Source organism: Panicum virgatum, chromosome 2K (assembly GCF_016808335.1).
Source record: "Panicum virgatum strain AP13 chromosome 2K, P.virgatum_v5, whole genome shotgun sequence".
Classification (NCBI taxonomy): Eukaryota; Viridiplantae; Streptophyta; class Magnoliopsida; order Poales; family Poaceae; genus Panicum; species Panicum virgatum.
The window spans coordinates 8,117,823-8,176,564 of record NC_053137.1 but is presented as its reverse complement, the minus strand read 5'-3'; the positions used below and the strand labels follow the sequence as shown (position 1 = coordinate 8,176,564).

Genomic DNA, 58,742 nt, shown 5'->3' with positions numbered 1-58,742 from the left:
GCTCATGCTGTGCATATCTTGAGTCAGTTTGTGAGTGCTCCTACTTCAGTTCACTTTGGACACTTGCTTCGTGTGCTACGTTACTTAAGGGGAATATCATCTCAGTGTTTTCTTTATGCTCATGATTCCACTCTGTCTTCAAGCTTACTCGGACTCCACTTGGCGAGTGATCCCACAGACCGTCATTCAGTAACTAGTTATTGTATTCTCCTTGGTTCTTCTCCTCTTGTTTGGAAGTCCAAGAAGCAGTCAGCTGTATCTCGATCGAGTACAGAAGCAGAACTTCGAGCACTTGCCACTACCACTTCAGAGATTGTATGGCTTCGCTGGTTGTTAGCTGATTTTGGTATTTCCTGTGATACCCCCACACATCTTCTTTGTGATAATACTGGAGCCATACAGATTGCTAATGATCCTGTGAAGCATGAACTCACAAAGCATATTGGTGTTGATGCCTTTTTTACTCACTCTTATTGTCATCAACAGACAATGGCTCTTCAGTATGTGCCATCAGAGCTGCAAGTAGCAGATTTTTTTTACTAAAGCACAAACTCGAGAGCAATATCGACTTCATTTGCTCAAACTCAATGCTTCCGATCCTCCACCTCCGCTTTGAGTTTGAAGGGGGGTGTTAAGGCCCAAGAGGCCCACTATGCTTATATACACACAAGACTACTGGCTCTGTCTTTACTCTCGTTCATCCTCTCCACTTCGTCCTCTCCATAAGGTAACAGCCGCGAAGCCCGAGAAGCCATGCTTGTAGCTATAGATAATGGAATCTAAAATATCTTGTTTACTGAAATTTCAGGATTGTGCATGGTCAGTCCATTGGTACAGAGATGCCTTGCAATACTGTTGAGTGCTGAAGCATGATTACGGTTCACAAAAATGTCTTAGATGAAATCAGAGCTGGGAAAAACGAGTGTTGAGTTGAAGTGACCAGGCTGAATAGAGAGGTCACCTTTCAAGAACTCTTGACAGTGTATCATGGTGCGAGGCCACGAGATCATCTGGGTGCGCATGCTTCCTTTCGCCTAGGTATGCTAGAGTGCAGTGCGCGCTGGTAAAATTTTCCTTTAATTCCATTTGGCAATGTAACAATGTATTTTAGTTATAACAGAAACTGACAGCCTGGTTGCCATCCTCACACTGCTAGAAAAATGAAACGAACACAAGTACCCGTCAGCAACCCCCTTTAGTACCGGGCGGTTGACCGGTACCGATTGGCCGGTACTAAATGGCACACCATTTAGTACCGGCTAAAACTGTACTAAATGGGCCGTTTAGTATCGGTCAGTAACACCGGCCAGTACTAAACAGCTTTGCACCCAAAAAATAAAGAACAAAAATATTACGAACCCCCTGGAGGCCCATTTAGTACCGAGTACTAAACGGTTTTGCACCCAAAAAAATAAAAAAAAAATTGGCGACTGTCTTCACAAGTCACGCGAATTTCACGTGTAATATGCGCGTGTGCAATTCCTAGGATTCGAACTAAATGTGACTCAGTGGGAGATGCATTTCTTTTGAAGTAACCCATGGAGGACCATTTAGTACCGGGCCAAGACACCGGCCGATACTAAATGTCCCTATTTAGTACCGGCTGGTGTCATTGATCGGTACTAAATGACCGGGCGGACCGTCCGCTGTCCATAGGCGGACGGTCCGCCTGTCCACAAATTTGCTATTGAACGTGCAAACGGTTCGGATGTCCGAACGTGGCGGACCGTCCGCGGTATATAGGCGGACAGTCTGCCTGTCAAGACGTTCGGACATCCAAACCGTCTGCATAAGCTTTCGGACATGCAGACAGTTCGGATGTCCGAACGTCTTGACAGGCGGACCGTCCGCAGTAGACAGGCGGACAGTCCGCCTGTGAAGACATTCGGACATTGACCAGTACTAATTTGCCGTGCCATTTTAGTACCGGACCAAAACACCAGCCGGTACTAAAATTCGACATTTAGTACCGGTTGGTGTCATTGACCGGTACTAAATGGCCGCGCCATTTTAGTACTGGGCTAAAACAACAGCCGGTACTAAAATTTGACATTTAGTACCGGCCGGTGTCTTAGCCCGGTACTAAAATGGTTCCGGGGGCTTCCAAATTTGGAACCGGTACTAATATAGCGTCGGGGCAACTTTAGTACCGGACCAAATTACGACCAGTACTAACATACATGGACGAAAGGTCATTTCACTTGTAGTGTCATTTATAGGAACTTTGTATCATCTATAATATTTATATATTATAACAAAGTAGCTAATACATTTAGATAGTATACACTGCATAGAATTTGTTGATAGAGGTAATGGCAAATAGTGGAAAATATAGCATGGATGAGCGAGCAGTATAATCCTTTAAAAAATGAGAGGGGAATTAAACTTACCAAGTTGCAGACACTCTAGGTAGCGGCATATATTTTTCACTTTTCTTCCACTGTACCATAAATAGTAAATAGTATAGCTGTTAGATTATTAGTAATCCATACCTGTAGTCTAACTTTTACTATTAACTCTTTGGTGGCCAATTAACTACGGAAGGCAGTAATACTTTCTTCTCAACTGAGAAATAGCATGAATTTAAGATAATATTACGCATTGTAACTGTTAATATCGGAATAAAATAACTGGAAGAAAAAGAAACTTTATTTTGCAATATTACAGGTTATAAAAGAGGAAGCAAATAGTAGTAACACAACGCTACAGAATAGAAGAACAGGAGAAAAATGCAAGAATGAAAGGAACTTCTAACAAAATTCATTCGCTAAGGGAAACCTAATTAAATGTAGGCCTAACGAATTTAGTTGCGAGGCTAAGCCAATCTAGTCTAGAAGAATTAGAACTCCTTGTTTCGTAAATTTTAGATCTGATAAATTCAAATGTGAGCTAAACGTGGATAATACAAAGCGGAGCAGAGTTCCGCCGCCATCGCCGGTGCATTGGCATCAAGCAGAGATGCCCAGCATAATCCTTCCCCCCACATGTAGTGACGCAGCAGCATTTTTGTGCCATTAGAGAGACGCAAGCAGGCCGCTGGCAGCGCGCGCAGGTAGGCGAATAGCTTCAAGCGGCCGGCGACGGCTGCGGATTGCCGGGCGGGCGGCGGACGGCACGCAATTGCTGCCGGCCGGCCGGCGACACGCCGGCGTCGGCTGTGGTTGCACCCGCTGCTCAACTCCGCCTGCGCGTACCACTGCAGAGGCGAGGAAGGTTCTGGTGCTCCCGTGTGGACCGCGAGTTGATTTTATAAAAATACAAGGGCTAAAGTGCAAGATGACAGGATGCACAGTGGGTGCATCTGGTGCGTCCACGTTGCATCCGACGGCTTGCATCCGTCGGGTGCACGGGAGCACCAGCTGCACCCGGAGGCCCCTGCCGCACCGGGCGAGGAGGAGGCCAGCGGCCCACGGCTAGCTGTGCCTGCCCACGGCGGCTCCGGTCCCTGCTTCGGATCCGGCTCCGGAGGCAGCTGTGGCCCCGGCTGGGGCACCCTCGTCTGCAAGGACGGTTGCTCGGACAGGCACACCGCGCACTCTCATGACGGGGCCAGCGAAACTGCCTGCAACTTCACCGCCATCGTGGCTCGCTTCACGCCCTCGCCCGCAGGGCCGCACCCAGGCCAGCGCAGCCGCGCCGGCCCTGCCGGTCTTGCTCGCGGGGCCGGCGCCCTGTCCGGCACAGCCGCTCCGGCGGCGGGGCCGGTTTCCCTCCCAGCCCCAGCTCCCGCCGCACGGCCACAAGAGGAGCAGCAGCGTGTGCTGCTGTTGCCGCCGCCGCCTGCCGCTGTGCCGGCATCGGCGGCACCGAGGCCGGCCCCACCGGAGGCGGCGGCACGCATGAAACTCAGCGTGTCGACCGACCTCGAGGCCTTCCGCGGCCAAATCTGAGGCTATCCGCACTCGTGGTACTCTAAATTCACTCTCTAAAAGGAATATTCTGTCCTGGTCACCAAGATTCTCTTATCTATATCCAGTTTCTCCGCACTCATTCATTCTCTATATCTCTTCTCTATATCAACTACCATCCGCGGGACTCGCATATCAGAATTTCTAATACCCCACGACCCCACCACCGACGCCACCTCCCTCTCACGCCGCCCCCAGCTTCTTCCCCGCAGGCCCCTCCCTCCTCCCTCCCCACGCCGCCCCGTTCTTCTCCCTCACCGGCACTCCTAAACTCCTCCCTCCGCCGCGAGCTCCGCCGGCCTCGCCGTCGGCAGCGTCGAGCTCGGCCGGATCTGGGGCGGCGGCTCCTCCACCCTCTCTACCTAGTCGAATCCAGGCGGAGGCCTGCTTGGGACCATGGCGGTGACGGCGGCAGGCCTGCGCGAGCCCCTCTCCCTCTGCCCCAGGTGGCGGCCCTCCTCCGGCCTCCCTCGCCGGCGCAGCCCTCCCCGGAGCTCCGGCCATCCCACACTCTGGCAGTCCGTGGCCAATCCCGACGGCACTCGAGCTCTGCGCTCCCCTGCCGCAGCGTCCAACCCCCTCTCCATCCATCCACCCGTCCAACCCCCCCCCTCTCTCTCCTCCATCCATCGAGCTCGGTGGCCCGGCGCCGCGGCGACCATGGCCCTCGGCGCCCCTCAAGCAGACGGCGCGGCGTGGAGCCTTGCCCGGGCGGCGACAACAGCTCCATGCTCCAGCCGCAGCGGGAGGAAGGAGCTGCCGCGGAGCACGCGCGGCCGGAGCAGCCCGCGGGGCCGCGGGCGGTCGGAGCAGGGGGCGGGTGCGCGCAGCAGGCCTCGCGACGGCGCGGCGCGGCGGCCTGCGTGCGGCGGGGCCCCACACCCAGCGGCGGCGGGGGCTACGGCACGCGGTGGCGGGCGGGCGGGCGGCGAGGAGCAGGGCGGGAGGCAGGGGCGTCGACGACGAGCAGCGCTAGAGCACAGGGCGGGGCGGAGCAGGGCGAGCCGTGGCGGGCGGGCGGGCGGCGCTGAGCTGGGTGGTTGGGGACGGGCGCGAAGGGTGAAGGGGGCCCGCACACAGAGTATTGCGTTCTACCCGTACCGCGCTGGAAATCGCATGCTTCCGCCCCGTCCGCAAATATACAGAGCCATTTGGAGTGGCCGCTGCAGCAAAAAAATCTCTATGTTTGTACTCTATGTTGTTTACAGATCCATTTACAGATACCGGTGCGGACAACCTGAGCACCAGGCGGCCCTCCGACAGCCCCGCGCTATGGGTGCCGCCGTCTTCATCTTGCTCGCTGCTGGGAATCAGATCCTCCAAGGGCAGGTACATTACTACACGTCAGCGGTCTCATAGGTCGGCTCATGCAATGCCACTTAGGATTTTTAGTGATGTGGAGGAGAGAGAGCGTGGTGAGAGAAAGAGGTGGTTGCCTCGCGAAACAACCGTCTCATAGGCTAAAATTTAGGAGTATGAGACTACTTCCCCATCATTATACAAGTTGTTGTTGCCATGCAACTTAAATATTTTTTTATTTCATCCAAGGGACGTGGTATAACTATGAGACAACTAAAAAGACAAGTCATTGTAAAAGTTGTCTAGTAAGTCGATTCAAGATTACGTGTCATTGCACGAGACCGCGTTTAAGACGATATCAATGTACTTGCCCTAAAGTCAGCAAAATCAACTTGTCTCTGCAGTCACACATCTGAACCCTTCAATTCCTATCCAACCGTGAAGCCACAAATATGAGCTGCCCCACTTGGCTTGGTCGGCCGGCCCAACATCAGGCACAACGCCCGCACTGACGTATAGCCACTGCGGTAATTTTCTGGCGCGAATCGGCGCTGCGTTGGCGCCGGGCTCCTGTTTTTAGCGCGAGCGGTGGAGGTCATTCACGATATTATTCCAGATCAATTTACAACACAATAACAATCTTTACAACTTTTATAGTTACACTATTTCGTAGCAGTTGGAACAATTTTCAGAATTGATAGCAGTATACAAGCACATTGCAGTCTCCCCTCTGAGTCTTTCGGTCCACCGACGACCTTCCATGGGGCGATAGGGGCTGCAGTCACGAAGCCGGATGTGATGATGCTCGTGTTGGAGGCGGAGCTGGAGAAGACGCGCTGCCACATTGGTGAGCTGGAGGAGGAGCGGCGCGTCATGACCAGGAGGCTGGAGCACCTCCTGCGGAGGATGGCCGACAACCGGCGCCGGACGCCGCGAGAGGCCGCCGCAGCCCTCCGGGAGGAGCACCGGCACCGCCTCCTGTTGGAGGCCGCCAACGCCAAGCTGGAGCACGAGCTTGGCGACACCCTCCACTCTTCGTGGAGGTGGAGCAGCTGCGCCACTGCGAATGCGGGAGGAGATGGAGGAGGAGCGCCGGATGCTGCAGATGGCCGAGGTCTCTGACGCTGAGGTGAGGAATGCCGCTGGATCAGGAAGGGGAGGGTAGCTTCGGCGAGGTACTCCGAGCGTCGCGGCGGCGGCCAGGTGCGAAGGGGAACGGCGGCGCGACTGTACGGAGGCTATCGGCGATGGACCACGGAAAGGAGTCGCTAGCCAGTGGGCTGATATGGGCCGAGAACAGGCCTGTGAGATTGGGGTTGGCTGGAGTGACGGTTGGATACGAATCGAACGGCTCAGATGCGTAACTGGAGAGGCAAGTCGTTTTTGCCGACTTTAGAGGATACGACTAGAAAGGCCACGCGGCATTGCCGCGCAAGGTCTGTTTGTGATCATTTTATTGTATTTGGTGAAATTTTATTTCATACATAGAATAAGAATGTACGTAACTTGATACACTTTTTAGTTTTTTTTTTCAGAATTGCAACATAGGTGGGACGATTTGTAGTTGATGTGAACTTTAGTTGATGCGTGTAGTAGTTTTTTCTTTAAGCGTAGGTGTCATGGTCTGCAGCCCACTATTGCACTTTGTATATATTTTGGGGCATTCTATTATGGTGACGTTATTTTAAGTACTATATTATTTTGGGTATCAAAATGGAGCTATGACATTTGTTGCTATATTTTTTGTGGTGAAAGAAGGGATAAGATAATTTATTAGGGAGGGCGGAGCACAATTAGTCTGATACTTAATGTATTTATAAAATATTATTGCAATTAATAGACGTGTTATTTATTTAGGAAAGTAGTGATTATATTAAAATATGATGCGTTATTGTGGACGTAGCATGAGAAGGCATAGGAGAACGGTGGTACGCTATTATATTTTTAAGCAAAATAAGATGCTATGTTGAACGAATTACGAAAACAATTTGAAATTACAAAACTTTACTATATGCTAAAGTTGTAGATTTTAAAATTCTAGGCAACTTTTTTGTTGATTACTCTTTTATTTGAAGACGTTTTGGTGCCTAAATTGTAGTTGCAATGGGGTGTATGTAAGCGTTTGTGCTAACGAATTGCGAAAGCGCTTTGAATTTTAAAATTTGTTCTATGATAAAGTTGGTTTTGAATTTTTGATCAAATTCTATATTGAGCAACTTTTGATTTCACTGCGTTTTGGTGTTCAAATTGTACGTATAATGTTACTCGTGTAGAAGTAACGGATGGAATGGGCTATAATTTTATTTAATTTAAATTTGAGGGTTTTTGTAAAAAAAATATTGAGAGAGAATTAGGATGGCGGGTTGATTTGATAAAAACTTAATATTTTTTTTGCAAATTTTCCTTAACTCTGGCTGTTGGACTGCGGATTGTTTTTGAGAAAGATTGAGAGCTTTTTTGCAAAAATTTCTAAGAGAGGAAGCTAAACCGCGAGTTGATTTCTATAAAGTTCGAGAGTTTTTTTTTTGCAAAATGACAAGAAAAATAAGATCTATACCGTTCGTCCGGCCAATCCGACGGTCGGGAACAGCGGGCGACGTGGCCATGCTGCCCGGCCAGGGAATCGGCCCACCTTTCGTGTTACTAGAACATAACGTGCGCGTTGCGCGCTCTAGCACCAGTTTCTTCATTAGAAATATAACACATCTATGTACATGAGTAAACATAGTATAAGATAGCAAATAAAAAAATAGAAATATTGGAACTGGACATAGTAGCTTTGTATAAAGATAATAAGATCTAGCTATTCAAGTATTAAGAATATAGGACAACAATGCTTTGAACGACAAACAAACTAATAGCAGTCGTCTCAGGCAAATATATATCTTAACACCAGCAGTAGTACTACTGATTGAATGGCATGTGCAGCGAATAGGTTCTGTCAAGCCATATATTATAACTGAGGATCAGCATTAGTAGCTACCAAATATTTTTGTAGGTAGCTCGTAATACTAATCCAAATAAAAGCGAGTACTAATAAATTAGTGAGAACTTAGAAATAGCACAGTTTGCAGCCATAAAAGTATCCAAAAGAGAGTTAACTAATGCCGAGCATTAGGTTAAAACAGCTGAATACATTGCATGTAATAGCAATTCATCAGATGTAGGTCTAGGCATGGCTGCAATTGGGAAAACACAAAATGAGCTGATCAGCATCTCCATTCTAATCATCAATACTGGAACTGCAAATGTAGTTATCAAGAACAGTTGTTAGTTATAAAATAGTTGAAGATAACATGAAACAGCAATTCAATATTGTAGACATGGCAGGAGTACCTAAACCAAAAATGTTTTTGCAAGGTCAGGCACAGAAAGATTCTTTGATTAATAAGAATTTATATTCAGATTTAATTTAATAAATATTGTGATGTAGCAAACGCATAAATTGGTGAAGACTAATAAAGATATTAATTTTTGATCAAGTATAGCTATCTGTAGCTTATGTATTTGTCTCATTTGAAGTTTGTAGCAAGAGCATACCTAGGCTTGGCGGTGTCACGGACAGTCATCATCTTCATTTTCAGCATGTTCATCAAGCAGCAGTTTTTTAGCATTTTTTTTGCTAGGTGAGGGGCGGGACCTAAAAATTATACATGTTAGATATGAGATTATTATTTGACATGATATTAAAAAAACAAATCTGTGGTGGCAATATAGACCTTTTTCTTGTGTTAGTCTTATGCTATGCCTAGATAAAGGTAGACAGAAGGTATGAGCAATATTTATGGTAACTATTACATAGATAGATAGAAAAGAACAATAATTTATAGATAAGGTAAGCCTAGGTGTAAGAAAAGAAGATACTACCACCATGCATTGAGTAATATAAAGCAAGATTAGAGAAAATTTACAGATGTAGGTAAGGACATGAATAGAAAAGGAGAGAGGCACCTAGCAAGATAAGGGACGAAAAAAATCTATGTAGGGCCTTTTTGGTGCATATACAAAAACAACACATTAAGCGCATCACATCAATTTCAGACGTTAAATGGAAGGTGTTAAACTTAAATACTGAAGATTGTATCAAAGTATCAAGAGTAAACTAACCTTTGCAAATTGTTGCAAAAGCACAGCAGAAATCAGTAGCAATTTAATAGTAATGTGTTTTTCTTGATTGAGTAGGAAATGACCTGAGCAGCATAGAACAAGTGTCTAAATATAAATTTTGTGGAATGATGAGTTATCAACTGGTCTAGAAGCACAAATCTGTTAAACTGAAATTCACTATAATCGATAGCACATTCAGACAATACTATAGCAGATTTAAATACAGAGACACAAATTCAGAAGCGAAAAAACCATCAGCGTGGTTATGCATTTTCAGGAGCTACCTACATAGCTTAGTAACCATAGCTAAGTTCTAAACTGAAGCTGTCACTTTACACTGTCACTTTACACTGTCACTTTACAATTCTCAATAAAACAATTTTCATGGTAAGATGTGATAAAAAACAATCTCAGTAAATTATGATAGCAGCAGTATGAGCAAATCCACAACTAACACAAACTAATAGAACTAAGTTGGTGACACTATGAGATTGTGACCCCGAAAGCTATGAACCTAGATGCTTGTGCAGAATTAAAGAAAATATTTGAAGAAATCATAGGTAAAACATATAAAAACTGCCAGTCATATGTCACTATCATTTTTCTAAGAGTCAGCACAGTTTGACTGAATGATTACTCTTTATGCCAATAACCAGAAAAATAGAATATTTGATCACCACTCTGTTCTAAGCAGCAAGAATTCACCTTTGCAATGCCAAGACAACAACCACACGAAGATTCAGGCAACAGCAGACATAAACTCTTCACCTTGCAACAGGAATAAAGATAATATATAAGTGCAGTTCAGCTAGAGCAAATAAGCATATCGAGTCAAAGCAAAGGAACTTATTTCAGACATGCCAAATTCTAGGAACACATGTTCCAGACAGGTCAATGCGAAGCAACATTCCTTTTCAAGCTAACCAAGCTATCTTTCATATAATTATGGCCACTATCCCTTTCCATGCAAATAAACATTTTTTCAAGAATATGGTTACTATAACTTTATAATACCAGATATGTGCTGCTAAACTAAGCAGAGCTTTCATGGCAAACTCAACTTGTTTTTTATTAAAGAGCAAAATTTTCAAATCTACTGATGTCATAAAATATGAGGCAAAATAAGTAAGGTAGCCAAATGATACATTTATGAACTATAAACAACTGCCTTGAAGGCTGCAACTAAAAATTACTCAAACATATCAACCTGACCAAGGTAAAAAATAGGACATCTGTAGGGGGGAAATGAATCAGAGAAGGTAGAAACTGCGAACTCATTGAAGGGAAAAAAGAACCTGATTCAATAAGGGCTCATCCTTTTTTCTGCACGGCTAGCTGAACCTGCAAGCAAAGGAAAATACACAGCAATCATGCTCAGTAAAGGGCTGCAGCAGCCGGACAGGGAAAAAACCGGACCAAAGAAGATGAGATGAACCCACCTCAAAAGGCTTCAATCCAGCTGCTGCTATCTAACCCTTACCCTCCCAGGTCACCTGAGGCCATCACGCTGCCTACAGTCAGCCACATCAAAAAGTTTGCAGATTAGGCCAAGGCAAAAATCGAAGAAGTTGCAGATTAGGTTAAGGCAAAATGGGAACAAAAACACCACAGGGTAGGACCGTATGAGAGAGGAGAAAGCACAAGAAAGATACGGAGCTCACAAATCTCCACGTTCTGGTCTTGGAAGGCGGAGGAAGTAGAGGGAAGAAGACAGCAAATCAAAGCTACTGTTAGGGTTTGGGGTTGAGACGAGATGGACGAGGCAATGGAGGGAGGGGAGGGGCAGTGGAGGGAGGGGAGGTACTTATCTCGGCGACCATCGCAGAACTGGGACGAGAACGGTAGGCGCTGACGGGATGGCACGAGCTCCGCCAATTGCTCCGATGAGACAGCCTCGACATCATGGCGCTGACGGAGAAGGAGGGGGCGCACGCCTGTATGGGAGCGGGGCGTCGCCGCACAGTAGAGAGAGGAGGGAGCGCACGCGCCTGCTGCAGCAGAGCGGCGGCGCACGCTGTGCGGTCTAGTCGGACGGGATGGAACACCACGGCGAGGAAGATGACAGATCGACCGGCTAGGAGGCGGAGAGGTCGATGACCCTATCCACCGTCCTCCGTCCCCTTCTTTTTTCCTCAGTTACACATCTTCTACCACCATCCTCTCCCTGGTTGTGGGGTCATGCCTATCGTAGGCCTACCCTCCAGTGAGATAAGAAAAGATATGGGCCGGCGCGCCGAGGAACAGCAGCCTCCGTTCCACAAATACAACGCATGCTATAAGCTACCTGAGTCATAGCAGCTGACAGTGGGGCAATAGTAACCTGAGGTCCACCAGCCAGCAGCTTGTTCTACCATCTACAGAGTCGATGATGCCCTTTCCCCCTTCACCGCTCTCATGGCTGACTGGAAGCGTGAATCCAGGAGCTGACGAGATGAGGCAGCCTTTTTGACATGCTGCAACACGACCTGCTAGTCCGCTCGGAGGCCGTAGCGTGAATCGCTCCCGTGGCAGGAAAAGGAATCTACCGCAGCGTGAATCGCTCTCGAGCAAGGAGGAGCAACCTGTCTTTAAGAAACCCGATAAGGAGATTCCCGCTGCTGAGGAAGGTGGAGAACCAACAGGGTCGCACAGCTGGAGCCACGGAACCTTCCAACCAGCAGAAAGTAAACATGTAAGGCAGCGCTACAGTTAACATGCGGAGATATTTTTTACCACGAGGACATCTGCTCAGAAGCGATTCGTCACCGTTAATTTTGTAAGCAACGGTGCAGATAATTCGGCCGACGTGGATCTATTCCCTGGCCGGAGACCTTCGGGGCTTTCATATTTACGAGTGCAGTGCGCGCAGAGGCGCGCTCGTAAAATTTTCCTTTGATTCTGTTTGGAAATATATATTTATTTGCATGTGTCTAAATTCAGTTGAAGCGAAGGTGTTTAAAGAGTATAGTATAGTTAAGCAAAGATAGTACAGGATATCAAATTTAATTTAGTTTACAGGAAATGTAAGTTTATGACACAGTATGTATTTTCATGGAGATTAATATACCATCATGCTTACGGAAAGAATTACAGAAAAATGGTAATTGATTATATTGGTTGGCACCTGGCAATCAACGAATGTCACCACCGCCAGGTGCTTGCTGTGAAGAAGCAAAAATAAAACTTTCTCAAAATATGTTCTTTTTGCCTTTCTATTTAATTAGAAGCTAAACACACTACCAGAAAATGGTTCATTCGTCCCTGGCCGTTAGTACCGGTCATGCTTTGGTCTGGTACTAAAGTTGCCTCGATGCCATTTTAGTACCGGGTCCAAATTTGGAAGCTCCCAGAACCATTTTAGTACCGGACCAAGCCACCGGCCGGTACTAAATGTCGCATTTTAGTACCGGTCAGTGTTACCGGCCGGTACTAAAATGGTGTACCGGCCGGTAACACTGACCTGTACTAAAATGCGACATTTAGTACCGGCCGGTGGCTTGGCCCGGTACTAAATGGTCCTCTAGGGGTTACTTTAAAAGGAATGCATCTCACATCCAGTCACAAGTGATGCATAGGTGGGATGGTAAGGAAGGCTTGCGCGAGGTCGGAGGTCGTGAGTTCGATTCCCACGGATCGCGCACGCGCATATTACGCGTGAAATTTGCGTGACTTGTGACACGCGCATATTCCAATGCGTGTGTGCGTGCGGGGGCCTCCTAGCTGCTCCATATTTTTTTCTTTAATTTTTGGGCTCAAAACCATTTAATACCGGTCGATGTTACCAACCGGTACTAAATAGTCCTTTTAGTACCGGACGTTGCGACCGGTACTAAATGGATGTCTATTTAGTACCGGCCAGCTGGTACCGGCTGCTGCAGCCGGTACTAAGGGCGCCTGCCGCCCGGTACTAATAGCTCTTTTTCTGGCAGTGTCAACCGGGCATAGAATGTAAGATCACCTTGTATTTAGCCAATGGAGCTACTAAAAGGAGATGGACAGCAAATATATATCCTTGAAAGTATGCCACACACATATATAGCTTGATTCGACCGATCTTGTCGCCACTGCGAAACTTGTGCCCATAACCTATAAAGCATTTTTGCATAATAGTTAATAAACACAGTTCTCCAATAAGAATATACTAAGAAGCATTCACATGTATAAAGAGAAGGCTTGGAATACCTTGATTTTTTATGACTCTGCAAAGTCTCAATTTAGCATATGGTGTTAAGTTGAATTCCGAACTGAAATTTCTGCAGCTTGCACATGGATATAATGAGGCCAAATGTCCAGGTAAATTTATTCACTAAACCATGAAAAAGCTACATTTACTTTTCAAAATTGCTTTACCAACCATTGCGGAAACTTCATGGACCAATTTTCAGGCCATGAAAGAGCAAGTTGATCTCCTCCATTTTGCTCAGACATTGTTTGTCTTATTAGTATCACAGATTTGGGGGTCCTATTGTATCAGTGGAAGTAGCGAGCATGAATTGCAGGTGTGTGTGTATATATATATATATATATAATAGAAAATGATATAATCATTAGAAATTGAATTGTCTGCCTCTATGAACTACTGAACAAACATATATTAAAGGGTTAATTGGATCTGTGCCATTATAACTTTACCATATTTGAAGCGCGATATTACTTCGCGAGAAACTATGCTAGTGCCATTACAATTTCACACTTGTTCGAAACATGCCATTCCGAACCATTTCGATGTATTTATGAAAAACTTTGGACCAAAATGCCGTCGTCTTCAACCTCCCACCCCTATCCCATCTCTCCCCTATCCGGTACGCCCCCTCCTCTCCCTACAGCGCCGCCCCCTCCCCTCCCCTTCTTCCCTCCCGGCAGCGCGCGGCGGCGCTCGGGCGAGCGCGGGGGCCGCAGTGCCTGTGCAGCCGCAGCAGCAGCCGTGCCCGCGACACCGCGAACGCGCTCAGCGGCCGCAGCGAGTGGCCGGCAGCGCGAGCGGTGGTGGCCCAGGACTCGAACCCTCGGGCTCGCCGGCCCCCGTGTCCTCCAGGCGCCACCACCGCGTCGATCTCCTAGCCAAGGACCTCCTGCTCGACCGCGAGACGGTTAGCACAGCCCGGCGGCGCCGTCGCCTCCAAGGCATCGAACACCGCCGAGTAGTAGTCCACCGCCGCGGCCACCCGCCGGTGTAGGTCGTCCTCCGGGCAGTCGCTGCCGATGCTCACTTCCCTCTCGGCGAGGGTCACCACGGAGGGGTTCATGGATTTGACCCAATTCAAGAACGCCGCAACCGCAAGGTCGCTGCCAAGCTTGTGCAAGAACAGCACGCAGTTGACGGCTAGTGTCTCTTCCGGGTGCAGCTCCAGCTCCATGGCTGGGGCGTCGGCGAGCTGCGTGGTGCAGGGGAGGAGGAGAGGGTGGAAGCGGAATGGGAGGTTGAGGGAGCCGGCGAAGGCACAGAAACGATCGCCGGTGCGCAGGAGCACGTCGCGGTCGGGACCGGCGCCCGTGATCCGGACCTCGAGCGGGCCGAGATCAGGGTCCGCGCGGTCGGCGATGGCCTGCAGAAGCGGCGGCCACTGCACGCCGTGCGCGGCGTCGAGGTCGACGATGTGCAGGCGCCGCGCGATCTGGTTGTACGCCAGGTACGCCGTCGCCGACGGCGCCCCGGGCGCCGAAGAAGAAGAAGCCGCTCCGCCCGCGGGTGCGGCGACGACCTCCTAGCCGGCCCTGTCATCGCCGTCCATGCGGCGGGCGAGCGCGCAGGCGAAGTGGTGCGCGAGGCGGTCGGCCGCGTCGCCCCGCGGGTCGGCGGTGGACAGGACCTCGACTGCCACGTGCCGGGCGCCATCGACGTCGCCTCGGTGGAGGAGGCCGGCGCACGCGAGCACGAGCCCTCTCGGCGAGGACCCGGGTAGTATGTGCACGGGCACGAGCGATAGCGCAAAGGTTGAAGACGAGGGCATTTTGGTTCAAAGTTTTTCATAAACACATCGAAACGGTACGGAATGGCATGTTTCGAACAAGTGTGAAATTGTAATAGCACTGGCATAGTTTCTCGAGAAGTAATGGCGCGCTTCGAATACGGTAAAGTTATAATGGCACAGATCCAATTAACCCTATATTAAAAAGGTAAGAAACTGGACACGTGTTCATAGCTAATATAGTAATATTACAAACATACATATGGGACGTACTCAGGCCATTGTGAGACTAAATCAATCAATGAAGGTGGAGGGGGAAAACAATCTGATCTGGAGGAGGAGCAAGCGTGCTCTTGACGTGGTTAGACAACAACGGTCAGACCAAACAGCCCCCATCCACCATCCTCTAACACATTGGTCTCCTAAGCCTCCTTGTGAGCACTCTACCGAACACCTTGCGAGCTGCAGCCATGGTGCGTGCATTTGAATGTTGAGGAGCGCTGCTCGACAGCCTGGCACGGTGGCACCAACCCAGCAAAGAGCAACGCAACTGTGGGATCAAGGAGAGCGCTGGTGGGCATCACCTCCGCACTCACTGTATAACTCGTCTTGTACATGCACTCATGGCCGGGAGAACCTATGAGCGTTGCGCAATGCGCACAGCGACAACCATTGACCGCCGGCATGCCCGAGAAACAAATCAGAACAATCACTGGGAGCGAGGTCGCAGGATTGCAGGAAGGACGTGAGTAGGCGGGGGCGGCGAGCAATAAATGTGTGGGAGAAAGCACCTGATGAGGCCCGGTACGGTGGGAGGGCAGGGTAGCAGAGCGGTGCCTCGCATGCCGGCACCGGCAGTGGCGGAGCGCCGGCCCTCGCGTACTGGCGGCGATAGCGGCACCACCATCGGCCGCAGCCGCTCGGCGCTCGCTGACGACCCGTCCCTGCTTGATGCCCCGTTGGACAGGAGTCACCGTTGCCGGCGGCGGTAGCTGGACGCAGGCCCGCCGCCCGCGCGCGCAGACAGCGGCAGCAGAGCGCTGGCCCTCACGCACAGCAGCGATTACGGCGCCACCACGGAGTCCCGCACGTCACGGACTTGAGACGGGGAAGAGCAAGAACAACAAGCAAGGAAATGAGCAAGACAGAAGAACAGATAGGCTAACAGAGTTTGTTATTTCCCCAAATCATGTCCCCCAACCGTTTACAGGTGCCGGGGTTATATCTCCCGATCGGCAGAGTTCTCATGCTACACGACGGGCCAAGCCCAGGTACAATGAACGGGCCAAGCCCAGATACAGATAGCCCATTACATGGTTTGAACTATGCTATAGGAACAGGTAACTCCCTTGGTCGTGACACTCCCCCCGGGTTGAAATCCAGCTTGTCCTCAAGCTGGTAAGTCCGGAAAGCGACGAGCCAAATCACTTTCTTCTTCCCAAGTTGCCAATTCTGGAGGTAGGAGTGTCCACTGTACCAGGAGTTGCTTGATGGTGGAGGCTCCCCGTTGTACCATCCTGAAGTCCAATATCTTCTCTGGTGTGAGCAACTGCATTGGGTCGGTAGTGATTGCTGTCTGGTCAGCACTGGCCACGGCAGTTGGAGGAATATGCAGCTTGAGCTGAGACACATGGACCACTGGGTGGATCTTGGCGTCTGGTGGGAGATCTAACATGTAAGCAACATTTCCAATTCGCTGGAGCACAGTGAAAGGACCGAAGAATCTGAAGGCCAGTTTCTGGTTGCTACGGTTTGCTATAGATGTCTGAATGTAGGGTTGCAGCTTAAGGTATACCCGATCACCTACTGAGAAGATGCGTTCTGATCGGTGTTTATCAGCCTGATGTTTCATGCGTTGCTGGGCCCTCAATAGTTGCTGGTTAATTAGTCTGGACAGGAGCTCCCTTTCTTGCAGCCAAGCTTCCAGATCCGGCACCGAGCACATTTGGAGGTTGGTGATGCCAAAATGCCTTGGGGGATGTCCATACAGCACTTCAAAAGGAGATCGGCCGAGGGCAGAATGGTATGATGTGTTGTACCAAAATTCAGCAATTGACAACCACTGGCTCCACTGTTTGGGACAGGCATTAACTGTGCATCTTAAGAATGTTTCCAAGCATTGGTTTAGACGCTCAGTTTGACCGTCTGATTGAGGATGATAGGATGAACTCATAGCCAACTGTGTATCTGTTAGCTTGAAAAGCTCCTGCCATACTTTTCTTGTGAAAATTCGATCCCTGTCAGAGATGATTGTCTGTGGCATACCATGGAGCTTATATATATTGGCCAAGTATAACTGAGCAACTTGCAGGGCAGTATAAGGGTGTGCCAGAGGGATGAAATGACCATATTTAGTAAACTTGTCCACTACCACCAGTATAGTGTTATACCTGTTGGATTGAAGAAGTCCTTCAATGAAATCCAGGCTAACAACTGTCCATGGCTGTGAAGGAACAAGCAGTGGGTCCAGAAGTCCAGGTAGCTTGACATGTTCAACCTTTGCTTGTTGGCAGATTGAGCAAGATTTGACATAATCCTGAATGTCTTGTTTCATTTTTGGCCAAGCAAATAGTTATTTGATTCTGGAGTAGGTGACATGAATACCAGAGTGTCCACCAATTTCACTGTTGTGCATAGCTTGCATAATGTGCCGCTGGGCTACCTTATTGTTTCCAACCCAAATCCTGCCCTTATATCTGATCACTCCATTCTGCAGGGAGTAGTCCTTGCTGGTTCCATTGGACAGCACCAATTGTTGGAGTAATTGAGTGGCCTGAGGATCATCTTGGTACCCTGCAACCAATCTATCCATCCACACTGGGGTGGTTTCAAAAATAGCACAGATAGGTTCAGTTGTAGCACACCTGGATAGTGCATCAGCAGCAGCATAGGTAATTCCTTTCTTGTAGGTGATGGTAAAAGACAGGTCCATTAGCTTCAATACTGCCTTATGTTGTAGCTTGGTTGTGGCCTTTTGCTCAGTTAGGAATAACAAGCTTTTGTGGTCAGTTCTGATGGAAAACTAGTTATGTTGCAAATAGCACCTCCATTTATCCACTGCAAGCAATATATCCATGAACTCTTTCTCATAAGTTGATAATCCCTGATTCCTGCCACTCAATGGTTTGCTTAAATAGGCTATAGGGTGTCCTTCTTGCATCAATACAGCTCCAAAACTAGAATCACTAGCAACAGTTTCAAGCACAAAGGGCTTGTGGAAGTCAGGCAGAGCCAGGACAGGAGCTTGCATCATGGCCTGTTTCAACAGTTGAAAGGCTTCTTCTGTGGTTGGTGTCCAGGCAAAAGGAGTTCCTTTCTTGAGCAATAGGGTTAGTTGTCTACTCAACATGCCATAATTCTTGATGAACTTCCTATAATACCCTGTGAGACCCAGAAATCCTCTTAGTTGTTTTAGATTTGTGGGAGTAGGCCACTGTTGAACTGCCAGAATTTTAGAGGGTTCAGTTGAGACACCCTGACTGGATATGACATGTCCAAGATATTCAATTTTCTGCTGAGCAAAAGCACACTTAGATTTCTTGATGAGAAATTGATTATCTCTAATGATTTGGAATACTTGTTTGAGGTGCTGGATATGCTGATCAAGTGTCTTGCTGTATACCAGAATGTCATCCATGAACACAAGGACACCCTGTCTCATCAATGGTGCAAATATTGTGTTCATTAAGCTCTGGAATGATGCAGGGGCATTAGTCAATTCAAAGGGCATGACAAGAAACTCATAGAGCCCATGATGTGTCCTGAAGGCTGTTTTGTGCTCATCCCCAAGAGCTACACATATTTGGTGATATCCTGAGCGAAAATCCATCTTGGTAAACCACACAGCACCAGCTAACTCATCAAGTAACTCATCCACAATGGGTAGGGGTTGCTTGTTCTTCACCGTGATGGCATTAAGATGTCTATAATCCACGCAAAATCGCCATGTGCCATCTTTCTTTTTTACCAACAGCACGGGAGAGGCAAAGGGACTGGAGCTGACTCTAATTATGCCATTCTGAAGCATTTCTTTTACTTGGTTCTCAATTTCAGTCTTTTGAGCATGGGAGTATCTATATGGCCTCACATTGACTGGTTGGGCTCCAGGCAGCAGTGGAATGTGGTGGTCAGCATCTCTTCTTGGTGGTAGGCTAGATGGCTCAGCAAAGAGATCAGCATTAGCATCAATTAGCTGTTGTATGGGCTGTGGTATAGCTGCTTCAGTAGTATCCATAGAGCAAATATGATCATCCAGCATAGGAATGTTGTCTGGTTCTGTGTGGACTAGTTGTAGGCAAAAAGCAACAGCACCATGTTTGAGGAGTCCTTGTAACTTAGTGGAGGAGACAGCTGGGCATCTGGAGGTGTCATCAGTAACTCCCTTGAGAGTGATCCTTATGCCTTTATGATTGAATCTCATAATCTTCCTACCCCAGTGGATCCACATTGGACTGCAACTTTCAAGCCAATCTTCTCCTAGTATCATATCATAACACTGGAGATCCAATATCTTTGCATCTGACAGGAAGGTGTGTCCCTGCACAAGCCAAGGCAGTTGAGGAACAAGACTGTTGCAGATCATAGTACCTCCACTAGCTGACTTGTAACTTGACTCAGGGCATTGTTCAGTCTGCAATTGCAACTTCTGTACCAATGCAGAGCTGACAAAGGTGCCTATGCTGCCCGAGTCGACAAGTATCAATACTTGTTGCTTGCCAATTGAGCCCAGAAGCTTCATAGTTCTTCTTGTGACCTGCTTGGTGTCAGGTTTATCAGAGATGGCCAACAAAGGTGATTCTGAATAGAGGGTAGACTCTGAATCCTCATCAGTACAGTCATCTATTGGCTCAATTGCATCGAGAATCTCTTCCAACATGTGCAGTGGAACATGTTGTGGGCACTTGTGGTTGTGAGACCACTTGTCGCCACATTTGAAACATAAATCCAGTTTCTTCCTGTTGGCAATCAGTGCAGACAGCTTGTCATCCTTTCCAGTGTCCTCTCTTGTGGTCTGATTTCTTCCTTTTTCAACAGAACCTGATTTGGGGGTGAATTTGCCAGAGTCGTGCTGGTCACTACGAGTAAATCCCTTCCTTCTGCCATGGTCAAGCTCTTCCTCTTGTAGCATAGCCAGAGTGCTAGCAGACTGAACATCCTTCGGCTGGTGAAGTGAGATGGCAATCCTGATCTCTTCCTTCAGCCCTCCCAAAAATCGAACGACGAAGTATGTGTCATCATAGGATGGGTTGTAGAGCAGAATACCGTGGGAAAGCTGCTCAAACCGCTCCAGGTACTCTGCAACCGAGCCGGTCTGTCGTAGCATATCCAACTAACGCAGCTGAATCTGGTACTGATCACGATCAAACCGGTCAAAGACTGCTTGACAGAATCTTGCCCAATCCAGTTCGCGCCCATGATGTTCAGCTGTCTGGAGCCAAGAAGCTGCTGCGCCTGTGAAATTCAGCGCCGTGAATCTGGTCTTTAGATGATCCCCCACGGAGTAGACCTCGAAAAACATTTCACAGCGATCACGCCAAAGCTGAGGATTATCACCATTGAATTTAGGGAACTCGAGTTTGGGGAGGGGAGTATGGCGTGCGAAATCATTCTGGGGAAAGGGCTGGGGGTACATACCCGTGACCGGGCACGGCGGCTGGGAACCCAAGATCCCGCCGCCAACATCCCGGTGCTGGTGTTCCTCATGGTGCCCGCTGGGCCGCTCCCCGGTTGACGCAGATGGGCGCGTCCCCGGATTCGGAGCCAGGTTGAGATCGAACGGATTCGTCCATCTCGAACTCGGAGCCGTGGTTGGTCGCGAACTCGGCGGCGGGGGTGGTGGCGGTGGGGGCGCGACCTCGAGACGGTGAAGTCGAGTCGCGAATCGCTCCGACTATGCCAGGAACTTGTCGATGGCCGCCTCCGCCGAAGTCCGCCATGCCTCCAGCCCGGATAGCTTATCCAGCGCTTGGGTCATCAACAACTCGAGGCTGTCGAACTTCTTGGCATGGTCTTCCATGGCGGTGGTGACCTGGGCTTCGAACTTGGTAGGTTTCGCGGCGCCAGGTCGAGCGGGGCGCGGCGCAGGTGCTCGATCTGCGGGTTCCCAACTAAAACCTAGGCGGCGCGGGGATTTATGGTCGGCGGCGCCGGGATGGCTAACCGACGATCTGTGGTGGCCACAGCCGATGGGGAGTCGGGAGTGGGGCGTGGACGCCGGCATTGGAAAAGACGGCGGCGAAGCGGACCCTGCGTGCCGTGGTAGCCACACGGGTCAGGGAACACGCGTCAGCGGCGGATACTGGGGGCGGCGGCCGGGGATCGATGAATTTGATACCAATTGTCACGGACTTGAGACGGGGAAGAGCAAGAACAAGTAAGGAAATGAACAAGACAGAAGAACAGATAGGCTAACAGAGTTTGTTATTTCCCCAAATCATGGCCCCCAACCGTTTACAGGTGCCGGGGTTATATCTCCTGATCGGCAGAGTTCTCATGCTACACGACGGGCCAACCCCAGGTACAATGAACGGGCCAAGCCCAGATACAGATAGCCCATTACATGGTTTGAACTATGCTATAGGAACAGGTAACTCCCTTGGTCGTGACTGAGTCACCGTTGCCGGCGGCGGTAGCTGGACGCAGGCCTGCCGCCCGCGCGCGCAGACAGCGGCAGCAGAGCGCGGGCCCTCACGCACAGCAGCGATTACGGCGCCACCACGGAGTCCCGCACGTCGCGGTTCCTCTGATGCGCCGTGGGGGGGAGGCAGAAGTGCGCGAGCGATTGCGGAGCGAGGCGTGATTCTTTTTTTCTTCCATCGATAGGAAAGGAACTGGCGCCACGGGATCCTTCCTGAGAGATCGAATGGGGGGATATTTTTTTTTACCACAGCAAGCTAGCATGCAGGCAATATGCGCTGTAAATCATTGAACGGACGGTGAAAATTATTTACGACGGCGTGGACGGCCTGGCCGGACGCCGACCTTCGGAGAATTCACATATAGAAAAAGAAATAGAAAGAAATGTACAGCTACGGGAAGGCAGATGGATCCTCAAAAAACATCTTTGGGATAATTCAATTCAATCACCTTGAAATTGAGAGAACAAAACAGGATAATTCAATTTTACCACGATTCGTGCGCTTGGACTAGCAGCGTGCAAAAGCAGAGCAGCAGCAGAGTCAATCGCCGGTGGTGAGAAGAATGTGCTTCTATCTGTGTTCTCACCTACTCGCAATGGTGCACTGCAGGGCCCATTTGTAGGTGTCAATGTTCCCTAGGTCAGCAGAGGAATTAAATTTTCATTTGATTGATTTTTGTCAGAACTTTGTTGAGAAATCTAAAATTTTCTTTATCTTATCTTGGAATGTTATCGGCGCGATGTTGCCCTGGCAATACAATAGTGATGCCATAGTTCTTCAACTCTCATGCCTCGTTCGCTCCTCAGCTACTAACTGAAGGAAACGGGCAAGCGATAAATACCTATTTTTTTTGTTTTTGTTATATCGGTGGCAGGCTACCTGCTCCTTCTGATTACGACCAAAAACTAAATTTTCTGCAAATGGATCTACATCACATGTCTAGCTGGGCCGTAAAAGCCCAACAACATACTAGTTTCATAAAGGAATGAGCCCATACTGTTAGTGGGCCTAAGAATCTGGTAATCAGAAATTAGTATTGGCCCGAGATAGGATTCAAATTGGCACAACGCCCTGCCTCTCCTCTCCAACCCGATCGCCTGCCTTCAGTTCGCCGCCGACGCTCACCTCGGGTCGCTGTCCCGTCCGCGCCTGGCACCACCAATCGATGTAACCTTCTGCCCCCTCCCTCTTCTCCACCGGTTAGTTTCGTGTTCCTGAGCTCGGATTTCTGAATTTAATGATAGATCCCATCTCGCGATCATTTTTTTTTATTTTAGTTATCGCGTTGTCGATCCGCCTGTCATGGTCTCGCTCGAAGCTAAGCGGAACTCGGGGCTTCTCTGAGGACGATTGCTGCATCGGTATGTTCTCCGATCCTGTAGGTGCTGGGGTTGAGATGGGAGCGGTAGATGGCTTGATTGGCCCTGGCTCAATCCGACTGCCTGGGCGTGGGCGGAAACTTGTTTTTTCTAATGACTTCATATGGGGAGCTTATTTTGCGATTTTTTTTGCTAGGATCGCTTTATCTGATACGGCTTCAATTGGAGCAAATGTAGCTGTATAACAAACAATCAATATTTTCTATTAAAACACATTAATATTTTCCAGCTGGATTTTGACGTGACTATAAGGTTGTTTTACAATACTGCTTTAGCCAGCTCAGTAGTGCAGCCTATTTGGTAAGGGGAAAAGAAATATATATCCATGTAAAGCCATAGTGGAACTTGGCATGTCTTATTTTTATTGCTGGGCAGTGCAAGGAACACCGTGGGATATACCCTTCAAAAAGCAAAAGCACATGAAGATAAGATATGCTACTTGCATATTTCACCTTTCTTAAGCAACATCTGCAAAGAAATCATGAATCGTGATCCGAGCAGCAACCGGAATCCGCACCGTCCTCTGGTCATTATACCAAGTCAGGCTGCCAAACGTATAGTCCCCTTGAAACATCCACATCGGTGATAACTTGACCTTAAATGTTTGAACTTTGATTGCAGCATTGAACACAAGAACAGACGGCTCAACTTCCATCTTGACTCCAACCGGGCTCTCGATTGCGATGTGGTAGACTGCATCGACCTCACCGACATTTGTGACGGTTCTTGATACAGTAACTGGGTACCTCAGATCTGGAACCGAGATGGATGGCAGGTTCAAGAGATGCCCTGGCACCACTGTTGTGTTGCAACTTGCGGATCTTTTGATGATGCAACCGATGATGTTGTTGTAATCGTTTGGATCGATGTCATAGATCAGGCCAGGATCTGCTGCTCTGTTAGGGTTGATGTGCCCACCTCCAAAGTCGAATGGGTCGGCAATCTTTCGAGGCAACCCATTAGCCAGTATTGGCATGCCATGTTCATCAGTTACAGATGCTTCGCCATGCAAAATGAAACAGAGATAAGACAAGTGTAACATTCCTTAATCATGACTTTAGAATTAGAAGTTGTGCAAGTTATGGTTGATTACCTGTGGTGATGATGGCGGATTTCAGTGCAGCAGGAGACCATTGTGGATGTAGAGCTTTCAGCAGGGCGACGATGCCAGATACGTGCGGAGTAGCCATTGATGTCCCCGACTTAAACTTATAGGAGTCCCCCATTGCTGCTAAGATGCCGGCTCCAGGTGCCGCTATGTCAGGCTGTTGAGGAAGCAAGAGCAAAGTGAAACGGCTTCATAATGCCAACTGCCTAGAATGCATGGTAGTAAACTCTTTACACCAGGTACCTTGATAACATCAGCGTTGTAGATTGATGGACCTCTGGAGGAGAATGCTGCCACTTTGGGAGCCAATATCTCTTTACTCGTAAAGCTGCGTGCTGGTTCAATCTTTGCCACAGCAGAGCTGCTTGAGACAATCATACCTCGTTAACGAACTAGAACTTCACCAAGTGCGCATTGTAATTTGTAATTTTTTAGTTTATCCAGAAGTGTTGTACCTCGGGGATGTCATGTAGTATTCTAGAATCTGGTACCCGGTGTCAAGGTCCACGAGGACACAGGCAATGCCTCCGCAATTAGCGGTGTCCTCAGGAATGTCCGTCGTATACTGAGCGAAAACAAGACCAGAGCCCCCGGCATTCAGGACGTTTCGCAACGCGATAGCGAATTCCAAGCGTGGGGCTATTTGTGGCTGTGTTGGAAAGCATAACGCAATCCGCCCTTTCAAATCCGTACCATTCAGAGCTTCCTCCGTGCAGCTAGTATTCACAGGGGAAAAAAACTTCTGCTCAGCTTCAAGATAATGTGTGTAACACGGTAGGAAAACTTCGAGAAGGGTAAAAGTTAAATTAGTGGCTTAACGTACAAGACTCCAACTCCAGTGGTAGTAAGGTTTCTGAAACTGCTCCTGGCTGAGTTCTTGTCTTGGTAGTAGAGAGATTGTCCCTGAAAAATTGGTAGATTTTCTCTCAACATCAGTCAGTAAATATAATTTTACTAATTCGAGGCAGAACTAGCATTTGTATTCCGTACCGCTATCTGTTGCTTGTTTCCCAGCGTGATGACGGTTGGAAACGAGCGGTCAATCGTACTCGCGGCTACGGTGATGACCCACGGGACAGTATTCCCAACGGTCTGCGGTCTCGGACCGTCGTTCCCGGCTGAGTACACGACGGTGATCCCCTTCTTAACCGCGTGCAGTGCGCCGAAAGAGTCTGTGTCAACGGGGCCACCGATGGACAGCGAGAGCACGTCTACCCCATCGTGTATCGCGTCGTCGATGGCCGCGAGAATGCCGATGGTGCTGCCGCGACTACCGGGACCCCACAAGGATTTGTACACAGCGATGCGAGCCCTGGGCGCCCCGCCACGCGCGGCACCCGCGCCGAGGCCGTGGAAGCTGACCCCATCCACGACAGAGCCTGCTGCGGTGGAGGCTGTGTGCGTGCCGTGCCCGCCCTTGTCGCGGGGCGAGAGGAAGTCCATCTTGAGGTTCTCCTCGTCCTGTCCGACGCTGTAGAACCGTGCGCCGATGATCTTGCGGCTGCAGTTGTTGAGGTCCCAGCCCTGACCGACTTGGCACACGCCTCTCCACCGGGACGGCACTGGCCCGTACCCTTCGTCGCTGAAGCTTCTCGACTCCGGCCAGATACCTGAAGCAAGTGAATGCCCAAGGACGATGCACGTTACTGTTTGCACAAGAATTTTGGCGCCAGAAGAGCGAAAAGATGCGTTTCCGAACGAGATCACGTTGGTAAAGTACAAGAAGATTGGGTACGGACCACTGTCGACGACGCCGATGATTATGTCCTCTCCATATCTGCCTTCACGGAGCAGGTCGCTGGGTATTTGGGAGCCCAGACCAAGGAAGTCCCAGCTTCGTGTGGTTGTCGCCGTGTAGCTTCTGCTTGGTTCCAAACTGATGACTTCTGGAGACTCTGTAGAGTTATTAACAGAGCCACACAGCAGGCGCGGCTAGCAGTTAATTTACTGATGATCACGACTACAAAGGTTTCGGAACAAAGCGATCAGCAGTGAACTGAGCAGTAATTAAGCGAGCTGGCGAGGTCTAGCTTGTTCAGTTGTTCGAGCAGAAAGAGCGAAAGGCCTGACCTGCGAGCTGTTTAGCTTGTTCTTCAGTGAGCATTGCTGCGAAGCCTGAGAAGCCATGCTTGTAGTTGTGAACCATGGAGGCCAAAGAATCTTCCTTGCTGAAAGTTTAAGAGTTTACACACGAAAACACAATTAATCTCTTGATGGCTAACATTATTGCTACTGATCATCGAGGAATGGTGATGAACCATGATCAGTTTGCATATCGTTCTTCTCAAAGTTACTCTTAAAAAAGATCAGCAAGTAACAAGCACGGCCTAACTGAAAAGAGGCTACGTACCTTCCAAGAATGTTGATGAGTAGATCATGGTGCGAAGCGATGACATCATTCGGGTGTCCATGTTTCACATCTCCTAGGTAGACGATATAAAGCTGCAAATGCCGGAGCAGAATAGGATTTAGATTACAGAAACATCTCTTCAAGCTACTCATATCATCTCTCTCTGTCTAGCTAGTGATGAAAGAAGCGCGTTAATAGGCATGCTTACCCTGCGAGATCCTCCATGTACTCCCAGAAGCAGCATGCAAAAGCAAAGCAGTAGTGCCGAGGCCAGAGGGCCACGTGATGAAGAAGAGAGTCCCATATATGTTCTCTGTGCTGTGTGTTGTTGATTGGTGCCACTAGGGCAGGGTATTTATACACATGTATGAAGGTTGTGTATTCTCCTGGTCAAATTAGAAATAGTCAGAGAATTCTTATCTGATGTTCCTTTCCACTTACCTTGCAACAAATACATATTGTTTTATGGGAAAGACACGTTAACCCGTGGTTCCTTAATTTTCATCCTTGACAGTGACACACCAACAAATGAAGAAACAGTCCATAACCGAAGCATCAGCCAGCGGTTTAAAGGATCGGCCATGATAGCCAGATTCTCGTTCCCTAGCGGAGTCGTCAAAAAGTGTGTTGACGCTAAAACATGCCGTCACACGAGCACGTCACATGCAACTCGTAGAGGGCTCATTGCAGTGCCTCCACGAGATCCGGTCAGACCGGTTTGGTAGGCCAGTCAGACCGGTTTTGCCGGGGAGCCCAAAACCGGGGAGCCCGACGAAGATCCAATGAACGCTCGTCCGGGAGGGACCCCGTCAGGGCAAGCGCACACTGGATTGCTCTAGGCTCGGCAGGCTAGCTAGGGCACCCCCTCACGCCATGGAGACGAGAGATGAACAGCACATAGGGTTGGAAAAGCTAGGGCAAAAGAGAAAAGATAAAAAGATAAAAGATTGTATTTTGACCGATTGGATACCCTCAATCGGCCATGACTCTTTATATTTATAGGGAGGGAAGGTCTTACCCCATTAGAAGTCCAAATCCTAATTAATTTCATGCCGAAATACAACTCCTAACTCAGACTGGGCTATCTGGACCGGTCTGACCGCCCTAGCCAACCGGTCTGACCGGTCCGGGTCCGGGTCAAGTCTTCCCGAAGTCATAACTCTTTCATCTGAAGTCCAAATCAGACGTTCTATATATGTATTTTGATCATCTCGACGACACTACTACACAATCCTTTTCCGAGGCGGGCGTTTTTTATTTTCGGAAGCGGGCAAAGGCAACCGCCTCCAATGGAAGGCCACAGTTAATCAGTGATTTACGGAGGCGGTTGGACTGCCCGCCTCCGTTAATCGAACAGGAAAAATAAAAAAAGAAACCCAATGGATGGGCCCGCCGAGCCCATCCATGGCTGTCGCCGCCGCTCGCCGCTCGTCGCCGGGATCCAGCCGGCCGTCGCCAAATCTGCCGCTCCTCGGCCAGATCCGCCGCCCTCCGCCTCGGTCGACCGCCCTGTGCCGGCCACCAGCCGGATCCGGTCTCCCTGCGCCGCCACAGGCCGAATCCGGCCGCCCTGTGCCGGCCACCGGTGAAGGGGAGGAGCAGGGAGATGGGAGGGGCGCCGCTGCCGGGGCCGCCGGATCCGGCCTCCCTGCGCTGCCACCGGCCGGATCCGGCCGCCGGACCTCGTGCGGAGGAGCCAGCCACGGAGGAGCCGTGCCCCCTGCCTCGCTGGCCGCTTGGCCCCGGATCCGGCCTCACCGGTCTGCCCGCGCCGGCAGGCCGTGCTCCTGTCTGAGCACTGCCGCACCGCCTTGCGCTGCCACACCGCCTCGCGCCAAGCACCGCCGCGTCCGCCTCGCACCGCGCGCAGCCGATCCGCCTCTCGCACCCACGTCGGAGGGAGAGGGAGAGGGCGAGGGAGGAGAGGTGGAGGAGCGCCGCATGGGCTGAGGGAGGAGTGTCGAGTCGGCTGTAGAGGGAGAGGGAGAGGAAGAAAGATGAGTGAAGAAACCCTAAGTTTCTATATTTATACCGCAAACACTAATTGGGCCTAGTCTGGGCTAGTTGGGCCTTGGCCTTTTCCAAGGCGGGCCTTTAAGTCGACCGCCTCCGTAAATCGATTAACTGAGGTGTTTGCGTTAGAACAACCACCTCGGTTAATCAATATTAACCGAGGCAAGCATTTTAAATATGACCGTCTCGGTTAATGGATTTTGCGAGGCGGGGCGTTTGCGTTAGAACAACCACCTTAGTTAATCAATATTAACCGAGGCAAGCATTTTAAATATGACCGTCTCTGTTAATAGATTTTGCGAGGCAGTTTTCTATAACCACCTCGGCTAATAAAAAGTGACCGCCTCGTTTAATTATGGCCATTAACCGAGGTGGTTATTTTTTCTGCCCGCCTCCGAGCCCATTTTAAAGCGTCTCGGTTAATCAGATTTTGTAGTAGTGTGAGAGCTACACAATGGTGAAGTCAAATCTGCATTTTAACAAAGTCACCTTGACCAGTCAGACCAGTTTGTGCATACCGGTCTACACAGTCTGCCAATTTTGATCGTCAACAGCTAGGAACTTTCAGCCGATGTTATCCCAAGAGCTGCCAGTTTGCTTCTCTAATTGTCGGGTGCCACGATTAGGGATACCCTAATCAAGGTGCTAAGATCGCTTTAAATATGAACACCTATTAAGGCGACTAGGCCCACGAAGGCCCACGGCCTGCTTCCCATCCGGAAGAAAGGAAAGGACTCAAAGAAGTCCAGCGTGCGGCCCATTCGCATCCCTCTAGGGCCCGCTGGACAAAACCCCGCCTCGCTCGAGGGCTGCACTCGGGACCCTCGACCGCGCGACACATCTCCGCCTCGCTCGAGGGTAGCGGATCTACCCTCGAGCGGGTGATTCATCTCCGCCTCGCTCGAGGCCGTCTCTCGGCACAAGGGACAAACAACCCCGCCGCCCAACCGCTCGCCGTACGAAAGCATTAAAGGCCAGCCACTCCGCCACGGCACCAAGACCGCCACTCCCACAGTGGATGTGACCGGGGTCCCATCCGCTGACCTCGGTCACCGCTCCGCCGCCCCAATTGCTGTAGCAACACTATGGGACCTGCGACGCAGGATAAGACAGGCTCGGCACTGCTCCCGAGTACTATTCTGCCGACACCGACCAACCGGACCCGCCTCTCGCTGGGGAAGGGGTTCGGAGATGTCACGTGTCCTTCAGGGAGGGGCGCACGGCACGCACGTACGGAGTCCCCCGGACCTCCTAGTGTGCACTCCCGCACTCCGACTAGAGGGTCCGGGGGCACCGCGTGTCCCACCACCGCTACCGCTGGTGTATGCAGGACCCTAATCCGCAGGGCCCACCGAATGCCACTGCGCCGTATATGGAAGACCATGCACCGGTGACGACCACGCCGCCTGCAGAGGTTGGCAGGGCGACCGGCGCAATCTTCGCAGGACCAAGGACGATATCCAGGGCGACTGCGACGTGCGCCGCCTTCCCACAGTGTACTTCCTACAGTATCCGACCACTGTACCCCGCGATTCAGGGGAAAACGACGACTTCCATGCCCCCACTCATGTGCCCCACCCCTCCTTGCGACTATAAAAGGAGGAGGTGGGCTTCCTTTAGCCGGGCGGGCTCAGCTCTGGTTTTCTGGCTTCCCCCTCAGAGAACTCTCAGCACTACTGAGCACTCATCTCAGCCGACTCCACTTCTAGCAGAGACTTGGGAGCTTCCCTCCCTCTCTCGCCTCGCTTGTATCCCCTGCTACAAGCACTCCGGCTGCAAGATAATACAGTGCCCTCGCACACCCCCTTTGCTGGACGTACGGCCCCGTGGCCGGAACCAGGATAAACCGTGCGTTACTGTGTTGCCACTTGCATCATCATCTGGGACGAGGAAGCACGCCGCATTTACTAGTTGGGATCCGGGCCCCCTGGGTCGGGACACCGACAGTTGGCGCGCCAGGTAGGGGGCGCGGCGTGACATTTTTCTCTCTTTTTCCCATTTGATCTCCAGGGATGGCGGGCAGATCCAACCCATACCCCATGGGCGTTTCGGATCCGTTTCCAGCGGGACGCGTGATCTCGTTCGGGAGTCTCGAGTTCAGAGCAACCGGCAACGGTTACCTCATGCAGCTCCTCTCGCCCGGACGCAACCCTGTCACCCAGACTTCACCAGCCTGGCGCAACAGGCGCTCGGGCCAACGTTCGCGACAGGCACGGGCGGAGCGGCGTCGCGCGGCACGCCACAACTCCCCCACGTGGGTCGAGGCTGGCATGTCGCTGCTCAGCATCACAACTAGCGGGGCCACCGCCTCGTCATCACGTGCCTCGGCGTCATCTGCGCCGACATCGTCACCTGCTGCAGCACTAGTGCCTCCCAGGGGGGCTTGACTTCGGCGTCGCCCTTCCCCTTTGGGATGCGCAACGCTGCCGCCCACGCCTCATCAACCAGCGCTAACTTCATCGAGCATGAGGATCTACCGGGTCATCATCTTCTGTCGATCCGCAGCCTCATCGCGTCGTGTCCTGACGAATCCTACCCCGAGACAGCGAGCTCGATCGCCGACGACGTCGACTTCTTCATGAACAACTTTACAGCCGAGAAGGCCGAGGACTACTCCGGGGTCCGCGACCCCGACGCTCTCCGCACGTTCCAGCTGGCGACGGCTTACTACCTCACCTGCTCCGAAGACTCCTGCCAGGGGGATTTCGATCCTTCCCGAGAGTGCTTCATGGCGGACCTCGCGGACGAGCAAAACGACAACGCCCCGAGCAACCACGGGGACGGCGGGGCGGACGCGCAGGCAAACCCACGGGTGGTGCCGCTTGCAGCCCCTTCTTCGTCAAGCTCGGCGGCGCGACAAGTTCAGCTGGCACAGCTCAATGAGCTTCAAGCCAAGCTCGACGAGCAGCGTCAACAAACCCAGGAGCTGCGCGCCGCATTCGAGCAGCTACGTACCGCGCGTGGTGCACACGCCCAGGCGGCGGGACGTGTTGTCCGGGAGCGCATCCTGGCCGACGACAATGTCGACAAATCTCCGGAGCTGAAGACGGCCGGCGAGAAGCTCGTCGCTGCGGCTTATCTACTCCAAGCTATGCCCGAGCCATCGACACCTTCGGGCCGCAACCTGCGCCGCGAGGCACAGTAGCTCATCGAGCAAGCTGTCGTGCAGCAGGCCGAGAGTTCTACGTCTCGTATATGCTCGAAAGCCCCTGAGCAACCGGATGGGACTGCGCATCAGGACCGCGAGGTTTCTGTGCACACACCCCCAGTAGGGAAGGGCAAGGCAGCTGTAGCTCCTAGTGCGAAGGCGCCCTCGGTGCACGAGCACATCGGGAGAGTTCCCGTAAGGGAGTGAATCCGCGACACTCGTGGGCACGCTGGCGACGGCGTCGCCCGCAACATCATCGATGGCAGGAGGTACACCCCTCGACGGGGTGGACGCTTCGACCCCGAGCACGATAGGGGTGAGTCCCCGGAGCCTCCAGGCACCCGGGTATTCAGCCGGGAGATTCGAACTGCATCTTTTCCCCCGTGCTTTCAACAACCCAACACCCTCGTCAAATACTCGGGCGAGACTGATCCTGCAGTCTGGCTCAATGACTACCGCCTAGCGTGCCAGCTAGGCTGCGCGACGGAGGACGCGGTCATCATCCGCAACCTTCCTCTTCATCTTGCTGACGCCACACGAACGTGGCTCGAGCACCTGCCTGCGGATCAGATCCACAACTGGGCCGACTTGGTCCATATCTTCGTGGGCAATTTCCAGGGCACATACGTGCGCCCTGGGAACTCCTGGGACCTAAAAGGGTGTCGCCAGAAGCCCCACGAGTCCCTGCGTGACTACGTGCGATGCTTCTCAAAGCAGTGCACCGAGCTCCCCAGCGTCACCCACATCGAGGTCATCAACGCTTTCCTCGAGGGTACGACCTGCAGGAACCTGGTGCATGAGCTCGCGAGAAGCCGACCCGTCAACACCAATGATTTGTTCGACGCTGCCACCAACTACGCCGCCGGTGAGGAGGCCGTTTGTGCCATCTTCGACGACAAATCGAGCAAGAGCAAGGACGATGCGCCCGCGGAGGGCAGCAACGCCAATCCCAACGCCCCCGCCAAGAAACAGAAGCGGGGGAGGAAGGTAAAGAAGCCGGTCCCACCGAACCAGCATGGGTCGGGGCAGGCAGAGGACTCCGAGGAGGCCTTCGCCGCCGCCCCAGATCGCAAAGGACCTCGAGGCCCCCCTTGAGGCGGAGGTGGCCAATTCGACGACATGCTCAAGAAGCCGTGCCCTTACCACAAGGGCCCGGTCAATCATACCCTTGAGCAATGCGAAATGCTCAACAAATATTACAACCGCGTCGCGCATCGCAACGAAGACAAGAAGAAGGATGCCGGCGACAAAGGTGGAGATGATGAGTTCCCCCCAGTGGAGAACGCCTTCTTCATCTTTGGAGGAGCAACGACGAATATGACTTCTCGGCAGCGCAAGCGTTAGCGCCGCGAAGTCTTTTCCGTCACCAAAGCCACGCCATCCTACCTCGACTGGTTGAAGGATACCATCACCTTTGGCCGCGAGGATCACCCCGACTACGTCCCGCATCCAGGACGGTATCCGCTCGTTGTCGACCCCATCATCGGCAACACCCGCTTCTCCAAGGTGCTCATGGACGGAGGCAACAGCCTCAACATCATGTATGCCCCCATCTTGGAGCTCATGGGGATCGGACTGGACAAGCTTCGCCCCAGCAAGTCGCCATTCCACGGCGTCGTGCCGGGGAAGTGAGTCCAACCCCTCGGCCAGGTCGATCTGCCTGTGTTCTTCGGCACAGCAGCCAACTTCCGCAAGGAGGTACTCACTTTCGAGGTGGTGGGGTTTCGAGGATCCTACCATGCCATCCTAGGTCGTCCTTGCTACGCCAAGTTCATGGTCGTCCCCAACTACACCTACCTCAAGCTCAAGATGCCGGGTCCAAAGGGTGTCATCACCATCGACTCTTCGTTCGAGCACGCCTACGAGTGCGACGTTGAGTGCGTTGAGCACGCGGAAGCTCAAGCGGAGGACAAGGCCCTCGCAGCCACCCTCGACAAAATGGCAAGCGAGGCCTTGGACTCCATGCACCGACACGCCGGGAGCTTCGAACCCGCCGAGGGTATCAAGAAGGTGCCCCTCGACCCAAGTCACCCCAACGACAAGGCGTTGCGGATCAGCGCCAACCTCGACGGCAAATAGGAAGTGGTGCTCGTCGATTTCCTCCGCGCCAATGCAGACATCTTTGCGTGGAGCCCCTCGGACATGCCTGGCATACCGAGGGAGGTCGCCGAGCACTCCCTTGATGTCCGACCCAACTCCAAGCCGATGAAGCGGCGCCTACGACGCTTCGACGAGCTCAAGCGCCGGGCGATCGGCGAGGAGTTGCAGAAACTTCTGGCGGCCGGATTCATCAAAGAGGTATTCCATCCCGAGTGGCTAGCTAATCCAGTATTAGTGAAGAAAAAGAGTGGAAACTGGAGGATGTGTGTAGATTACACTAGTTTAAATAAGACATGTCCGAAGGTTCTCTTTCCTTTGCCACGAATTGATCAGATTGTAGATACTACTGTGGGATGTGAACTCCTATCCTTTCTTGATGCCTATTCCGGTTACCACCAAATCAAGATGAAAGAGTCCGACCAACTCGCGACTTCTTTTATCACACCCTTCGGCATGTACTGCTATGTTACGATGCCCTTTGGCCTTAGAAACGCCGGAGCCACATACCAGCGGTGTATGCTCCACATTTTCGGAGACCATCTTGGGCGGAGCGTAGAGGCATATGTCGATGATATCGTTGTAAAATCCAGGAAGGCGGATGACCTGGCTGCCGATCTCAAAATCGCGTTCGATTGCCTACGGGCCAAAGGGGTGAAACTCAACCCCGAGAAGTGCGTGTTCGGGGTGCCTCGAGGCATGCTCTTGGGCTTCATTGTCTCCCAGCGGGGCATCGAACCCAACCCTGAAAAAGTCTCGGCCATCACTCAGATGGGACCGATCCGAGACCTAAAGGGGTACAGAGGGTTATGGGATGCCTTGCGTCCCTTAGCCATTTCATCTCGCGTCTCGGCGAGAAAGGCTTACCCCTGTACTGACTCTTGAGGAAAACCGAGCGCTTCACGTGGACCCCCGAAGCCCAAGAAGCCCTCGAAAGGCTGAAGGCGTCGCTCACTCGCGCCCCCATTCTAACACCACCTACGGACGGCGAGCCCCTCTATCTGTACGTAGCTGCGACGACCCAAGTGGTTAGCGCGGTGATCGTGGTCGAAAGACAAGAGGAGGATCATGCTTTGCCCGTCCAACGACCGGTGTACTACATCAGCGAGGTGTTGTCTGAAACTAAGACACGCTATCCGCAGATTCAAAAGCTGCTCTACGCAGTGGTTTTGGCTCGGCGCAAGTTGCGCCACTACTTCGAGGCTCATCCCGTCACCGTGGTCTCGTCTTTCCCCTTGGGAGAGATAGCCCGCAACCGGGAAGCCGAGGGTAGAATTGCCAAATGGTCTGTGGAGCTGATGGGAGAAACACTCACCTACGCCCCCCGCAAGGCGATCAAGTCCCAAATCTGGGCCGACTTCGTGGCTGAGTGGACGGACACTCAGCTACCTCCACCGCAAATCCAGGGCGAATGCTGGACAGTGTACTTCGACGGATCGGTGATGAAAACAGGCGCTGGAGCCGGCCTACTCTTCATCTCACCCCTCGGAGAACACATGCGGTTCGTGAAACGTTTGCATTTCCCCGCCTCTAACAACATGGCGGAGTATGAGGCCCTTCTCAGTGGCCTCCGCATCGCCATCGAGCTCGGCGTCAAACGCCTCGACGCGCGCGGCGACTCTCAACTCGTCGTCGTAACCAAGTAATGAAGGAGTCTAGCTGTCACGACCCGAAGATGGAGGCGTACTGCAGCGCAGTGCGCCGCCTCGAAGACAAATTCGACGGCCTTGAGCTCAATCATGTCCCACGCAAGTACAACGAGGACGCCGACGAACTGGCCAAGATCGCGTCGGGGCGGACCACCGTCCCCCCGAACATCTTCGCTCGCGACATTACCAAGCCCTCCGTCGAGTTCAAAGATCCGACGGAGCCAGGCCCCTCGTCCGCTGGGCCCTCCATCGAGAACTCCTCGGCGGACGAGGCCGAACCCATGGACATTGACTTCGGGACCACCTCTGCGAACGAGGCCGAAGCAATGGAAGTCGACGAGGCCCCCACCTCGCGAGACTGGCGTGTCCAGTACCTTGACTGGATGACTCGAGGGGTCCTACCCTCGAACCGTGCTCAGGCGCGGCGCCTCGCCAGGCGGGCCAAGTCCTTCGTCCTAATCGACAACGAGCTACACAAGCGCAGTCCCTCGGGTGTCCTGCAACGATGCATCCCCACCCCCGAAGGCAAGGAGCTGATCCGCAACATCCATACCGGCGTTTGCGGCCATCACGCTGCGCCGCGCACCGTCGTGGGTAACGCGTTCCGGCAAGGCTTTTACTGGCCCACCGCGGTCGCTGACGCCACCGACGTTGTGCGGACCTGCGAAGGTTGCCAATTCTATGCTCGAAAAACACACCTCCCGGCCCATGCTCTGCAGACCATCCCCATCACGTGGCCGTTCACCATGTGGGGATTGGACCTCGTCGGTCCGCTGAAGAAGGCGCCCGGGGGCTTCACCCACTTGCTGGTGGCGGTCGACAAATTCTCCAAGTGGATCGAGGCTCGACCCATCGGCAAGATCAAATCCGAGCAAGCAGTTCTATTCTTCACCAACATCGTCTTCAGGTTCGGGGTCCCGAACTCGATCATCAACGACAACGGCACCCAGTTGACTGGCAAGAAGTTCTTGGCGTTCTGCGACAGTTTCCACATACGTGTGGACTATCGGCTGTGGCACACCCACAGACGAACGGGCAAGTGGAGCGTGCCAACGGCATGATCCTCTAGGGACTGAAGCCGAGAATCTTCAACAAGCTGAACAAATTCGGCCGGAGGTGGCTCACGGAGCTATGCTCGGTCATTTGGAGCCTGAGGACGACCCCAAGCAGAGCCACAAGCTTTTCCCCGTTCTTCCTCGTCTACGGCGCCGAGGCCATTCTCCCCCACTGACTTGGAATACGGATCGCCAAGGCTCAAGGCATGCCAAGAGCAACAAAACCAGCGAGCTCGCGAACACTCGCTGGACCAAGTGGACGAGGCTCGAGACGTGGCGCTCCTCCACTCTGCGCGCTACCAGCAGTCCTTACGAAGGTATCAAGCGCAGAGGGTCCGGCGCTGAGACCTCAACGAAGGGGACTTAGTGCTGAGGCTCCGACAGGACAACAGGGGCCGCCACAAGCTCTCACCTCCATGGGAAGGGCCATACATAATCGCCGAGGTGCTCAAACCCGGCACGTACAAGCCGGCGAACGAAAATAGCGAAGTCCTCACCAACGCTTGGAACATACAACAGCTACGTCACTTCTATCCTTAGCATTTCAAGCTATTTGTATATTGTTCTTACTCGCATTTTCAATTTCCCGAAATAATAATGAAGTACGCTTTACTTATTGATTTTTGGGAACCTTCCGGACCCTCGAGGGCTCGGATGCGCATGAACATTAAGGTACACTCGGCTTTTCCCTCGGCAAAGCCGAGCCTCCCTCGGGGGCTACTATGGGGGGAACCCCCGAACGTCCCCAAAAAGTCGCCAATATTTTTTCGAAATATTTCCATCTCGACCCTAAGCTTCTCGTATCCTTGGAAAAAATGGACGTGAGGCGTAAGCAACTACGGTACGGGGCTGGCCGGGTCGTGGGCCGCCTACGCCTCCGGGATACGGCACCCCCCTCACCACCCTATGCCTATGCTGCTTATGAACGCGAACTTCCTCGCAGATGTCTAAGTCGCATACGAAGAACACGAAAATAAAGTAAAGAAATATAGGCTCGAACGCACAAGGCCTCGACGGGCCACACATTCAAATTACGAAAATAAAATATCTTATATTCGTAGGATGCGATTACAAAGCGCGACTATGATATATTCACTAATCTATTACATGGGCTTCGAGGCCCAGTTTTCCTACAGGCTATCATCCCCCCTTGCGGGCCCTCAGGGGCGTCGAATTCGGCGATAGGAGGGATGTCTGCTTCGAGCTTCTCGGCGAGGACGGTGGCGAACTCCTCCGCGGCTGCATCGGCTTCGTCCATAATGGCCGACGCGGCGTCCGCATCCGCATCATCGGGAACGACGTACCCCGACGACACCCTCTGGAGATCCATGAGGTAGTGTGTCGAGGCCACGGCGAGAGCCCGCAGGACACCGAGACGGAAGGTGCTCTTGGCGTGTTCGGCAATCTGGCCGCCTAGCGCACGCAGGCGGCTGATCACCGAACTGCCCGAGACGGCACCCTCCCCCTCGAGCTCTTGACACACGCTCACGACGGTCTGCTCCAGCTCAGCAAACTCCATCTGCGCCGCTGTGAGCGTGGTGTGGACCGCTTCCTTCGTTGCGGTCTCGTCCGCCACCTTCTGCCTCAGCTCTGAGCAAAGGAAATCAACGTCAGCTACGAAAAGAAACAAATCGACGAAAACTCGAAGGTACTCACCCGTGATGTTCCTCTGCGCCTCCTCACTCTGGGCTCGAGTGGCCTCTTCGAGCGAGGACAAGGAGGCTTCCTTCTCCTTAAGGGTAGCCCCCATGTTCTGGAGAGCCACCTCCTTGTCCTCGAGGGCCTCGCCCTGTTCCCGAAGGGTCCCAGTGAGCGCAACCATAGCTACCTCCTTATGGAGGAGCTCGGCCTTCTGCTGCTCGAGCGTGAGGCTGAGACGCAGCAGCTCGGCGCTCTGCGCCTCAGCCTCCCGAGCTCTATCCTCGAGCACCGTCCGAAGGCGCTGCAGCTTGGTAGCTTGTGCCTCGGCCTCCCGGGCCTTCTCCTCCGCTGCCGCCTTCTCGGCGTCCCGCTCATCGGTAGCCCGCGCCAATTCCTCCTCCAGCGCCCGCTGATACGCCCCCAGATCCACCATTTTCGTATTGGTGTCAATGTTCTTGAGCACCAGCTCGGCGTTGTGCTGCCCGAGCTGGCGCGTCTGGGAGTACAGCCGGGTCATCTAGGCGCTCTTTTCGCGCGAGATTTCCCTCAGCTACTGCAAAGGGGAGGACATGGGTGAAGACGCGTAAAAGTTAAACCGAATCCGAGCAATTTTCGGGGGGCAAGTATTTACCTGGCTGACCTGGTAATCCGCATTCTGGTGAAGCGTAAAGGCGCGGTCGAGGGCTTGCAAGATCTCGCGACCCACGCCCATCTGCTTGTTCCAGGCTTCCTCCTCCTCTTGCTCCTTGCGGAGGAACTTCGAGGGGACCCCGGACGGAATGATCGCCCCGAGATGGCCCCCCTCGGACGTCCCCACCTCGAGCATTCCCGCGCTGGCTGACGCGAACTCGGCGATGTGCGCGGCGGCGCTCGCCGCAGCAGCGGGGTCGATGTCCATCGAGTCCCCGTACTCCTCGCTGCTGTCCGGCAGCTCCACCACCGCTGTCACACCCCCTTGCGCCGTTGGCACGGGCACTACTACGACAGTACCCTCGTCCCGGGCCTCCGTGGGCCCCGGGACGGGGGTTCCTTCCACCACCGGCGCCTCTTGCGTCGTCTCCTCCTCTGCAACGCCCTCGCCCTCAGCCCTCGAGGGCTCGAAGACGAGGGTCTCCTCCTCCACACGGTCGGCAGGGCGCTCCTGCGCGCCCCCGCCGGTCTCTCCTCCTGTGCCCGGTTGGGCAGCGCTAGCCGCATTGCCCTGACCGGCCTCAACTTCAGTAACTGCAAGGGCGGCGCCGTCCACGCCGCCCTGGCCGGTCTCCCTGGCGTCGGCAGCCGGAGCGGCTGCTTCGGCACCACTCTGGCCGGCGTCACCCTCCTCCTCCTGTGCCCGAACTTGCTGCGCCGCCTGGGCGCCTCGAGCCATGGGCTCCCGTAGCCTCGCGGCCGCCGCCTCGAGATCCACAGCAGGCAGGGGCTGCGGCACCATGTGCGGTGCGCTGCGTGCCCCAGTCTTGAGAGCCTTGGCCGGGGCAAGCTGCACCGCATCTTTGGGAACGGCCCCGGGGCTGGAAATCAAGAGACACGAGTTGAGGACAACGGGATCGAGAAAATTCACCAAACACGCAACGAAAACGAAATCCAATTCACTTACCCAGATCGAGCACTCATGCTCCACTTCCTCATGGCGCTTCTTCGAGCCCGGGTCGACGAGCCACCCCTCGAAGACTGCCCCGAGGGCGCCCCCCTCATGTCGGTCTGGTGACTCAAGGCCGGCAGCGCGGACAACTCTGTGCCCACCGCAGCCTCGTCGCCACGGATCGGCACCTCGGGCGTGTGCGTCTCTTCACCGGTTGCCGAAGGCGACGACTCCCGATCCACCCCTTCGAGGGATGGGTGCGCCAAGGCAACGGCCCTTGTCTGTTCTGGCGCCACCGGCTCCCCCTCGTCCTCGTCCCACAGGTAGAACGGTGGGGGGCTCGCGCCCGCACCTTCCTCGTCGCCCCTCAGAGCATGGTCCTCGGCATCCGAGGCCTCCTCCTCGTCCTCCTCCGAGGACTCGGGTGTGGCGGGCTGTGGCTTCCCCTCTGCGCGAGCGAGCTTGCATGCCTTGTCGTGCTTCGCCTTCCTCTTCCTTTTCCTCTCGACCTTCGTCTCCGCCGCGTCCTTCCGCCTTTTCATCTTCTCCGCGTGGAGGCGATTGATCAGGCGCTGTTCCGGGACCGGAGGCTTCGAGATGCCGCTCCTCAACCCCTATAAAGCACACCCGAGATGGAGTCAGGAAAGGAGGGCTACACAAGGCACGCCGGGTTCGAAGCCGAAACTTACCAGAGAAATGTACCCCGGCTCGGGGCGCATTTTGATCATCCAAAGATCCTCGGGATTTTGGGGGAACTCCGCCACCGCGTACCTTGCCCTCCGGGCGGCGGTGGTGCGGGGGAGCAGCTTGTTCGACGTCCTCGAGCCCTCCACCTGGCTCCCGGGGGTGAGCTCGAAAATCGGCAGGGCCCTTTCCACGAGCGGAATAACCCTTTGCCGGTGGAAATTCGCGATGACGGCTGCTGCGAGATGGAGTTGGGGCTGAAATTGTGCAGCTCCACTCCGTAGTACTCGCACAAGGCCCTCATGAACCTGCTGACGGGGACGCCGAAGCCTTGCTTGTGAAGGTGCACGAAGCTCACGACGTAGCCTTGTGGGGGCTTCGGCTCGGTCTCATCCGGATGCGGGGAAATCCACGCCGGCGCCCCCGAGTCGGTGATCCGCGGCAGCAGCCGGTCGGTGACCAGCTGCTCCAGGACCGCCACGGTGGCGGAGGACTTCCCCCATGGCAAAGGCTCCTGGATGTCCGACATTTCTTCAATCCAAGGGGGGAAAGTGGGAGCGAAGGCTCTGGGATGGCTAAGGTGCTCTTTCTCCCTTCTCTCTCTCTCTCTCTCTCTCTCTCTCTCTCTCTCTCTCTCTCTCTCTCTCTCTTTTCTCTTCCTCCTTTCGCTCTTGGCTGCAGGCTCAGGATGCAGGGGAGGCGGAGAAGGTGAAGCAGGAAGGAGGCAAATGGCCAGGTGAACCCAAAACACCCCCTTTTCTCTTCATTTTTATTCGCCATGATGGGCGCATCCGCAGCCACGGCCAAAATCTACCGCATTGACTTCGGTAAATTTTGCTATCGCTGACTGACGGGCCCCACGACCGCGGAGTCTCCCACGCGCGCACGCAGCGATAAATGCGGCACGGTAACTGGCGGGCGCGACGCGACTGTTGCGCTATCCCATCCGTCAGCCGCCGCCCACGCCGCTTCGTCTGCCCGAGGCTGTCGCCTGAAAAGGCACGCCCACACCGCACCGCATGAATCGGGCCACGTCGCCCCCCACTAGCGGAAGACCCGCGCGCGTGGCTCGCGACTCTGCGATGTTTTCGAACCACGACGGAATATTCCTTCAAGGGGTCTCTTTACCCTTGAAGGAATCGCATTTCGAGGCCTTACTGATCAGGGGGTCGAAGCCTGGCCCTCCAGGGGGTTCGACAGGCGCCCCATATCACCAGAGTCAGGGACTGCAGGGATGTGCCGTACAAGCTACCATCGAACGCGGAGTTTGAGACATCCTACGCAGTGTTCAAGGCCAGTCGAGGGTGCCTAGAAGGGGGATCCCATCGAGGGAGAGCATCGAGCCCTCGGACCCTATCGAATGGGTCCGAGCCCCGCCTAGCGAACCTTCGCAAGCGCTCTATGTGACGTGTCTATGGACCACGAGCCGACCCTTATCGAACGGGGCACGGACATCCGCTTGAACAACCCGCTAATAGCCCACTGAAGCAGCCATAGCTCGCGGCCCGGGCATGGGTAGCATGGCGCGCTTCACCCCTCCTCCCTGCGGAAGGGCGACGAGGGTCGTAATCGAAGTCGAGGGTTCCCCTGAACGCCTTCACACAGGCCTAGGCTCGGGGGATCCCCGCACACCACGGTTCAAACCGCACCCTCGAATAAGTCGACGGCCGTCAATTGTGAAGCTCCACGTGTATAACCGAACCCCCCCCCCCCCCCCCCCCCCCCCCGCTATTAGCGTACGTTCCCCTAACGGCTAAGCTGAACGCCGAGTCGCTGAACCAGCATAGAGAGTGCCGAGGCCGGCTGAAAAAGTGCCGATGCCGGCTGAAAAAGATGCTAGACGGCCATCCCAGTAGAGCTACCCAGTGGGACAACATTTGTAGCCCTTGGACGAGCACAAACGCTCCTCCAAGGCCTCAGGGGCTACACCCGCGGGTGCGCTGACACGCCCCTGCGGAGGAGACTTCACACATGTTCGAGGGTCGTAACTCTCTGTACACCCCTATACCCTCGGTAATCCTCCCCGTAGAGGAGAAAGGGGACTTTATTGCTCAAATACAAATAAAGATTACAAAGGGTTACCGGCGCGAAGCCATCGAAAGATACAAACACATTGCCACCTATGTGGCAATTTTCCCTGTCTTGGGGAGGAACAAGCGACAAAGAAAGGCACCGAGCCCTTGGCTGACGCAACGGCCAGGCTGCTAGGGATGCGAGAAGCAGCCCCCAGAGCTCACGGGTCCAGCGGGACGCTCTCCTCGCAAGCCTTCTTCTAGCGTATCCTCCACCGAAGACCACGCGGGGGGTCGAGCTGGCGGACAGCGCCCTCCGCACCGTCTCCCCGAGAGCAACCTTGTCGCCGGGGGGACGATGCGAAAAACAGCCGCCAGACCTGGCGCCAGCGCCACGGTCAGGCGTCTCCATCCCCCTTCAGGCTAGGGGACATCGCAGGACCAGGACCCCATGGCCCCGATGCTCTTCTGCTGATCCCACTGAAGCTGAGGGATGGTGCGCACGCCCACTCCGGTCTTCCGCCACCGCTCGCAAGCTTTCTTCTAGCGCCAAAAGCCTAAAAAAGCCAGGCCGCCCCATCCGGGGGCCGGTCACAAAAGGGCAGAGTAAACATTACAAAATTAGGGCCATACTGGAAGAAAGAGCTGAGAGGTTGGAGAAGAAAGGGAACCCCATGACCCCTATTTATAGTTGCGCCGGGCACAAAGCTTCAAGCTTATCAAAGAGCGGAGGCTTGTATCGCCCGTGACGAAGCGGCACTCCACGAGCGAATGATGCCCTCGGTCACCGCGCCGAGACACAACTGAACGAAATAAAGCGGAGCTGAGCCCCTGGACGCTAAGCGGTGCAGCATCGGCTCTGGCCGGCTGCCCTCAAACGGCGCGCCGCAAAGCAACCAGGAATTCCGGGGCCAAGGCCCTACGTGCGGGACAGCGCGATGGGAGCACCAGCTGCCAAGCAGCGGGCGCTACCGTCGCCCTGGTCCCCCTCAGCGCGCGGACACGTCTTGTCCTTCAAACAAACAAACAAAGTGGCGCACGCCTCGAAGTACTCCCCCCGCGGGCGTACTACCCCGACCGGCGTGTTGTCACATCTGCCGGGCTGGCGCTCAGGCGCGTCTGGCGGGTGCGCGACATTGACTGATCACGTCAAAGGGGAAATTGCCGAATCACCCTTTGGCCGAATCCATTGACTCGACCAAAGCCTCGGGGGCTACTGTCGGGTGCCACGATTAGGGATACCCTAATCAAGGTGCTAAGATCGCTTTAAATACGAACACCTGTCAAGGCGACTAGGCCCACGAAGGCCCACGGCCCGCTTCCCATCCGGAAGAAAGGAAAGGACTCAAAGAAGTCTAGCGTGCGGCCCATTCGCATCCCTCTAGGGCCCGCTGGACAAAACCCCGCCTCGCTCGAGAGCTCCCCCCGGGACCCTCAACCGCGCGACACATCTCCGCCTCGCTCGAGGGTAGCGGATCTACCCTCGAGCGGGTGACTCATCTCCGCCTCGCTCGAGGCCGTCTCTCGGCACAAAGGACAAACGACCCCGCCGCCCAACCGCTCGCCGTACGAAAGCATTAAAGGCCAGCCACTCCGCCACGGCACCAAGGACGGGCGGCGTCAGACCGCCACTCCCACAGTGGATGTGACCGGGGTCCCATCCGCTGACCTCGGTCACCGCTCCGCCGCCCCAGTTGCTGTAGCAACACTGTGGGACCTGCGACGCAGGATAAGACAGGCTCGGCACTGCTCCCGAGTACTATTCTGCCGACACCGACCAACCGGACCCGCCTCTCGCTGGGGAAGGGGTCCGGAGACGTCACGTGTCCTTCAGGGAGGGGCGCTCGGCATGCACGTACGGAGTCCCCCGGACCTCCTAGTGTGCACGCCCGCACTCCGACCAGAGGGTCCGGGGGCACCGCGTGTCCCACCACCGCTACCGCTGGTGCATGCAGGACCCTAATCCGCAGGGCCCACCGAATGCCACTGTGCCGTATATGGAAGACCATGCACCAGCGACGACCACGCCGCCTGCAGAGGTTGGCAGGGTGACCGGCGCAATCTTCGCACGACCAAGGACGATATCCAGGACGACTGCGACGCGTGCCGCCTTCCCACAGTGTACTTCCTACAGTATCCGACCACTGTACCCCGCGATTCAGGGGAAAACGATGACTTCCATGCCCCCACTCATGTGCCCCACCCCTCCTTGCGACTATAAAAGGAGGAGGTGGGCTTCCTTTAGCCGGGCGGGCTCAGCTCTGGTTTTCTGGCTTCCCCCTCAGAGAACTCTCAGCACTATTGAGCACTCATCTCAGCCGACTCCACTTCTAGCAGAGACTTGGGAGCTTCCCTCCCTCTCTCGCCTCGCTTGTATCCCCTGCTACAAGCACTCCGGGTGCAAGATAATACAGTGCCCTCGCACACCCCCTTTGCTGGACGTACGGCCCCGCGGCCGGAACCAAGATAAACCGTGCGTTACTGTGTTGCCTCTTGCATCATCATCTGGGACGAGGAAGCACGCCGCATTTACTAGTTGGGATCCGGGCCCCCTGGGTCGGGACACCGACACTAACTCAATATATTATATATGACTTTGTCAGTCCTCTTGTCGCAACAAGTGTCTGGTGTGTTTTGTCATGTGTGTGAGCGCGTGTCACAAGAGAATGTTTCAAGGAGTAGGTAGGACTGCATTTTTCCAACTTCATCTAAGCTGTTTTATCTTCGTAATTGAGGTTTGAATTGGAAGACCGTTCAGCACACAGTTTTGAAGACGAATTCTATTTCTTCCTATCCGATCAGGAAACGACATACAAGGCGAATTCAACCGATAGAAACATGCATTCACACCCCGTCCTAAACTTCACTTACATACGTCCTACAACTTGATTGACGTACACCTCTGCAAGCGTCACCTTTCTGTAAATACTTTTCTTGCGGAAATCAAGGCTTTGATTTACACATTGCAACCAACAGATTTGAATGAGGATGGAAATTCATCATCCTAGCACCATTTCGTGATGCATAATTACTTGCTAAAGATAGTGACAGCACCAGAGACTGACCGTTACATCAAATTAAAATTTTTGGGTCTCCATCTAGTCAAAGAAAAAAGTGGAGCGAAAAAGTCCAACGCTATTTTTTTCGGATATGCTTGGTTTGAGAAACTACCTCATCTAAGATAAGGAGGTCTATTATGAGTCCATCCCATGAATTTCCGTCATATATCCTTATACTAATTGTTGGCTTGTGATATATGATGTGGTGATGGATCAATTCAATACATTCTACAAACCAAACAAGAAAAATGAGGAAAGAGATGGACCACTCCATTTCTCCAACAGCAAACACACCCTTCGGCTTGTTAGCAAAGTCAAGTGGCGCCGCAAACCCTGCCAGTAGAAACATGCACGCGCTGCTTGTTGACCTTGATTACGTCCGTCCTCTACAACCACAATAGATTTAGTCCTTTTCTTGCAAATGTGATGGCGTGATTTAGTCCTTCCAACTAATAGATTTGATTCAGTCATATGAAGATCCATCTTATTAATTCATACTCTCTAGAGGGCAATTGACCGGGGATTAAGATGTTTAAGGTTTCATTCTTGTTGTTTATTTCTTCTTGTTTATTTTAATTTTTGGAGAGAGATGAATATTTATGGCCCAATTACTCGATGCAGCCACAATAGATTTATGCGGAAATAATCCAGGTCGAGCGCACGACCTGGAGTTGACCTGTCACAGGAAGCGGAATATTTGTTTTATTATGTTAGAACAATTGTTCTAACTTCACAATAAAATTGTTCCGCATTCAAAAGAAATTGTTCCACAAAAAAATTATCAAAATATATTTGAATGTGATCCTATTGTGAAGATTTCGTCGTAACAAATACAGTGGTGCAGTCAGATTTTGATTTGGATATACGGTTTGAAAAATACGACTTTTTTCTTGTGGTTTCTTCTTGGGCCATGTGCCCGGCCCATTCTTTGTTCTATGATAGTTTGACTCACAGTCATACGTGTGACCCCTAATAGGCCCGATTTAGGCCTCGGATAGTTGTTCTATTACAAGTTCTAGCCAACAAGGGCTAATTAGATAGAGCAGAAATTCAAGCCTAAAGTGTTAATGGGCCTCCAGCTCGCCGAAGCTAAATTCAGCTCAGGCCCAGCACAACGCAACACCGCCTCGACCGCCGTCAAACAACCGGCGGCGACAAAGCTAAAGCGGAACTGCTGAAGGAAAACACACACCCTTCGGCTTGTTAGAAAAGTCAAGTGGCGAAGCAAACTCTGCCAGTAGAGACATGCACGCGTTGCTTTGTTGACCTTGATTACGTTCGTCCTCAACAACTGGACGTATAGATATTTCTGCAAACTGCACTTTTCGACAAGTACTTTTCTTGCAAATGTCATGGCTTGATGTAGTCCTTCCAACTAATAGATTTGATTCAGTCATACGAAGATCCATCATATTAATTCTTACTCTCTATAGAGGGCAATTGGCCGGGATTAAGATGTTGAAGGTCTCATTCTTATTGTTTATTTCTCCTAGTTTAATTTAATTTCTGGAGAGAGAGGAATATTTATGGCCCAATTACTCGATGCAGCCACAGATAGATTTAAGCCTCGGTTAGTTGTTCTATTTGCAACTGTCACTACTACAAAAACGATTTATAGCAACGCCTCATTTTTTTAGGAGCAGACCAAAAAGTCACCCGTCCCTATAGATGGAGCGAGGGTACTATAGAAACGGTCCGCCCCGCCCCTAAAGATGGCATCTGTAGGGGCGGCTGACCCCCTCTACCGCCCCTGAAAATGAGAGCCATTTTCAGGGGCGGGTGGGGGGCTCTCATTTTCAAGGGCGGGTGGGGGGGGTCAGCTGCCCCCCCCCCCACTGCCTCTAAAAATGCCCTCATTTTCAGGGGCGGCTGAGGGGTCAGCCGCCCCTACAAATGATTTCTCAATTTATTTGAAAAATTCATTTATTTCAAATGGAGATGCAAAATACTTTAAAACAACGTGTAATTTTTACCATAAGCATGAACTGCCACGTAGAATTGTAAAAAAAATATGAAAAATACAATTCAACACGTTTAGTGTTGAAGTGTATTGAAAACACAAAGTTAGCCTTAAGTTGTATGATATAGTAGTGTGACATAGGTATACATTATTGTTTGAAAATATTTATTCATTATATGTTATGAAATATGATTTTGATATTTTTCTTATGTTATACATATCTTATTTTTCCTATGGTGAAAATTTTACAATTATATCATGTGTTTTACTATTTTTTATGTATTAATCCATTTTTCTGAATAATTTACAAAAATATTTGTTGGGGCGGGCCGGGCCGCCCCAACAAACCGGCCCTATATTACCCCGCACCACCCTCCGCTCCCTCCACCTCCTCGCAACCGCCACCTCCCCCTCCGCTCCCTCCTCCTCGAAGCCGCCGCCGCCACCTCCCCCTCGCCGCCGCCGCCGCCTCCTCCTCGCAGCCACCGCCACCACCTCCCCACCTCCTCGCAGCCGCCGTCGCCGCCTCCTCCTCCTCCTCGCCGCCGCCGCCGCCGCCTCCTCCTCGCCGGGATCCGTCGCCACAGCCTCCTCCACCGACACCGGGATCCGCCGCCGCCGACGGGATTCGCCGCCGCCACCTCCTCCAACGATGGTGGGATCCGCCGCCGCCTCCTCCTACGACGCCGGGATTCGCCGCCTCCTCCTCGCAGCCGCCCCGACCTCCGCCGCCGCAACGCCTGGAGCTCGCCGAGGAGGACCCGCGCTGTCGACGCCGCCACCAGCTCTCCTCGGCCACGACTCGTCACAGCGCCGCCCTGGTGCCTCCTCCAAGCCACACGGTAGGTGCCATTGCCTTCCACTATGGTTAGGGTTAGGGTTAGAATGGTTATGGTTAGGGTTAGAGTTAGGGTTAGGGTTAGAATGGTTACGGTTAGAATGGTTAGGGTTAGGGTTAGGCTTAGGGTAAGGGAATGGGGTTAGAATTTCCATTTGAATAGGGTTAGGGTTAGAATTAGTGAACTTTTGTTACACTATGAATTTTGTTATTCATATTTACTCAATGTGAATACTGTTATATGTTCCGTGGTGGCGGTCGTGATAGGGGTCGTGGCGGTGGTCGTGCGCTTATGGACGATGTTGATGCTCAGCAGCCAGGCATACACTTCCATCAAGAGGTTGGCTTGCCACTGGGTGATCGAACGCGCGGAACAATTCCTAACGTTGTAAGTTTCATTTGTTATTAGTTTCATACACTTTTGGTCACATACAATGCAACTTCAAATAATTCTAAATTTTGTCACATACAATGCAGATTATCAACCTTGTTAGATGGCTTCAAGATGTTGTCGAGGGTTTGGGTGGTACTACTTTTGTGGCTCGACAAGACCTTGTTCGTCAACCAGATATCAAGAGGGTACATATTTCTTTTCAAATACATGTGCGACATGCAGAGTGGACCACAATGGTACCAGGATCCTCCTCGACGATACCCATGGTTTCAATTGCCGTTGTGGGTGGAGAGGCAAACTGTGACGGCCCAGGTTTTTAAATAGCCAATTAAGGGTAGTTAGCACCAAATCATGCATCACTAAATAGGAAACCTTGAATTAATGCATGTGTATGCATGAATGTGTATGTGTATATGTGTCTGTGTACATTTGAAAACATGAGAGAAAACTTAAATAATTTCTAAAATGATGCAAGTTTGCATATGAAATTGCTTTGACATATCACTAACATCATGGTAAACCAAAGTCTATTTGATGTCAAGGGGAGAAAATAAAATTTTACACATGAAATGATGAGTTCTTCAAATTACAGTTTCGAAACGTTTAAATTATCTTTCAAATTGTAACGAATAGGTTTTAAAAATAAATTTTAAAGTATTGCTCAAATTAACTTTTGTCCAAAACCAATGTTGTAGTTTTTCGAAAGATGAACAACTTTCATGTTCATGATTTTTCAAGTTGCCATGCAAAAACTTGAGAAAAAATTAAATTTTGAAAAGGGCTATATTTCAAATTTGCAAGGGTTTAAAATTTACTTTTAAAGTAGACTTCAAATGAAAAAGTGCCTAAAACGAAAGTTGTAGATCTCAAAATTTTAAGCAAGTTTGGTATTAACAAGTTTTTTATTTGAGGTCAAGAAAATGGAGAAAAATTGAGTTGACAAAATGAAGTTTTGGAACTTTGTTTTAATTACAAAACTGCCCTCAACTCTATCACTCTCTCTTCCTCACGGCGTTCGCACGCCGGCGAACGTCGGGAGCGACGCCGTCTCTGGCCGTCGGCCACGTGCCGCGCTTCCGACCCAAACCGCTCTGCACCCCTGGTTTCCGCAAGACCGGCTCCCCTCTGGCAGCTCCCGCGCTCGCCATCTCAACGTCGGTGCCGTTCCGCGTCGTCGCGTCGTTGCCTTCCCCGCTGCTTAAGCCGTCCCGATCCACTCGCGAGCAAAATTCAATTTGGCCTCTCCACCCTCGTTCCTCAGAGCCGAGCACCCTGCTCGCGCGCTCAGGAACGCCGCCGCCACAAGCCATGGCCGCCGTCGGCCGCCTGCTCATGCGGAGCCCCCTCCTCCGCTTTTCCTCGCCCCCAACCGTATCCCCAGTGAGCTTCGTCAGCCCTCACTGGTCCTATGCCTAGGAAAGGAATCTAAATAGTTTACTCTGTAGTTTACTCTGTAGATTTGTAGTTAGATAAATGCCTAGGAAAGGAATCTAAATTCCTATGCTTGCTGTATAGCTCAATAAATTATGAAAACTTTACCATAAGCTCATCTTAAGGAATCTAACCTACTGGTCAAATTTCATTACCAGCACTTACATTCCCTAGCCCGGAGAATTATTTTTTAGTAGAAATGCTTTTTTGTATTAATATAAAAAGAAAAGCAACACACCCAGCTCTTTTATGAGTTAGTATAGATAAAATTCCTACTCTATAAATGACTGCCCAACAGGATGAAAAAGAAAGTAGTAGCACCCTCCAACTTGAGTTTGGTTGATCTCCATCTATGTCAAGAAATAAATGCATTATATTTGTCTCATACATATGCATTGTTGCATTTCATTTAGGTACGATAGATGTACCACGTGAAGGATGTGATGTTGAAGCCGAGCTAGAAGACGGTGAATGGAGGACACGTTTAGAAGATGGACGGATGGATCCCGATGTGCACGACCGAAGGAAGATGCTCGTTGAGCAATTCTCCTCTAACTAACACTGACCTAGTGTTAATTCCAGACAAGCCCCGGAGCATGTCCTATATATTTTAAATTTATGCAACTTTTTATTATTCCTATCTACTTGCGCATTTAAGTTTACAAGAGTTGCTTGGAACCTTAGCTGCATGATCCTAGGTACCTATGCCTGAACACTAGTATGTGTAGGTCGCTAGGTGGCTAGGCTAAGGGTTCGGTAGAAGTCGAGTGATTTCCTGTCACTCGCGAGAATTATAGGAGTTGAATGTTGACTACATACTGCAACTATAAGACTCACGGGCGGGGCTGTGGTACTTGTGATGCCCCGTCTGTTTAGTGAAAATGGATAAGGCCGCAGTGTGTGGTAGTGGTGGTTAAGCATTTGAAAGTACTAACCACATGCCGAGAAATATGGTAATCGGTAAGCTTAAGTACCTGATCGGCCCGGCGAGTGGACTTTACTTTCACCCTCTTTGAACTGGGTTCACATGAGGCCACATGCGGGTACAAGAAGGCGCACGCCGGGCGTGGATTCTTGTAGTCGAGGTGGGTGACCCTGATCCACAACCCGGAAAGAAAGGGGAAAAGTCGTGTGGGTGACTTGGTTCCCATACATGTGTGTTAGGTCTGCCTGGCCAGGTTAACAAATTCGATTCGAATCGTCCGCTTCTCACGGTTTGGGACTGCTTAACCCTTCTGCTACATAGAGTAAGAAGTGAAAGATGGTGATGATGAATATGGTTGGTTGGATGATGGAAGATAATTGTTTCCACTATGTATGCTATTGGATAGATGCTCACCTAGAATGGTTAATTGAACTAGAACCTGAAAGCTAAAATATGAACTTAAGGATCTACTCTTACTGTTTTTCGGCAAACAAACCCCTCAAGCCAAAAAAACTTGCATGTTTAGATAAAGGGCTAAGTATACCCTTAGTCGGGTAAGCCTTGCTGAGTATTAGTATAATCAGCCTTGCTTGTGGCTTTGTTTTTCAGGTGGAACATTTGAGGATGTGGCTGACGTCATGTACGGGCTTCATCATGACATCTTGTTTCGTCGGTAGAATATCGTTCATTTCTCCGCCGCACTTAATCTCTGTTGTCTTTTTATAAATTCAAACTTGGTTTGTAATAATAATTCAGTTTCATACTCTGTATAGTAAAATTTGCGGAATGTTGTATTCTCTGAACTGCTTTGTCGATCCTGTTTCAAGTGGTTTAATCGGGATTTTACCCGACAGCACTGCCGGATTACTCCGTTTTAAGTGCGTGTTAACCCTAGTTGCCGTTTCGGTGATGGTTAGTGCACTTAAGCCGGATTAATTTAGGCGGGGCTGCCACAGCAATGTAACGACCTGACCCGGGATAACGGCTAAGATCTACTCTGCACGTTGAGTAAATCACACCTGCTAAATAACTCTCTTGCGCTTTCGTCCTCGCTTCGCGCAAAAGGTTGCAACCGGAGTTATTTAATTACCCTAGGCCTGGTATTTAAGCTGGTCTGGGTTCCCTTCAACTTCCAGTACGGTACCAAATCGCGTCACTACAGTACTGCTACAGTACTCGCGAATTTGGCCCGACCCACTCTAGCCCGTGGGCTGTTACAATCATCGCCCCTTAGGACTCGACGTCCCCGTCGAGTACCAGACCAACCTAAATACCACCAGGATCTCCTCTCTTGGCCACGTCCCATACGTCTAGTGCTAACAGTCCCATGTATCACGTCTGTGCATCCAGTGCCAACGGTCCCTGTGCCACGTCCATGCGTCCAGTGCCGGCGCATCCTCGATGCCCGCGCTTCTGTGCCCACACGCGCCCGTCCACATGCCAGTGGCATTTGCGACCACACGCCCGTGCTCATGCCCGCGCACTTCTGCCCGTATGTGGCGTGAAACCGCGAGAGTCAGCTCTGATACCACTGTAACGACCTGACCCAGGATAACGGCTAAGATCTACTCTGCATGTTGAGTAAATCACACCTGCTAAATAACTCTCTTGTGCTTTCGTCCTCGCTTCGCGCAAAAAGTTGCAACCGGAGTTATTCAACTACCCTGGGCCTGGTATTTAAGCTAGTCTGGGTTCCCTTCAACTTCCAGTACGGGACCAAATCACGTCGCTACAGTACTGCTATAGTACTCGCGAATTTGGCCCGGCCCACTCTAGCCCGTGGGCTGTTACACAAACATTTGGACAACTTATGAGAGGCTAGCAGTAGAGGCATGCCTACAGCAGCTAAAGAATCATGGGTACTTTGTGCCTGACTTTTCATATTTTCGAGTTAAGCAGCTACATGTGAGAAAATCCAATGTTATTCTGACTACAGAGAGGCTTTGTCGTCTTAATCGACAAGACAGAGTATGAGATTTTCTTTTTAGTCATTGTTAACTTTAGAAATGTTGCATTATTCTTTCAACTTTCATAACATTATTATCACCTTTTTGCAGGATCTCATTTATCATCAATATACCATTGCATCAGTTAGCTTTCGACCTATTCTGAATCAAGTCGTGGACACCTTAGGTTTGACTTGGATGGGTGGAGAGCCACGTTTTCTCCACAATTACAAGTTTCAAGCAAAGCGCTCCTTCTGCAGGTCAAGGCAGCTGAACACTCCATTGTTTGACATTTGTAGTTCTATCTATAACAACGAATGGAAAGCGTAGGAGAGTGCACTTGTTCGTGCACTAACATATTTTGATGAAGTTCTAGGGTGGACGATCGGAGACTGCAACTATCTTATCTATCTACGAATGCGACCAATGCAGTAGCTACAAATTTGTAATATGCATGGATGTATGGCTACTATTGTCATTGAACAGCTTGTATTGCTACTCTTTATCTTCTGAAATTATATTTGATTGCATTGTTATTTGAGTGTTGGATCAGATTTATAAAGTGGGAATTCAAATTTTAAAACACTGCAAAATGAATTAAAAACGAATTACTAACTTTTTTGGGCCTGAAATTCATTTTCAGGGGCGGGTCACCCCCCCCCCCCCCCACCCGCCCCTGCATATTCATTTTCAGGGGCGGGTCATCGCCCTGCCCGCTGTTGGCGCCTACCAACGTCACCAGCGATGACGCCCGCATACGCCAATTTGGGGTGGCAGTATTTCATGAACCACGAATAAATCCGCAAGCGCACGGAATACCGTTGTAGCATTTTACCCGGGAGTATACCGGGGTGTCATTTATATTTCCGCAGGGAAGGCGGTGAGTGAGAGAATATATAGATTAGTGGGTGAACTCTATCTAGATTGGATATTCTCATGCATAAACAGGGGTAAGATAATAACATGGTAGGAGGTAGTGTGACACACACACAAACTACCCTCTTGAATAAATAAAGATAAAAGATGCTTTAGGCCGGGAGCAAGGTAAAGGTCAGAGCTCGAGTCAGCTATGCTAGGCTAGCTATATCTATACTTTCTCATTGGTTAGCTCGTCAGAGATTAAACTACACAACAGGGAGATCGCTATCGAAGCGACGGGAGGAGCTCGTACACCCCGGCGACTTTATGTACCTCCGACCCCCCATACCGAACATGGAGGATTACTAAAAGGCTCGGACAGGCCTGTCACCACCTACCGGCTACCTCTACAAACCGTGGGTATAGTTAACATCCAGCAACACTTAGATAATCTAGACACCATGTCTACACTAGTAAGGGATACTCTAGTGTCCCGCGCGGAGCCCCCACCCTTCGGATGGACAGACATCACACTAGAGCAATCATACGAATACTGGAGTAGTTGATAGAGTTCTAAGAACAAAAGACTAACTATCTCCAGCACAGGGTGATCATATAATGCAAGCATGGAATGATAACGCAACCATATCAAGAAGCATATATCCGATAACTCAGAACATACTTCAAGTAGATATCGGTAACCATAGTCTAATTCTATTACAAACGACCGAATATTATAAGAGAGAGCTAGAGATGAACCCATACCAGACTCTCGAGCAACTCCGGCGACTCGATGACTCCTAAACCTCTCCTAAACTCCACTAAGCCTAAAGACAATGCAAGGAATGCAAGAGAGGAGAGGTGAATGGTGTGTGTGTGTGTGTGTGTGTGTGTGTGTGTTCTACTCTCCACATCCCCCTTGTATTTATAGTAGGGAGCCACAGGGTGAAGCTTGCATAACCGCCACAAGCAGCCAGTGAGGATATGACACGTGGCGAAGTTGAGGTGGTGGGGCCCACAGGCCAGGTCGGCCGACCAAGTAGGTCGGTCGGCCTGCCCGGGCCGCCAACCGCCCCCATCTTCTTCCAACGGGCTGTCTTGGGCCTCCTCTTGTCTGAATGCTGGGGTTTGCCTTGTCTTGACGTGTTTTAGTGTGGTTCTTGGGCTACACTTGGTCCAATTGAGCCTGAATCGGTGCTCTGATAATTTTTGTAATTTTATGTCGAGCCAAAGTGTGCTTGTAACATGCATATTAGCTTGAAAACACAACTTGCATATTCTAAAAGGTAAAGTGTGGTTTAGGGACTTTATTGGATAAGGATGCGTGTAAGAAATGCAAACTCTCATGATTTTCTAATCAATTTGACGCCTAGAAATGATCGTTAGTGAGCGTCAACAAGATCCCCCAAGCTGTCCTTTGCTCATCCCGAGCAATGTAAGACAAATCATGTTGTTGATCAGAAAATCACTTTGACTCGTACCTTACCTGTCATGTCATATTCTGAAGCAAAGGAATTCATCTATAAGCTTAAATAAGTCGGTTAGCATACCTTTGCTCAATTACCTTACTCCTTCATAGGGCTTTTTAGCTATCTCCTTGTCTTGGGCTGTTGAGAGTCAGAACGGTGCATAGAGTGATACTTACTTGTTCATAGATCCGCAATACATCTGGAGATACTTTTTGAAAGAATTTTGAAAATATGGCAAAGATCCCAGGATAACTCTCTCGATGCACTCATCTTGTATTTCCTTACCAGGGCAGTATCTGCCTTTGATCTTCCCTACTACTACAAGCCTTTGTGGAGCTCAAGGTAGGATAAGAATATGGCACACTTGTATTCTATTTATTGTAAAGTCAAAGAGAGAATCCATGGAGAAACAAGTCATGCAATCTCGATCAAAAGGTGCAAGTGTATGAATGGATGGATGGATGGATGGATGGATATGACTTACTCCTTGAGGTAGTGGCTTCTCTCTCTCGAATCATCCCTATGTCTCTCTTTTTTGAGACATGGCTACCCCTTTTTCTCTCTCTCTCTTTTTTTGGTCATACTTCTTTGGCATGCCATCTTTTCTCTTTTTGGGGCAACCATAATCTAACTTTATTTTATTTCAGGGATGTTCTACGAGAGAGATCACCAACGCATGTAGCATTTATTATGTGGAATGAATGGGTAGTGGTGCCAATTCCCAGTGTAGGAATGTAGCAATTGGATGGGACGTGTACGTGCTTCTGATCGAGAAAGCATGAAAAGGATCTCACTAGGGTCACACAATTTGACAAAACTCAACAGAATATTAAGCAGCATATGTGTAAAGGATTTTTCATGGAATATGACATATGGCTCTGGTAGGACATTGCATATCGCTGGGGAACTTGCCTCTTTTTAATTTTTTTGAAAATAACTCCAGACTTCAAGCATCACTAGAACAAGCTTGCACAACCTTATTTACCATATCTGAACTCACAACAACTTAGACTTGAATCAAGCATATACAACCCACGGAACTTTCAGGTTCATTGACAAGATGTTTGCATAACCAGCAGATTTAAACTAAAGAGAACTCTTATTTTCAAACTAGGCATAACAGACATGATAGAGTAAAGCAAAACTCATCCTTTCAACTTATCAAAAGGAGTTAAAACATTCTTACCGCACATCATGAAAAAGGGAAATAAAGCAGTAAATTTTTATTTTGTTTTTGAGAGTTTTTTTATCAAATTTTATTGAAAGCAAATAAAGGGATACAGTTGACTTAGGGGAGGGAACCTCCCCCAAGCTAGCTCTTGGTTTAGGGTCCAAAAAGCAGGACCTTTCTCCATACCTAATCAGGTTGAGGTCGTTTTGTCCGTACCTGGAGAAGTAGTAGCGGTCGATGACGTCTTGTTCTTCTTACGCCACACCTTCTTGGTCTTCATTGGTGGCGTAGGCGGCGCAGGAACAGGATCCTCAGGCATAGTAGCCTTTGATTTACCCTTCTTCTTAGACCTTTTTGAGCTCGTTGAATCTTCTTTCATAAGTGTCTTCATAAAAGGTATAAGACTATCTTTCTGAGAGGGCGTGACTTCGACTTCTTTGATTTTCTGAGGATTTGGCCCAAATTTGGCTCGAATCATCAACCATTGCTCTATCTTGGGTCGGAAGTCAAATTTCTCCTCTTTACCATTGATATGGAGTCGGATTTCTCCGGCCCCAACATCAATATGTGAATCTACTGTATTGAGGAATGGCCGTCCTAGAATGAGAGTAGTCTCCTTCTGATTATCCATATCAAGCACCACAAAGTCGACTGGGATGAAACAATCCCGAACTCTCACTGGGACATCCTCAGCGATTCCTTCTGGGTGCCGAACTGAAGAATCGGCCAATTGCAATTGCATGGGTGTTGGTGTCAACTCTGTATAGTTGAGTTGGTCAAATACCACCTTCGGCATCATACTAACACTGGCCCCCAAATCACATAAGGCTTTGTCGAGGTTCTGTGTCCCTATTGAACATCTGATAGTGGGGAATCCTGGATCCTTTTTCTTCTCGGGCAATTGTTGAAGTATAGCTGCACTGCATGCCTCAGTGAGCTTGATTACTTCGGTAGTTGGCAGCGGCCGCTTGTTGTTGATTATGTCCTTGATATAGCGAGCATAGGTCGGAACCTTCATCGCATCCACCAAGGGTACATTGATGTTCACTTGTTGTATTATCTCAACAAAGTGGCTGAACTGCTCATCTGTACTTGACTTCTTTGCCCTCATAGGGAACGGCAATACTTGAGTGTCATAGAATTCATGCGGAGCCGACTTCCCTTCATGAACTTTCTCGGGTTCCTCCTCCCGAAGTGGTTCTTCTGCCACCGGACTTGCTTTCTTCCTGTTAACATGGTTAGGATAAGGCGGGTCTTGAGTAGTTTTACCTCCTTGCGTGGTTATCGCCTTAACGTTCTCCAAAGCAGGGGGCATGGTAGCAGCCACTTGAGCTAGTTGAGTCTCAATCATCTTGTTGAAACTCAACTGGTTCTTGATGGCAGTGGAGAATCCGTCCATCTTGGCATGGATGGTCTCCATAGATTTTTCTGTAATGGTCAACTTCTTCTGAAGGGACTCATTGATCTTCACTTGGCCGTAGACAAGATATCTCAAGGTAGGCTGGTTAGGACCGAAAGAATTCGAATTCCCATAACCTCCTTGGTAGTTTGGGCATGGTTGATTCCACCCCTGACCTCCTTGTGGACGAAACCCATTGTTGCCATTGAGGAATAAAGCTTCTTCTTGGGTTTCTGGGCAATTATAGCCTGAATGTCCAACATTCCCGCATACCTCGCACGTCATGCGAGTTTCCAAGGCTTGAAGTGTTTGCAATTGAGCCTTCTCTTGGGAATAATCCTCAAATTTCTTGAGGAGGAGATCAATCTTCATAGCGAGCATGTCGGCCTCCTTAACGGAGTGCATACCTCGCTGGCGCGTTTAGTTGGAAACCATTTTCTCGATCAATGATGTAGCTCTTTCAATGGTTAGCGAGAAGAAATCTCCACCCGCAGCGGCGTCCACATGATCACGGGATGACTGTGTCAACCCGTTGTAGAAGTTCTGTAGAATAAGCCAATTATCCATTCCATGGTACGGACACGCCAGAATGTACTCCTGAAGCCTCTCCCAAGCTTCCGGAATTAACTCATTTGATGCCTGCTGGAAGTTCGAAATCCGACCACGAAGAGCATTGGTTTTGCCCGTCGGGAAAAACTTTGAGAGGAACGCCTTGGCACATTTGTCCCAAGTAT

The 58,742-nt window shown here is 51.2% G+C and overlaps 1 protein-coding gene, 1 long non-coding RNA gene and 1 pseudogene across 4 annotated transcripts; all 3 read right to left on the bottom strand.

The window, feature by feature from the left end:
• Positions 1-8,062: 8,062 nt before the first annotated feature.
• Positions 8,063-11,396, bottom strand: LOC120664805. Of its 2 annotated transcripts, none has more exons than XR_005671024.1 (6): positions 10,754-11,396; positions 10,610-10,655; positions 10,020-10,082; positions 8,927-8,955; positions 8,748-8,847; positions 8,063-8,449 (listed from the first exon to the last, which is right to left on the bottom strand). It is a non-coding gene; the product is annotated as an uncharacterized LOC120664805 (long non-coding RNA). The 2 variants fall into 2 exon arrangements; XR_005671022.1 differs by lacking the exon at positions 8,927-8,955 and adding an exon at positions 9,315-9,397 and having other exon boundaries at positions 10,754-11,395.
• Positions 11,397-13,277: 1,881 nt separating this feature from the next.
• On the bottom strand, positions 13,278-16,810 carry LOC120664798 (annotated as a pseudogene).
• Positions 16,811-23,417: 6,607 nt separating this feature from the next.
• Positions 23,418-27,021, bottom strand: LOC120664787 (subtilisin-like protease SBT3.8). Of its 2 annotated transcripts, none has more exons than XM_039944128.1 (10): positions 26,886-27,021; positions 26,678-26,769; positions 26,398-26,495; positions 26,067-26,222; positions 25,318-25,937; positions 25,151-25,230; positions 24,783-25,043; positions 24,571-24,691; positions 24,313-24,484; positions 23,418-24,218 (listed from the first exon to the last, which is right to left on the bottom strand). In XM_039944128.1, the coding sequence occupies exons 1-10, from the start codon at positions 26,979-26,981 to the stop codon at positions 23,677-23,679; spliced, it is 2,238 nt and encodes a 745-aa protein (XP_039800062.1). In that variant the 5' UTR covers positions 26,982-27,021; the 3' UTR covers positions 23,418-23,676. The 2 variants fall into 2 exon arrangements, with proteins under 2 accessions (XP_039800062.1, XP_039800070.1); XM_039944136.1 differs by having other exon boundaries at positions 24,571-24,688.
• Positions 27,022-58,742: the final 31,721 nt, after the last annotated feature.

Coding starts and splice junctions, on each gene's coding strand:
- LOC120664787 (XM_039944128.1), bottom strand. CDS start 26,981: ATGGGACTCTCTTCTTCATCACGTGGCCCTCTGGCCTCGGCACTACTG. Junction 26,770..26,885: donor TACATGGAGGATCTCGCAGG/GTAAGCATGCCT, acceptor CGGCATTTGCAG/CTTTATATCGTCTACCTAGG. Junction 24,692..24,782: donor TACTACATGACATCCCCGAG/GTACAACACTTC, acceptor GATTGTCTCAAG/CAGCTCTGCTGTGGCAAAGA.